This window comes from Beta vulgaris, chromosome 9 (assembly GCF_026745355.1).
Source record: "Beta vulgaris subsp. vulgaris cultivar EL10 chromosome 9, EL10.2, whole genome shotgun sequence".
Lineage (NCBI taxonomy): Eukaryota > Viridiplantae > Streptophyta > Magnoliopsida > Caryophyllales > Amaranthaceae > Beta > Beta vulgaris.
The window spans coordinates 21,232,618-21,296,190 of NC_079210.1; the positions used below are offsets into that span (position 1 = coordinate 21,232,618).

At 33.7% G+C, this 63,573-nt stretch overlaps 2 protein-coding genes across 3 annotated transcripts; one reads left to right on the forward strand and one right to left on the reverse strand.

The window, feature by feature from the left end:
• Window positions 1-22,407: 22,407 nt before the first annotated feature.
• LOC104903359 (probable protein phosphatase 2C 52) lies at window positions 22,408-30,163 on the forward strand. Of its 2 annotated transcripts, none has more exons than XM_048635904.2 (6): window positions 22,408-22,635; window positions 23,816-24,149; window positions 24,234-24,578; window positions 24,665-24,782; window positions 24,863-25,086; window positions 29,337-30,163. In XM_048635904.2, exons 2-6 carry the CDS (start codon window positions 23,886-23,888, stop codon window positions 29,817-29,819), a joined length of 1,434 nt encoding a protein of 477 aa, XP_048491861.1. In that variant the 5' UTR covers window positions 22,408-22,635; window positions 23,816-23,885; the 3' UTR covers window positions 29,820-30,163. The 2 variants fall into 2 exon arrangements, with proteins under 2 accessions (XP_048491861.1, XP_010689685.1); XM_010691383.3 differs by lacking the exon at window positions 22,408-22,635 and adding an exon at window positions 22,844-23,001.
• A 17,678-nt stretch (window positions 30,164-47,841) lies between these two features.
• On the reverse strand, window positions 47,842-48,447 carry LOC104903358 (GEM-like protein 1). The gene has a single exon (XM_010691382.2). The coding sequence runs from the start codon at window positions 48,445-48,447 to the stop codon at window positions 47,842-47,844; it is 606 nt and encodes a 201-aa protein (XP_010689684.1).
• Between the last annotated feature and the right edge of the window lie 15,126 nt (window positions 48,448-63,573).

Here is a 63,573-nt window from a genome sequence, read left to right on the forward strand (position 1 = left end):
GCATAATTATAGTATGGATTACTTACATGGTGTTCATCCTGCACATGGTTAGTCGTCAGCACGCTATGGAATGTGTTTGCTCCTCTTATCAAGGAGTTCACGACATTGGTCGCCACAGTTGACAAGAGTCGCGAATTGACAAGGAACTCAAACGATGGGACTGGTGCTGATACGAGAGAATGACTCCTTGGGAGCACAAACTTTGTCCCTAGCTGGTTTTGCGTTGGCTAAAACGACATTAAGACTGAGGTCATCGACCAGCTAGCCCTCATCCAAGGCGGCAGGTTTAACCATACAGTAGACGAAATTATCTGCATGTGTCTTAGTTGTGTGTTTGGAAAGATGGGTGTTCTCGATGACGCATGGAACGTCATCGGCGTTGACAACTGCGAAGACATCTGACTTGCCCGAGTCTTGGTCGTGTAAAATGGTATCCACGATCTTGATAGTGGTGTTTTGTTGAGGATGTTACCCTTTCCTTACTTAAATGAAAAGTTTAGCTCCAAGCAGACTTCCTCTATTTGCGCCATCATTGGAGTCGATATTGTACCCATATCGAGTTGTGTTTTGCTAAGATGAGTAATCAACTGCGTAAAACCACTCTAATGAGTAAAAAAAAGTAGAACGACTCTTCATATGTTTTAATATTATATATTATAACCAACTACAATAATAACGAGTAGACGATCAATTCCAAACTTTATATAAATGATTTATTATTATAAGCATTATGATTGATATATAAGTTTGTAAATAGCTATGATGGTAATGAGAATAATAATACTAATAAACATAAATCGACAACGATAATAAGTAAAAATACAAATAATAACAGTAATAGTAGCAATAGTAATACAAATAAGAACAGGAATACTAACAATAACAATAACAATATAAATACTAATATGTTGAATCATTTTAATATATAAAATTGATATCAAAAATAATTGTAAAACCAATCTAATATTCTATTGATTATAAATTAGTATAGCGACAGTACGATATAATAATATTGGAACCATTATAGCTAATATGTGAATGATTATTAATGAGTATCGACTCTTAATATGCTGTAATAGTATAACTAACGATAATAATAACGAGTATTATATATTAACTACGAGTATACGATCAATTACTGGATTTATATAAAATTTTAATGACTCGATTATGGTAAGCATTATGATTCGAAATAATAATAATAAAATAACATGATAACAATAACAATTATAATATAAATGATGATGATGATAATAATAATAATAATAATAATAATAATAATAATAATAATAATAATAATAATAATAATAATAATAATAATAATAATAATAATAATAATTATAATAATAATAATAATAATAATAATAATATATTGTTAATTGGTTATTCAATAATTTTTTTTGTCATAATCCATAAACATTATCATTCTCAAATCTCATTGGTCGACAAACACATGAATCCTAATTTTTAGCTTTTGATTTGTAAAAGAGCAAAAATCTTATTGATCTAATGGTCCAAAATGATCCAATTTCTCCTTCTTTTTTCAGAAATTCTCATCTCTCCTTTCTTTCTATCCTAACCATTAGATCTAATCCAACGGTTGAAACAACCCCAAATCAACCCCCCTATAAAAACAAACTCTAAAATGAAACCCTAAATTTCTATCAAGAAACAGAGTAAAGCAAGAAGAGAGAGAGAGCAGAAAACAGGGGAAGGTTGGCTGGGTTGTCAAAAGCCGGAGGATGGAAGGTGGTCGGAGCAGGAGAGGTGATGGTTAGATTTGCGGCTGCTGTAGGCGGTCGAAGTAGGCGACGAACAAGGCGCAGGTGATGATGCGGCTTAGGACGGTGGAGTGGTTCGAAGGACCAGGCGGGGGTCGCGAGGATTTCGAGGGTATCGGAGATGGTGGTTCCGCGCAGGGGGGTCGGCGGCGGTGTGGTGCGATGCTGGGCGATCGGTGTGGGCTTAAGAGGAGGGGGAGATTGTCAGGCGATGTTGTGCGGGCAGGAGACGCGAGGGAGGTGGTAGGCGCGAAGAGAAGACGGTGGGGTTCCAGTGGGTTTCTGGTGCCGAATGACCTGGGAGGTGATGGTGGTGGTGCGCAGAGGAGGTGACCGGCGTTGGTTTATGCGAAGAAATGGAAAGGGCAGCCACGGGTCAGTCGTGGCGTGGGGATGAAGCCCACGGCCGGGCCGTGGTGTCTACTGCCTACTTGGCGCTGCTACAGTGCTAATGCTCCTTGTTCTAATTTTTTTTTTTTATATCCTTTTCAATTCCAATTTCCACCTACAATCACAAAAACACACCAAAAATCACACAAAAAAATGAAAAATCGAGTTTGTTTTTATTTTCCGGTAAAATTCTGTATAATTTAAATCTTGTTTAGCAATAATTACTATCTTATTTTAGAATTGGAATCAAACTTATGGATTTGACAATTTCGGAAGGAAGTTGCATTTTTATCTTGATGATAGTAATATGTGTGAACTGTAAGGAAAAAAAAATATTTGTATTGTTTGAATTAGAATATAGATGCTATTAATATTGTATTTGAATTCCATAAGTAGTTTTCTTTATTCTTTGTTTTTTATTAAAGGGTTTGGTTAGTTTCATATTTGGATTCCATAAGTTATTCTAATTTAGTTATTCTAATTGCTTAGTTAATCGGTCCCACCTTCACATGCAGTTCTTGATCATAATTGATAATCAATGTATAATGTTTTGCATTTAATAGGTTATTTTTATTAATACAATGATTTCTTGATCTTTTTATTTCATTTGATGTTTTGATTATCTTACAGTTAAGATATGTTGTCTTTCACAATACTCCATCTCGTGACTTTCTCCACCTTGACAATTTATGGCAAAGGGGCCACGTATATTATGCTATCTGATTTGTCATACTAGAGTAGAGTGTGCCATTTTCACTAATCTAAACTGATCATTAACTAATATGAATTTGTTAGCCCTAAAGTAGACATATCAGACTTGAATTAGGGGCTAATCGAGTTTAGATGCTCACAAGTAGCTTATGTTCGACTCAGTTAAATTATTCAAAGTTCAGCTCAAGTCCACTTGACTTAAATGCAAAACGAGTGGAGTCAAGCAAGACCCAACTCAACTTGATTAACTCATGAGGAGCTCGATAATTATCTTATTAATTTTTTAGTTATGATTTTTTAAAAAGTAGTTACAATTGAGATATTTTTTCTCATACCTTTTTTATAAAAGAAACATACACTAACTAGTCATAAATGCTGAAAACCTAAACCAAACCTTATATTGCTTTTGATCCAAATAACCAAAATAAATACGCAAAGGGTGGATCCTCATAAAGAAAATGAAAACAGGTCAGGTTTGAGGACTGACCCTCACAGGTCGAACCAGGTTCAAGTCAGGTCAGAATCAGGTTGATCCAACGGTCAAATCTGTTTCTGACACCACTACGGTCAGGTCTAGGTAATCCCAGGTTAGGTTTCGATCAGGTCTAGAGACTGACCCTCACAGGTCGAACTAGGGTCAAATCAGGTCAATATCAGGTTGACCCAGCAGTCAGCAGAGTTTTTGGCACCACTAACGACAATTCAAGTGACACTAAGAAATATCTTTAGATGCAACAATAATCTATGTGATGCTGAAAAAAATGGCTATCGAGACAACTAAATTCATGTGACGCTCAATACATGGCTTTAGAGACAACTAACTACAGTTGATGATGAAAAAATGGCTTTAGAGACAACTAAATTCATGTGACGCTCAATACATGGCTTTAGAGACAACTAACTACAGTTGATGCTGAAAAAATGGCTTTAGAGACAACTTAATTCATGTGACGCTAAATACATGGCTTTAGAGACAACTAACTACAGTTGATGCTGAAAAAAATGGCTTTAGAGACAACTAAAGTCATGTGACGCTAAATACATGGCTTTAGAGACAACTAACTATAGTTGATGCTAAAAAAAATGGTTTTAGAGACAATTAAAATCATGTGATGCTAAAAATATGGATTTAGAGACAACCAATATTCATGTGATGCTAAAAACATGGTTTTAGAGGCAACCAACATTCATCTGATGCTAAAATGTATCTTTAGAGGCACTAGAATATACTTGACACTAAAAACCATATAATTAGAGGCAACCATGTTTATGTGATGGTAAAAGGGGGTTTTAGAGGCAAGTCGGCCAAATGATGTGCCTCTATAGCCAATTTTTTTTGTAGTGTACTAAGATTCAAGCAGTGCGCGAATGGCCAACACCGAAGACGGTGTCTGATATAAGGAGTTTTCTTGGGTTAGCTGGTTACTATCGAAGATTTGTAAAGGATTTCTCAAAGATATCGAGACCAATGACTAGCCTGATGAAGAAAGAATGTAAGTTTGTTTGGCCTCCAGAGTGTGAGGAAGCTTTTTCGGCGTTGAAGGAAAGGTTGACTACAACACCTATTTTGGCTCAACCTGATGAAAGCCAGCAGTATGATGTTTATAGTGATGCTTCGAAATTTGGGTTAGGGTGTGTATTGATGCAGAACCGGAAGGTCATTGCTTATGCTTCTAGGCAGTTAAAATCATATGAGGTTAATTATCCAACCCATGATCTCGAATTAGCTGCAATAGTGTTTTCTTTGAAGATATGGCGACACTACTTGTGTGGGGAAACATGTAAGTTGTACACGGATCATAAGAGCTCAAATTATATTTTCACTCAGAAGAAGTTGAACATGAGGCAGAGGAGGTGGTTGGAGTTGATCAAGGATTATGATCTAGAGATCCAGTATCATGAAGGGAAAGCTAATGTTTTTATTGATGCATTGAGTCGAAAGTCAAGTCATTCAATTAATGTAATGGTGTTGCCCAGTCAGTTATGCGTCGAGTTTCAGAAACTGCCATTGGAAGTACTAGAAGGAGGTGTTGAAGAATTGTCGGGTTCTTGTCAGTTCAACCCTCAAACTATGATGAGATTAGGGAGGGTCAATCAAAGGATGAAAAGTTAAAAAAGATTCGAGAGAAGATCCAGGATGGTCAGGTGTCGGATTTCCAGATAGTCGATGATGGAAGTATTCGGTTCAAGGGGAGGTGGTGTATACCAAGTAATAGAGAAGAGTTGAAGTAGAAAATAATGGAAGAAGCTCATAGCTCACCTTATTCAGTACACCCAGGTGGTGATAAGTTGTATAAGGACATGAAGAAAACGTTCTGGTGGCCAAACATGAAGCGAGAGGTAGCAGAGTTCGTGGCTCAATGTCTCACATGCTAAAAGGTCAAGTTTGAGCACAAGAGGCCGCAAGGAAGGTTCAACTCTGGATATTCCGAGTTGGAAATGGGATTCTATATCAATGGATTTTGTGTCTGCATTACCAAGAACTAAGGCTGGAAATGATACAATTTGGGTAGTAGTAGATCGTTTAACTAAATCTGCAACTTTCATACCTATGAAGAATACTTGGTCGATGGATCAATTGGCTAAAGCATATGTGAAGTGGGTGGTGAAATATCATGGTGTGCCTAAGGACATTGTTTCTGATCGTGATTCACGGTTCTTATCCAAATTTTGGTAGAGTTTGTAAAAGGCTTTGGGAACTAATTTGTTATTGAGTAAAGCTTTTCATCCGGCTACAGATAGGGAAACAGAACGAACAATCCAGACTTAATTAAGAAAAAAATGTTGCGATCTTGTGTTATGGAGTATCAGGGTTCGTGGGAGGATTTCTTGGATTTGATAGAATTTTCCTATAACAAACAATCATCGTGCAAGTATTGGTATGGCTCCGTTTGAGGCTTTGTATGGTCGGAAGTGTAGAAGTCCAGTCTGCTGGAATGATATTAGTGAAACGTGGTGCTTGGACCCGAGTTCTCGAAGAGACGGTGAAGCAGATGAAAGTGATTCAAGAAAAGGTTAAAGCAGCTCAAGATCGGCAGAAGAGTTATGCTGATTTGAAGCGAAGGGATGAAGAGTTTCAGGTTGGGGAGAAGGTATTGTTGAAAATATCTCCAATGAAAGGGGTGATGCGATTTGGGAAGAAGGGAAAGTTAAGCCAAAGTATATCGGGCCATATGAGGTGTTAAAGAAGATCGGAAAAGTGGCATATAAGTTGAATTTGCCAAATGATTTAAGTCGAGTCCATGATGTTTTCCATATATCTCAGTTAAGGAAGTATATTCGGATGTGTCTCATGTGCTGCAACCTGAGACCATTGAATTAGATGATAGTTTGACTTACGAGGAAAGACCTGTAAGAATCCTTGATAGTAAAGTTAGAAGTACTCAGACTAAGGATGTAAGATTAGTCAAAGTATTATGGTTAAACCATCATATTGAGGAAGCAACATGGGAAGTTAAAGCGGATATGCGCAAGAAATACCGGCGTTGTTTTTCGAGGTTAGTTGTCGAGTTACGGGGTCGTAACTCCTTTTAAGGGGGGTAGAATGCGATAGAGTTTCGCGCTTCTACTATAGTTATGCATTTTAGCATATTTTTGAGTCATTATATGCATTTTAGACATGAGCATTTGAGTCAGAAACTACAATTTTGAATTTTAATCCGTTTTTGGAAAGTGTTATGACTTTTTTCTTAAGTTTCGAGGTCGAAATTCTTTTAAGGGGGGTAGACTGTAATACCCCATATTTTTGTATTTATTTAAATAATAAATATTTATTTTATATTTATTTTCTAAAATAAATATTTTAAGCAAAGGGTATTTTAGTATTTTCAATGATTTTTAATTATTTTGGCGGGATATGGCGCCAAAATTGATTTGTTAAGCTTTTGGTATTAAATCCTAGTCAAAAAATTCAGAAAACCAAAAAAAAAAAAAAAAAAAAATTTTTTTTTAGGGCCATATATTCTATGGGATTTATGGTGATTGGAGGGAGTTTTGTTTTCCTATAACTTCCAAATTTATGATGAGGTTACAAATCTTGGTTTAATCTCCTAATTTATGGTGAAGGTTACAAACTATTTAATTTTTGAAATTAAGTACTACCTATTCTACTCCTATAAATACCCCATACCTTAAGCCATCTTTTCACACAAAAACTTTGAAGATCATACTCTCTTACTTCAAAGTTCTTCTTTCTCTTCTTATCTATCTAGTTTATATTTCTTATTCAAGTTTCATTTTCTTTGGTTTAAGAAAAATATTTTCATATTTCTTACTCAAAAATATTATGCTCATGATAGGTCATTCATGTTTAAATTCATGATTAAGTTCATGTGGTGAATTGCTTATTGGTTGGTTATGAGAAAGCTCAAGTATAAGAATAAGTGAAGATACTATTATTATTTGTGCAAGATCAAGGTACGTTATGTAGCTAGATCTTTTAAAATGTGGTTTATATGATAAAGTTGTTTATTGATTTTATTGGTTGGATTGGTTTAGAAATTTGGTTTAAAATGGTTACAATGTTTTATTATTCACTCTTGAAATGAAAAGAAGGAATGATTTTATCAATCATTTTTATTAGAAGTTTTGTTATCCTTTTTGGAAAATTAAATTATTTTTACAAGGAAAGGTTCATTGGTTTTTATTGAACTTTGAATGTTCAAAAAGTTGTTTATGAGGAAATGAGGTTTTAACATGACTTACAAGTCATATTTTATTATTTCCGCTTGATTAATATCAAGAGATTCAAAGTCCACTTGTTGGCAATTATAGTTACCCCTTGATATAGCTCCGTGATGGGATGACTAGCTTGGGGGGTGTGCCACTTAGCAAAATAGAAGGGAGATAAGAAGAGGAATTGTTTTCAGGATTATTTTTAATCCAAGTTGTTTGGAAAGGAATTTATTCTTATAAAGGTTATTCTTGAATTACTATTCAAGTGTTTGGAAAGAGTTTGTTCTTAAAAGGTTGTTCTTGAATTATATTCAAGTGTTTGAAAAGTTTGTTCTTAAAATGTTATTCTTGAATTATTATTAAGTGTTTGAAAATAGTTTATTCTTAAAGAGTTATCTTGAATTATTGGTGATGGAGTTTTCGAAACGAAAAATTGTTATGAACTAACAAATGTATTACTTATCTATTACATTTCGTACTCAGTTTTATACTGACGCGTATTTCCTTTTTCCTATTTGGCTTTGCCATTTTTACCTTTTTGGTAAGCAGTTTTGCAGGTGAATTTTGGATGTGCATGAGAGCATACTAGGAAGGGATCTTCACCTAGATTAGAGTGTTTCATTTATTTTTGAGTATTGAGACAATATTTACTTTTATTAATAAAAAAAGTATTATTATTTTTGGTTAAAGTCTTCTGCTGCAAGTTATTTCGTTAGTTAGTAGTTGGTTGCCGAAAGCGTGTTAGTCACGTGGCGGTAATACTCCTAAATTACTCAAATATTATATACTAAATTATTTAGTTAAAAGCGAGTAATATGGGGGTGTTACACCATCGGTTTAGTACCTATAGGGATCTACAAATTCCTTTGTTTATTTTGAAACTATATTTTTAAGAGAATGTACATCTCCCTATGTGGATTGTTCATCACCATTAAGATGACCAGCGGTCGGGGTGCGTGTTAATGATGATGAATGATGTACAAAAGTTTTAATCACTGTTTTGACTGGAAGCTGGATCCATCCCTACCTTGAGGTAGTTTTGTGGCCTAGTAGGTTGTGCCTAGAGTTGTAATCTTGAGGTTGTGACCTTAAGTAAGAATAAATAAATGAAAGTATCTATACAAATATATTAAAAGGCGTGCATAAACAGGAAATTGTGCCACGTGGCGCTCTCCCTAAGGAGTTTTAGTTCATGTAATCCATGTACAATAAAAAAATTTAAAGATTGCATATATATTATAGGAGGTTTGATCTCGAGACCTCAAGTACATATATTGAAGTCTTAACCACTAGACTAAGGGTGCGTTCTCTTCAACTTATTGGCCCTGAACTTAGGGTGCGTACTGCTCAACTTAAAAAATTAAGTTTCAGGTCCAATAAGTTCAGATAAGTTCATATAAATTTCAATAAGGTCTAATAAGGGCAATAAGTTCCAATAAGGTCAAATAAGGTCCAATAAGTTCCAATCAGGTGCAATAAGTTCCAATCAGGTGCAATAAGTTCCAATCAGGTCTAATAAGGTCCAATAAGTTCCAATCTGGTCTAATAAGGTCCAATAAGGTCCAAATAGTCAAAGTTTAATAAACATTTGTATTATTATCCATTATTTTATTATTCATTATTTCATATCACTATTAGCTGATTATGTTATTATTAGAATTTTGATTAAAGTACCACAATGATTATATAGTATTATACTTGTATTAGTGTCTATTATTTTATTATTTATATGTATATGTCTATTATTTTATTATTTATTTGTATTATGTCTATTATTTTATTATTCATATTACTATTAGCTGATTATGTTATTATTAGAATTGTTTATTAAAGTACCACAATGTATAGTATTATACTTGTATTATTGTCTATTATTTGATTATTCATATTGCTATTAAATAATATTATAATCATGGTCAAATAATTAAGGTTAACAATAATAATAATTATAATTACAATATTTTGCAATTCGTCTTTAAATAACTAGAGATAACATGTTTTCGTTACTAATAACAATGAAAGATATAAATGTTATCAATTGATTGCTTCATTATCATCACTGGAGTATGTTTCTTCATAAGAGTTTCTTTATTTCTTCATCTTCTACATCATCCTCTTCAATCAATACGTTTTCTTCACCAACATCCAACCATATTTCATCTGCAATTAATGAAAGTGAAGTGAGAATTTTTTATATGTGTCAATTTAACTTGTTAGCAACAAATGTTAATTAACTTTTGATTTTCTACTAGTGTTTTATAAAATCAAAACAAGACTATTAGATATATTAGTGGTGAAAGTTATGTATAGGCAAATATATAAATAGTAAATTTTTTTGTTAAATTAATTATCATAAGAGATAATTAATAATCATTATTTTTTAAAGGACGAATTATAATAATTATTACTCCATTAAAAAATTTAAGGGGTAGTATTTACCTTAGTGGTAATATTTATGTTATTCATGGTCAATATTTTTGTCTAATAAGGTCAAATAAGTTTGAATCAGGTCCAATAAGGTCTAATAAGTTTGAATCAGGTCCAATAAGGTCTAATAAATTTCAATCAGGGCCACTAAGGTCTAATAAGTTTCAATAAGGTCAATAAGTTCCAATAAGGTCCAATAAGTTCCAATCAAGTTCAATCAGGTCCAATAAGTTGAATCAGGTCCAATCAGGTTTAATAAGTTCCAATAAGTTCAATTCAGGTTCAATAAGTTCAGTTCAGATAAGGTACAATAAGTTCAAGGCCAATAAGTTGAATAGAACGCACCCTTATTAAACCTGATTGGACCTGATTCAACTTATTGGACCTGATTGAACCTGATTGGAACTTATTGGACCTTATTGGTACTTATTGACCTTATTGAAACTTATTAGACCTTATTAAACCTGATTGAAACTTATTAGACCTGATTGGACCTGATTGAAACTTATTTGACCTTATTAGACAAAAACATTGACCATGAATAACATAAATATTACCACTAACGTAAATACTACCCCTCAAATTTTTTATGGAGTAATAATTATTATAATTCTCCTTTAAAAAAATGATTATTAATTATCTCTATGATAATTAATTTAACAAAAAAATTTACTATTTATATATTTGCATATACATAATTTTCACCACTAATATATCTAATAGTCTTGTTTTAATTTTATAAAACACTAGTAGAAAATCAAAAGTTAATTAACATTTATTGCTAACAAGTTAAAATTGGCACATATAAAAAATTCTCACTTCACTTTCATAAATGTGAAAGTAAGTAGATAACATTAACTCCTTCCTTCATTGTTATTCGTAACGAAAACATGTTATCTCTAATTATTTAAAGACGAATTGCAAAATATTGTAATTATTATTATTATTATTATTGTTAACCTTAATTATTTGACTATGATTATAATATTATTTTATAGCAATATGAATAATCAAATAATAGACAATAATACAAGTATAATCTATACATTGTGGTACTTTAATAAAAATTATTAATCATAATCTATAAAAATAATAAAATAAATGATAATATAAATAGTAATATGAATAATAAAATAATAGACATAATACAAATAAATAATAAAATAATAGACACTAATACAAGTATAATACTATATAATTATTGTGGTACTTTAATCAAAATTCTAATAATAACATAATTAGCTAATAGTGATATGAAATTATGAATAACAAAATAATGGACAATAATACAAATATTTATTGAAAATTGACTATTTGGACCTTATTGGACCTTATTAGACCTGATTGGAACTTATTGGACCTTATAAGACCTGATTGGAACTTATTGCACCTAATTGGAACTTATTGCACCTGATTGCAACTTATTGCATCTTATTAGACCTTATTGGAACTTATTGCCCTTATTAGACCTTATTGCAACTTATCTGAACTTATATGAACTTATTGGACCTGAAACTTAATTTTTTAAGTTGAACAGAACGCACCCTAAGTCCCAATAAGTTCAGTTCAGGTTCAATAAGTTCAGTTCAGATAAGATCCAATAAGTTCAGGGCCAATAAGTTGAATAGAACGCACCCTTATTGGACCTTATTTGAACTGAACTTATTGAACCTGAACTTAACTTATTGGAACTTATTAAACTTGATTGGACCTGATTCAACTTATTGGACCTGATTGAACCTGATTGGAACTTATTGGACCTTATTGGAACTTATTAACCTTATTGAAACTTATTAAACCTTATTGGGCCTGATTGAAACTTATTAGACCTTATTGGACCTGATTGAAACTTATTTGACCTTATTAGACAAAAAAATTGACCATTAATAACATAAATATTATCCCTAACATAAATACTATCCCTCAAAATTTATTATGAAGTAATAATTATTAAAATTTTTCCTTTAAAAAAATAATAATAATTAATTATCTCTTATGATAATCAATATAACAAAAAAATTTACTATGTATATATTTGCCTATACATAACTTTGACCACTAATATATCTAATACTCTTGTTTTTATTTTATAAAGCACTAGTGGAAAATCAAAAGTTGATTAACATTTATTGCTAACAAGTTAAAATTGGCACATATGAAAAATTTGTCGTTAATTATTTGACCATGATTATAATATTATTTAATAATAATATAATCACCTAATAGTAATATGAATAATCAAATAATAGACAATAATACAAGTATAATGATAAAAAGTTCCAATAATAACATAATCAGCTAATAGTAATATGAATAATAAAATAATAGACAATAATACAAATATTTAATAAAATAATAGACACTAATACAGGTATAATACTATATAATCATTGCGGTACTTTAATTTAAATTCTAATAATAACATAATGGACAATAATACAAATGTTTATTGAATAATGACTATTTGGACCTTATTAGACCTTATTGGAACTTATTGGACCTTATTAGACCTGATTGGAACTTATTGCACCTGATTGGAACTTATTGCACCTGATTGGAACTTATTGCCCTTATTGGACCTTATTGTAACTTATCTGAACTTATTGGACCTGAAACTTAATTTTTTAAGTTGAGGAGAACGCACCCTAAGTTGTATTTAGTGTTATTATGACAAAGTTTTATATTAATGAATGAAATGTTTTCTTACCCGGGGCAAAGCCCGGGCCTACTAACTAGTTAAAATTTGAAAAGGCGAGGTAAAATTGAGATATGGGAAGTAAGAGATTACGGGTGTGTTCTATTCAACTTATTGGCCCTGAACTTATTGGACCTTATCTGAACTGAACTTATTGGAACTTATTAAACCTGATTGGACCTGATTCAACTTATTGGACCTGATTGAACCTGATTGAAATTTATTGGACCTTATTGGAACTTATTGACCTTATTGAAACTTATTAGACCTTATTGGCCCTGATTGAAACTTATTAGACCTGATTGAAACTTATTAGACCTTATTGGACCTGATTGAAACTTATTTGACCTTATTAGACAAAAACATTGACCATGAATAACGTAAATATTACCATTAACGTAAATACTATCCTTCAAAAAATTTTATGGAGTAATAATTATTATAATTTCGTCCTTTAAAAAATAATGATTATTAATTATCTCTTATGATAATTAATTTAACAAAAAAATTTACTATTTATATATTTGCCTATACATAACTTTCACCACTAATATATCTAATAGTCTTGTTTTGATTTTATAAAACACTAGTAGAAAATCAAAAGTTAATTAACATTTATTGCTAACAAGTTAAAATTGGCAACATATAAAAATTCTCACTTCACTTTCATTAATGTGAAGGTAAGTAGATAGCATTAACTCCTTCCTTCATTTCTTCTCCTTTCTTCTCCTTTCATTTATGTGAATGTACTAGAAGATAAAAAAAAACAAAAAGAAAGAGAAAAAAATGGTCAAAATCACCGTAGCTTTGCATGACATTGCTTCATTCATTTCTTCACCTTTCTTCCTTCTGTTTTTCTTTTTTTTTGCTTTTCTCCAATGGGTTTCATGTACATTTATGTCGGGTTCGAAGGAAGTGCACATGACATAACGGTTTTGAGACATTGTTTAAGCGATCCTAATATGGGATTCCATCACCCACCTCCAGGTATCCTATTATTGTTGTTAACTATTTAAAGCATTATTTAACTATGATCATAAATTATCTTTTTTGCACTAATAGGAAAATATTATTTGGTTGACTCTGGATATCCAAATTCTATCAGCTATTTGAGTCCATATCAAGAGAAAAGTTTGAGAGTTCATACTCCTGAATTTATAAATGGTCCTCCACCAAAGGGAAAGTTAGAGTATTTTAATTATCGACATTCTTCATTACGTGGGACTGTTGAAAGACTTTTTGGTGTACTAAAAAAATAGATGGAAGATCTAAGAATGATGCCGAAGATGGATGATGCTTACCAGTTGGCTATCATCGTGGCAACATGCACGCTACATAATTTTATTCGTTTACATGATTTAGGGATTCCAGTTTCACAAGTAGTTGAAACCATGGAACCAAGAGCTGATTTAAATTTGACTAACAAGACGAGAACAAAGAATATGGAGATAAATTGGGCGAAAATTGCAGATGAAATATGGCTGGATGTTGGTGAAGAAAACATATTGATTGAAGAGGATGATGTAGAAGATGAAGAAAGATATTCCGATGAAGAAAGATACTCCAGTGATGATAATGAAGCAATCAATTGATAACATTTATATCTTTCGTTGTTATTATTAACGAAAACATGTTATCTCTAGTTATTTAAAGACGAATTGCAAAATATTGTAATTATAATAATTATTATTATTGTTAACCTTAATTATTTAACCATGATTATAATATTATTTAATAGCAATATGAATAATCAAATAATAGACAATAATACAAGTATAATACTATACATTGTGGTACTTTAATAAAAAATTATAATAATAAGATAATCATCTAATAGTAATATGAATAATAAAATAGTAGACATAATACAAATAAATAATAAAATAATAGACATAATACAAATAAATAATAAAATAATAGACACTAATACAAGTATAATACTATATAACCATTGTGGTACTTTAATTAAAATTCTAATAATAACATAATCAGCTGATAGTGATATGAAATTATGATTAACAAAATAATGGACATTAATACAAATGTTTATTAAACATTGACTATTTGGACCTTATTAGACCTGATTGGAACTTATTGCACCTGATTGGAACTTATTGCACCTGATTGGAACTTATTGGACCTTATTAGACCTTATTGGAACTTATTGCCCTTATTAGACCTTATTGCAACTTATCTGAACTTATCTGAACTTATTGGACCTGAAACTTAATTTTTTAAGTTGAGCAGAACGCACCTTACATGTGGTTATTGTGTATGGTAGTTGTTGTGGATCCCTCTTATGTGGATGTTTTACTTGATAAAGTCAATGAGTTTGGTAAGTATGGAACTAGTTGAGTTCCATGTTTGACTCAAGTTAAGTTGTGCTTGCTTCCATGTTTGGAATGAATGGCTAGTAAAGGTAAACCATTTCGAGTATATCGATATTGGGTTGTGATTTTAAGTGGGTGCATAGCTGAGAGTGTGCTATAAGTTCAAGTTTGAGCCGCATAACGCGAAATTTAGTTCCATTTATTTATGGGAACTTTGGGGTGACATTCCGTCTTAATGTTAATTTATATCGTCTCCTATTTCATTTAAGTATTTAGATCGTCGGTTTTTATGTTGACGAACTATTATTGTGGATAAGGGTGAGCCTTATTCCATTCAAAGTGGCACTCCCTTTTATATTTTTGTTTTTGTGTGTGTTGTGGTGTTAGACCCACCCACCTCTCGTACTTTGTCCATCTTTTGGCCTTGAGAATGTTTAGTGATTAACTACTTGATTCTTGAATTGCAAACTGATTGAGTTGTGTGATGGCATGCACGAGTTGTAGTTGGTGTAAATTGTTAATTGAAAGCCCAACAGGGAATGGTTTGGTTAAGCCTTGGATATGCTGGTCTTGTTGACTAAGTGCTATGAATTGACTTGTTAGTGTATGATTGTGTGTTGAGGCTATAACAAGAGTTGAAACTCAAGTTATTAGCTCTCTTGCTCATGCCTATAAACCTTGTTTACGTGCGTTTGAAGTCGTCTAGCGAGTCATGAGATGACCATTTACCGTAAGTTGTCGTGTTCTGTTGACTTTCATGGAGTATTTGTGGTGACGTATAAAGCTAAAGGAAAAAGGAATTAGTAAAAGTGGGTCAGTTTCTTGTAGCATACCCGTGACTAGTCAAAGTCAGCTAATAACGTGTTAAGGGCCAACTGTTCGACCCTGGTAAAGTATTACTGTTTATTTGTCGGTGTCAAGGAGTCGTTTGAGACCATTATAGAACAACTAGCAACGGTCATGTATCTAGTAAGGCTATGGAGTGGTGAAATATACAAGGCATAATGTCAACTCGAGTCATGTCGATGGTGGGACGCGTAGTTCCTTGTTATGTGATTTGTTCAGTAGTGATCAAGGTCTAATAATACTAAAATGGTTAGCGAGTCTAATGTAGATTGGTTTAACGAAGAGAGTCTCTTCTCATTGAGTCTAAGGTTAGGAGTATAAGTTGAAGTAATCTAAGTCTTTGGTTTAAACTCATTGCAAAGTCCTTGATTGGTAGTCATTAATCTTAAATGACAAGCTACAAGTTCCACAGTTTCTTGCACTTATGTAATGAAATGACTGCAGTTGTGGAGTTATAGTTGTACCATGTTAATTGGTTAAGAACCTCGAGGTAGCTTGGTTATAACTTATAACAAGCTCTCCTTTGTGTCGCCATGTGGCGTTAGACGCCCGCTTAAAGTTGAACAAATCGTCGTTAATGACCTAGAGGCCATTAGGAATGGTTTAATATACGCAAACTCCATTTAATTAAGTCTTATCCGAAGAATGAGACTAAGTTATTATAGTGTTCAAAGTGTGTAATTGATTAAGTTTTTAAGTAAGGTTTAAGTGTATCATGTCGCAAATCTATGACTAGTTGTTTGAGTTGAAACTAATGAATTTAATGAAAACTCTGGAAGCATAGTGGACCATATCTATTTCATGAACCTTGAGAAGTGAGTTTAAGTTAACTCTTGATTGCTATGTTTGGAGTGTTGAGAATCGGTAGGCAAGGGTAATACTACCATTATTGTTGATAGAGTCGTTGGTTTATGTGATTCACGTATACATGCACGATTTGAAATTTTATTTCGTGAAACTATAGTGTGTGAACGGTTTATGATGTGTTATGATGTGTATAAGTTTTGAGACATGGTTCTAAAAAGGAGTTTCATATAAAGTAAGCTTTAGTTTCATGTAAAGAGCATATCATTTTCTATAGTACCTTAGTAGCTTGATTTGGCCCTATTTGGTCAACGAGTAAGTTACCCTACCGAAGGCTATGTGAGATTGTTCAATTTGTTTGTGTAGTGTATGAAAGTGATTTATACACGTTTCAATTAAGGTTGTGGATTCGTTCTCAAATCAATCTAAAAATGGTTTTTCTACAACGATTTGAGTGAATTTTGGAAAAGTTAGGAACATGTTTTTTTTTTTTTGAAAAGTTTTGAAATGGGGAAAGTCTCCCACATATTTTTATACCTATTTAATAATTATTTATGTTATTTTAGTTTGTAAAAAAATATAATTTAAAATATTATGTTATTAAATATATTTTGTTTCACACCTATTGACTTTACCTTATAAGGAGTCAAAAATAAATTCCTAGATTTACTAGGTTGACTACCCAATACCTATCATATACTACTAGTATTATAAGGAGACTAGGAGAGAGAAAGTAGAAAAAAAAGAAAAGAAATAAAGGAAAAGAAAGGAGGGTTGTACAACATTCAAAACCCACGACCTTCATTCCATATTTTCTTCAACCTTTGGCTTAAATAATACTTCATTAAAGCTAAGGAAAAAAAAAATTACCAACCAACATCACACTTCAATTGCGTTTGGCCTTCTTCAGTATTTTTTTCTCGTTTTTGTGTGCTTTTCAAGGAGAAAATTGTGTTCTTGGCTTTGCGAATTTCGGGTCGGAAAAGTCAGGTCAAAGAAAACAAATTCGGGTTCTTTTCTGAGTAATATTACTCTATTAATTCACCTTAATCAAGTAAGTTATAATCCTAAGTCTAATTCGTATTTGGTTGGTTTCCAAATTTGGGATTTTGTTAGTTAAGGGTTCTTGAGTTAAATTGAATTGGGGTTTTTTGATTATGAGTGTTGGGTGTAGATTGATTGAAATGAATTTAGCTTATTAATAATAAGTTTATCAACAAGAACGGTAACTTGTAGGAATTACAGGTTAGATTCGTAATTTGTGTTTTTCGTCAGTTTATGGGCGTTTTTAGCCAAAATACTATTTCTTAAAAGTTGTTCGTATCGAAATTTCACCCACGAAAGGCTTAAGAAACGTTTCATTTGGACTTCATAGGAGAAAGTTATCTCTATTTTAGGTTTCTGCTGAAATTAAATAATGCATGTTATTTTCATGTAGTTAGTAGTATTTACAGTTTGACTTTTATTGACCAGTTTGAATTTTGTTGACTGTGTTATATTCTTTTTGGATTAAATTTAAAGCAAGTTGTTTGTAAAGGTAGTTAAGGCTCATTAACTAGGTTATGTCGTTTATGCGCAAACTATGCAAAGTATAGTCACATGATTTATACTATATTATATTATATTGTAGATCGCGGGTTCGTAGAAGAACATTTTTGACTTGTAATTGAGATTGGTTAACTGTGATTTGCTAATAAGGTAAGATTTCATACTAAGCTTGTACAGGTTATTTTAGAAAGTATTTCATATTGATTTTTGATTTATATTGAGTTTGGAACCGTTTTTACGATGCTATTATAGAGCTTTTAATTGTTTTGACGATATTTATATCAAAATATATATAAGATTATTAAAAGAAGGAAGTTCCTCGTGAGACAAGTTTGAGATTACTAAAAGGACAAAGTTCCTCATTGTTACGAAGTTTTAATTAAATTGTGGGGTTGCCGGTAAGCGGTATTCCTCGAGTATGGAAGTATGTTGAGTTAACAGTGTCTCAACAATTTATTTTAGTAGTTGGGAGTATACTGATCAATACTTTTGCCATTCATCTTCCTTCTTGATATGTTATCAAGTTAGGGGTATGCATACTAGGGACTTTGGTGTTTACCTTATCTAGTGAGCCTAACTAGCTCATTGGATTTTTATTACTTCCTACTCACAGATTTCAAAGGAGTTATATTTGAAAGTTTTACAAAATGGTTTAGAAAGAAAGTAAAGTGGATTTGAATTTTTGAAGGTTGTCTATTATATTCAAGTTAGAATGTTGTACAAGTGAAATGATTTTATGGAATACTATGTATGTATTCCACCTGCACATTGGATAGTTCAAAGTTGTTTTTGGTATGAAATCTTGCTCAGCCTTTTGGTTGATATTACATGTCTTCAATGTGTAGGGCTTGATGGTGACTAGCTTATATTGGGTGAGTGCGTTGACTTCACTTAGATGTAGATTTATTAAAGTTAAGACTTTCGCTGCAACAGTTTAGAGTTATGGCTTGTTACATGAGTTTATTAATTAATTACATTTTCTTTTACTTGTAATAGTTAATATTCAATTTATGTATTAGTAGTAGTACCTTTTGCCTTGCTGTTATTAAATGTTTAATAACCGCGGCATAACAACCCTTGAATTGTCCATGCTTTGTATTTTGATATGTTTTCTAAAGAAAGTGGAAATTCATGGTTGTTACACACCTAAATCGAACAACTCTATAACATGTCAAAGTTTTAGAAAACCAACAATCATAAACTAACCTTCGAAATGTTATCTAATGTGTATTTAAATCGTCTTTAATTTTTAATCATTTTTGGTAAATCGACGATTTGTTGCTTGTAAAAAAACTCAAGATTTTTGAATTGACAAGTGTAGTTAGATGATGTTATAGTCAATAATCAAGGGTATTAACAATTATATTATAGGAATATTCAATTTACTCCGTCGAGTTATGGACTTCATGACTAGAACAGTTCATGACCCGATATTACTTGCTTTTAAATAAATAATTTGGTAAATAATATTTGAGTAATTTAGGAGTATTACGGCCACGTGACTAACTAACAGATCAGAATAACTTGCAGCGGAAGACTTTAACCAAAAATAATAATACTTCTTTATTAATAAAAGTAAATATTGTCTCAATACTCAAAATAAATGAAACACTCTAATCTAGGTGAAGATCCCCTTCCTAGTATGCTCCATGCACATCCAAAATTCACCTACAAATCTACTTACCAAAAAGATCAACAGGGCAAAGCCAAATAGGTAAAAAGTAATACGCGTCAGTATAAAACTAAGTACGAAATATACTAGATAAGTAATACACTTGTTAGTTCGTAACAATTTTTCATTTCGAAAACTCCATCACCAATAATTCAAGAATAACTCTTTAAGAATAAACTATTTTCAAACACTTAATAATAATGCAAGAATAACATTTTAAGAACAAACTCTTTCCAAACACTTGAATAATAATTCAAGAAAACTTTTAAGAACAAACTCTTTCCAAACACTTAATATAATTCAAGAATAACCTTTTAAGAAAAACTCTTTCCAAACAACTTGGATTAAAAATAATCCTGAAAACAATTCCTCTTCTTATCTCCCCTTCTATTTTGCTAAGTGTGCACACCCCCAAGCTAGTCATCCCATCACGGAGCTATATCAAGGGTAACTATAATTGCCAACAAGTGGACTTTGAATCTTTGATATTAATCAAGGGAAATAATAATATATGATTGTAAGTCATGAAAACCTCCTTTCCTCAAAACAACTTTTGAACATTCAAACTTCATAAAAACCAATCAACCTTTCCTTGTAAAAATAATTTAATTTTCCAAAAAGGATAACAAAACTTCTGTATAAAAATGATTGATTAAATCATTTCTTCTTTTCACTTCCAAGATTGAATAATAAAATATTATAACCATTCTGAACCAAATTTCTAAACCAATCCTACCATTAAATCAATAAACAATTTTATCACATATATAAAAAACATTTCAAAAGATCTAGCTACATAACGTACCTTGATCTTGTACAAAACTATACTAGTGTCTTCACTTATTCTTATACTTGAGCTTTCTCATAACCAACCAATAAGTAATTTACCACATGAACTTAATCATGAATTTAAACATGAATGACCTATCATGAGCATAATATTTTGGAGTAAGAAATACGAAAATATTTTTCTTAAATCAAAGAAAATTGAAACTTAAATAAGAAATATAAAACTAGAATAGATAGGAAGAGAAAGAAGAACTTTGAAGTAAGAGAGTATGGACTCTTCAAAATTTTTGTGTGCAAAAGATGACTTAAGATATGGGGTATTTATAGGAGTAAAATAGGTAGTACTTAATTTCAAAAATTAAATAGTTTGTAACATTCACAATAAATTAGGAGATTAAACCAAGATTTGTAACCTCCATCATAAATTGGGAAGTTATAGGAAAACAAAACTTCCTCCAATCAACCATGAAATCCCGTAGGAATATATGCCCCCCCCCCCAATTTTTTTTTTTGGTTTTTTGAATTTTTTTGATTAGGATTTAATTCCAAAAGCTTTATTTCCCGCCAAAATAATTAAAAATCAGTGAAAACACTAAAATATTATTTTCTTAAAATATTTATTTTAGAAAATAAATATAAAATAAATATTTAATTATTTAAATAAATACTAAAAATATAGGGTATTACAGATACCCTTCGAAAGCATGCACTTCTTAGATCGTAATATATGACTTTTGAAAATATAAATCATGAAACCACCAGAAGGGAAAATTAAATGGTGATGCATAAGTAGGTGAAAGAATGTCTATCTAGTGTTTGCTAAAGTTCACAAGAGTTTGTGTGAGTGACTGTTGCTGTGTGGGGATGTAAGTAGATTGTGGTGGATTGGGCTTTGCCAAATTCAAATTTAGTCTACAGTTTTTTTGGACTCGATAAATTGAGTCCAAGTCCGATCCGAATATATTTTTTGGGTCCAGTCCAGTGCAATTCAGCCCGATAATTTTTTCTTGAGGTCGAATTGAGTGCAGTCCGATTATTATATTTTTTTTATGATTTAGATTAATGATTCACAGCATTTTATCATAATTGAATTTGAAAAATTAAGCTCATTATATCCATTGCATAAAATAAGTCACATACATCTTTATATTATATATAAATATTAAATATATATTATATATAAAAATATTTTTGGACTGAATTGGATTTATTGGACTCCAAAAAGGTGAGTCCAAATCGATTATGAAAATTTTTGGACTCGGAAATTTGAGTCCATATCTAGTCCAAAATATTCTCAGTTTAGTCGAATCTCACAAATACGGACTGGACTGAATTGGATTTTGGACTTTTCGTAATACGCTAGGTGTGTGGAGACTGGAGAGTGATCCAACGGCCAACCCAACTCTCATAGTCTTTCTCACTTTGGCATGATAAAGATCACCTCTGTTTTTTGCAATTTGCCAAACCTTACCAAAAAAAAAAAACATTAAAAAAGGTGGACATACATTTCTCAGCTGTCCATCGACTACCAAACCAATACCATCATTTCCTTTCTCGTCCAGCCTAACAGTAATTGCCCTTCACACTCCCTCCACTCTTACCCTGTCAACACACTTTCTGCTCTGCTTTCGCAATCAATGCACCATCTCCCTTTACCCTCTAATAAATATGCAACTTTGATCATACATTTCGGTATACTTTGATACATGCAATTTGCAAGACTATTTATTTCTTTATTGGTTGTTTGAAAACCTTTAAATATGCAGAATTCTCACCATAGATAAAAAAAGCCAAATGACAAAAAATCCAAGTGTACAATGTATGTTTTGATAAATATTTCCCCTCACACTTTTTTCCCGTTATAAATGTTCAATTTCTCCCCCAACCCATTTTCTCTCTCCTCCTTTTCCTTCAGTGTTCACTCTTCACTCCACAGCACCTCATCTTCTTCATCTCTTTCTCTAAAAGGTAGGTTACTTTGTTCAGATTTTATAAAACAGTTGTTTGTATTTCTTACGAATATTCAAAGTTTTTAAGTCAAGAAACTCCTCTTTTTCTTTTTATGTTTGTTGTTTTGCTAAATGGTGGATCTCATGTGTCTTTTACCTTTTTCTTTTGTTTTTTTGGTTCTTTTTTCCTACTGCTCCTCGTCTTTATTAAGATAGTGCTTTACCAATTAATCCTACCATTTTTTCGTCTTTTTCTACTTTTTCTCTATTTCATTTTTTTTTTTGCGCCTTTTTCTTTATTTTTCTCTCTCTATCTTTTCAACATTTTGTTATCTCCAGTTCAATTTTGAATCTACCTTAGGGTTTTGAGTTGCCTGGTGTTAAGGTAAATTTCTGATCAAGTTTGTATTTTTTTTTCTGCTTGTTATCTTGCTGATGATTATTTAATTCTCTCTCGAAGTGCTCAATTTGTTTTGGAGCAGGGTTTGAGAAAAATTAGGAAGTTAGAGATAGTATTTAATTACTCCAAGTCAACTAATTTCCGTAGATTTTGTTGTTACTTTGACCGATTTTTTTCACTTGTCCAATTATATCTGGAATTTTGAGTTGGGATCCTTTCCATTTTTTTGATCAACGGCCCAAGAATGCATGAACGGGGAAAATAATGGAGGTCCGAAATTTTAATTTTTTGGGTTGAATTTGAAAATTTGAATTGAATTTGTGGGGATAACAATGGAATAAATCGTATAGATGTCGAAACAGGTAATGGCATGAAGGACAAGATGATGAGGACACACCCTGGTTTATATTCTTCATACTAAGCCACATGGTGAACATAATAGTAGTGATAGTGTGATACTGTTTTTCTTTAATTAGTAGGGGAGATTTGTATTTGTTTATGTTGAGTCATTTTATATGTCCTTAGTGGTATATGTTGAATAAAGTATTTGGGTTTGATTTGTTTAATGCTGGCATTGTTGATATCTAGTTGGTATGGTCATCGTTTAGCGTAGCGTCCAATGGATCGACAAATTTGACCAAGAGTAAAAAAAAGCAATGAGCTCATTGTTTTGCTAGTATTGTACCTAATTTGACTCGTGGCTTGCTATTGTTTCCAAGTTCAAGAATTTGGTTGAATGTTGATGCTCTTTTGTCGGATTGACTGTAAACACTTACTAATATTTTAGATCCATTTTTAGGAGGAAATCAAAGGAGGAATCTTCCTGAGTTGAATTAATCCAATGTGCTAGTTTTTCTGGGTTTGAGCAAATGGGTGGCTGCATTTCAACTAGTAGTCAGAGCACTTGTAGTAGTGGAAGCAATGGAGAGACAGTGTCGTCGTCGTCTTGCTTAGGGATGGGATTGTGTTGTCGGAAGAGAAGTAAGAGAACTTTTTCCGACCATATTGCCACATTGCAGCATTTATCATCAATACCGAACCGGATTTTCATGAATGGGAAGAGTCGTAGTTCTTGTATATTCACTCAGCAGGGTCGCAAGGGGATAAACCAGGATGCCATGATAGTGTGGGAAGTCAGTATTATTTTTCAGCTTTTGTTTCTCTTGATCTTTACTTGGAGCTTTAGTATGTATCTAACTTTTGAATCTTCTTTGCAGGATTTCATGGCAGATGATGTTACATTTGTTGGTGTATTTGACGGGCATGGGCCTCATGGTCATCTCGTTGCTCGTCGAGTGAGGGATGCTTTGCCATTAAAGCTATTGTCATTCCTCAACTCTTGCCAGACAAAGGAGGATGGGTCAAGTGGTACTTGTTGTAATGGAGATCTAAAAACTGAGGGTGCAGAGGCTGAGAAAGATGGTTTGATTGAGGATGACTTTAGTTCATTGTGGAGGGACGTCTTTCTTAAGTCATACAAGGCTATGGATAAAGAGCTTAGATCACATCCTAATCTGGATTGCTTTTGCAGTGGGAGCACTGCTGTTACTATTGTCAAACAAGTACTCATTGTCCACAAGTTATTTTTATGTTGTTGATACTTTGCGAAATGTATTAGCACCCAATTTCATTATATCTGTTGCTGCAGGGTCAAAATCTGTTCATGGGAAGCATTGGCGATTCTCGGGCAATCATGGCATCTAAGAACAGCAATGATGCTTTGATAGCAATCCAATTGACTGTTGATTTGAAGCCAGATCTACCGAGTAAGTGTAAATATTTGTAAAATCTTCTGGTTTTGTGCTTGCTGAACAAATCCAATCAGTTGTGAAATCTTCATTATTAGGGGAAGCTGAGAGGATAAAGCGGTGCAAAGGCAGGGTGTTTGCGTTGCAAGATGAACCTGAAGTTCCTAGAGTTTGGCTGCCATATGATGATGCCCCGGGGTTAGCAATGGCTCGAGCATTTGGTGACTTCTGTCTAAAGGAATACGGGGTTATTTCTGTACCAGAATTCTCACATAGGACTCTGACAGATAAAGACCAGTTCATTGTTTTGGCCTCTGATGGGGTAAGCATGGATATGCCTATTCATTCTTTGCTGGTGTTCATAATTGCCATGATTTCTATATCGTTTAATTGCCCGCACTTCACATCAACCTCACTTAATGAACCCATGATTTGAAGTATGGATAGAAGAGACTTGGACACCAATCCATGACAATCTTATTGCGTATCTCTTACAAATTAAGATGATAGTATCTCTATTATATACGGCAACACATGGGGGACACTAAAAAATAGAAAAGGGAAAAAAAAAGGGATAACTACCCTCTTCATCTAAACGAAAAAGGGACCACATTTAAACTGAACAATATTTTTTTTGAAAAAGCAAAATGCAAAAAATGGACACAATCAATTTAATTTATGCTTTCGCATGCATTTCGTGGATAAAGGCGAGTGGGTATTTCAAGGAATTCATGTATTTAATCTACACTTATACGCATAATTGAGTAAATGACTTCTTACTTCCTTTTAACTAGAATCGATCTAGAATATATTGACACCATTTATAGCTTGATTGCAACAATTGTTAAGGTAAGTCACTCGTCCTAGTTGTTAAAAAGTGCTGTTTTGATTGTTTTCTTGACTGCACTCTGCAGTTGTCCGTGATACAAAGAAAGATACTGGTCTTTGATTTTGTTTGTGGTGATTTATGGGTTTTATGAAATTAGTTTGAGACTTTTTTTTTTCCTTTTATAAAATGGTTGGGGTTATGGTCTTGTGAATTCCCCAAAAAACTGGGGTGACTGAGTGCTTACTGTTCATTGTATTACTACCGAAATAGAGTTTTGGAAGTGTTTGAATTCATCCTTGGTGGCAATAATTAGATGATAGGATGGTTGGGCTCGTGTTCTTAGTGGAGAATATTAATAAGCATTACTAATGAATTAAGGATTTAAACTGCCTCAGTGAACAATGAGCTAAGCAAAACTTTAAATCAAGGATAAAAACTAATTGCCTCTGTGCCTAGTGAGTTGAGGAAAAATTACCACATCAAGTCCAAAATTCGGTTCCTTGGAGGTCATGAAAGTGTTTTCAATTTCTCAAGTTGGACTGAAATCTTTTGTTGATTGGTCTCAAAAGCTTTCCTTGTATTGTATATGGACCTTGTCAGAGGCAATGAGGAACATTCATCATAGTCTATCTGAACCCAATCAACGCCATCTCAAGTGTAGAACCAAGATTAGAAGTAGGAATGGCAAATGTGTTCGAATCCAACCGATTTGAAGGAAAGAGTCCGACCCTTATCCTCTAGAAAAAACTCTGAATACGAGTCAAGGTGGGTCGGACTTGCACCCTAAGAGTTCGACACGTGTTTGATCCGACTTAATGTTTGATCTTAGTGCATTTATTCGGACATATTGCAGGTCTGATTACTTAGGGAGTCGGATTTGGATCTAGCAACATCCCACCCGAGTCCGATCCATTGCAATTTCTAATTTGAAGGGGTACTTTTTTTTTGAAAAAAATATCACCCCGTCTTTAATAAGTAGAAAAAATTGTTTTAAATAAATTAACCTTTGCACGGTCTTCCCATTTTAAGTCTACCTTTTGATTATCCCTGATTGAGTTAGGCTTGTAGGGCTATTTTCTTCTATTGAGTTTTAACCTGTTTGTGACTTATTAAGTAGGTTATACTTCCTCTGTTTCTTTTTACTTGAAACAGTTTGACTTTCACGTGGGGAAGGGGTGTTTGCAAGGGTGGGTGAGTTTTCAGTTTTTGGGTGGGTCAATGGGTTTGTTTAAAGTTAAACTTTTTTATTTACGAGTTTATCAGGTTACCGGTCATTTAGCCTGATTAAAGTAATGGTGCTACAAAGTTGACTTGACTAGGAATAATCAAAGGTTAGACTTGAAATTAGAAGACGACGCAAAAGTTGACTAATAAGTAAGCAATGAATGGCTCTGTGGGTTCATTTGAATGTTTACTGCTTATGTGTGATGAATGTATTCTATTGAAGCTTCATTGCATCGAGCTGTGGTTGGTTATCTGAAGTTCTGAACTACACACCAGCTGCATTCATTAAGTATCTTTTCTCCTAATGCAGCGAACATATGAAGTTCCTAACAGAAGGCGCATATTTTATATGTGACTGAATTTCTAGTCAGAGTTTGTATAGATAGTTTCAGCTTTGTTTGAAAGAAATTGAAGACTAGGCATCTTAGATGCGATTGAAACAAAGATGGAACTGATACATGGTTTTTCAGAGAGTAGACCAATCACGAATGACAGTAATTGTTTTGAGATGTAGTTGCATGCCTCTGCAATCTTATTTTTTCCTCTAAAAGATGTTGAGATTTACAAGTTAAAGTTGACTACTGTTCTAGTTCAGCTTAGTCATCCTGAAAATCTTGTGGGAGCAGAAAATATGGATATGTTGTTAGGTATTCTACCGCGCTTTTGGAGCCTCCCTAACTTCTGATTGAAAGGTAAACTTGCACAATGGAATAGTTGTAAATTGATGATGTAAAATTGATATGGTTGGAGATCGATGACAAGCTCTGCACATCTTTCACTACCACCCAAAAGACATAAAAGTGGTGGGGTTTGGGGCATGTGAAGCGTTTTGATGGTTAGTCTTTTGCTCTACTGTCATGTAATGAAGATGATAACGGGGCGGGGATCTGATACATCAAATCCCATATTGAGTAACATTTGAAGAGAAATGTTCTGTTTTGTGTATGCCTGGAGCTCATAAGAAGTTTTGAACTTCTACTTCGTGTATGTTTATACTGGTATTTTAGAGATAACCACCTATTCTTTGTGACCTATATGGTATTGGTCATCCAGGAATTGGGGTTGGCTTAAGTGGTGAGCTTTCCCATCTTCCCTAGCAAGGTGTATGGTTCAATTCCTACCCCAAGCATTTGCTTGGGATTTAAGGGAGGGAGGGGGGTTGGGGGTGTCTGGCTTGTAATAGGCCTCTGGGTGGGGGCCCTGTGTGAGGGCAGCCAGAGGAATTCTTCTTACCAATTCTTTTAAAAAATATGGTATTGGTCATCCACCAAAAATTTCTTGTTTGTGGCTGACTTTCTCAATAGTTGAAGGTGGTTGCTCCGTATTGCAAGTTGGAGAGTCTTTTGGTTGTACTCCTTGTTTGTAAGCTATATGGTGGGATGTTGTTCAAAGCCTAATCCTTTTCAGCACAAATTCCTCCTTCCCGCGTCCCTTTTATTACCCCCATTTACCCTCTTTTACTTTTGTAGGAGTTGTATTCAGTTTGTAGCTAGTTTTTGTTCTTTGCACAGAGTTGGAGAAAAGCAGAGGGGGATTATGAGTACCATGTTATCAGGGGATACACAGCAATGAGGACAGCAATATGAACCACATGACAAATTTACTACCAGCCTTGGTTTTGCAGTAGCACAAGACTTACAAATGGCTTTACATTTCTTACAGCCACTGCATGAACTCGACCTGGCCAGGAATTGCATTCTCTCTTCCTTACCAGCTTCTGTTTGCTAGAAGTAAAAGACACTGCGCCTCGCCCACATGCGTGCTTTGCCTTGAACCTAGGGCTAAAAACCCTTAGTGCCTCGTGCAATCCTCCCTTCCTTACATGATAAGGACAGCTTTGATTCCTTGGAAAGCTTATTGGACCTTCTTAGGGCATACTTTTATTGAGGTTACTGTATTAAAGAAGTAATAGAAGAAAAGTAAAGGAAATGAAGGTGAATGAAAGGAGGTTGTGATATGAGAAGAAGTGTCAATTGTGTAAAGAAGAGGAATTATTATTACCCTCACTTTGGGCCAATAGTTACCCACCACCTTAGGGTAACGTATTACCCCCTAAATGAGGATAATAGCTCTCTCTTCCATCCCTCTTGCATTTTCTACATCATCTCTTCAACTATTACCTAAATTCATCTTCATTTTCTCCATTATATAATCCAAGCATGCCCTTCATGTTAATTTATACCTTTTTGAAAACCAGACTATAGAAAGAGTTATGATCGTTTTCTGAAACAATGATCTCCCCTAAAGTGAATGCGGACCAAGTACAGTGATGTATGTATACAGTATACCTATGAGTTATTCCACAAAGAATTTAAAAGTTGTGGAGCGGTTTATCATGTTGTTGAATAGTGACTTGCTATTTGCTTGTCTGACCCCTGGGGGCAGAAGTAACTAGTAACTTGCCTACAACACGATATGACATGTTCATATATCCTGTAAAAATTGTTCTGGAGTTCTGACATTCTGCATTATATGCTGAAGATTTTGAGGTTAGCTTATCTTAGTTATCTCTTTCATAGGTTTGGGACGTATTGAGTAATGAGGAAGTGGTAGAAATAGTATCCACAGCCCCTTCCCGGGCATCAGCAGCACGTATACTGGTTGATTCAGCTGCTCGTGAATGGAAGCTCAAATATCCAACTTCAAAGATGGATGACTGTGCTGTTGTTTGTTTATTTTTGGACGGGAAAATGGATATGGAATCAGATTATGACGAACAAGGCTACTCCTCTGTGACAATCCAAAGCAACCATTCTGGTACAGCTATGGAATCTGATGATGGTCAGAATTCAGAACCATCTTTCCAGAGGAATATGACCGTCAGATCATCGGAAGAAAATGACTCTTTCCGAAGATTGCCAGTGGAAGTAATTACAACTGTGGGATCTGTTCTAACTGAAGACCAGAATTGGTCTGGTTTGGAAGGAGTAACGCGCGTCAATTCACTTGTTCAGCTTCCTAGGTTTTCAGAAGAAAGGCCAAATTCAGGATCCATTTCTTGATGATTCAAACATGGCTAGAGCTTTGTTTCGCAATGCTTTCTGGCCCAAACGAGTCCTATGAAAGCCAAGTACTCTCCTGGAGAAAATTGAATGTTGCAGAGAATTTGTGCCAGTTTCTCGTGTATTGTGTAATAGTTGCTTTTTGCAGCAGTCAAATGTAAAGGATATGAGTAGATATATGACTAACATTCGTGCTTCTCATTTCCCATGATAATGTATCCATTTTTTTGGACTTCTCTTTTCTTTTTCTTTTTTCTCTTTGTGGGTACAAAGTTCTTGTGTAATGTATAGATGACCTTGTCCTTTCCACAACCTTCTTTATTTGGCAATTTTTTGTTTCATAATTTTCGAACTGCTTATTTCCGTTTCAGTTGTTCAATTAGCTGACTTTTTTTGATCTAACATTTCATCCTGGCTAAGGTTGGGTGTAAAATGGTATGATTGTGCTTTGAAGTCCAAGTACAATCCAAAGTATTGTAGATTTAAAACTTAAGCACATAAAACATCAAAATTCACTAGTCTCACTCACTCTCATCCATCATAAGGAGCTGGATAGTATTGCAACTTGGTACACGTTTATAATAGTTACCATTATTAATATGTGAAAGTATTGAGTCAGACCGTCTGACCCAACAATTTCCGTCGGACGGGTTGATTTTTTTAACTTCTCCACTTCTTCTCCTCTCTTTCTCTCTTATTTCATTTCATGGATCCAATCTCACATCACAACAATATTACATGAAATTATTTCATATATTTGGAGGAAGTAATGAAATTTGAAGGAAGTAATGCAGAGGCGAAGGCCAAAGAGATTAGATTGAAAAGAGGAGAGAGAAAGAAGAGGTGTATTTGGAGGTTTGAGCTTGAGACGAGATAACAATGGTGGAGTAATGATGTTACCTGCAACAGTAGCTACAACAGCCATTGTTGATGTTGTTAATAATGGAAGCAAAAGAAGAAATTGAAAGAGTAAGAAAGATCTTGGAAAGATTTGTTTGTGTGCAGGAGAACACAGTAAATACAGTTAGTTAACTACGTCTTATTGCACACCTGTAGATATGTATTCTGTGGGAGTGAAAGAAGATGGGAATTTGAGAAGAAGGTGTGTCTGTTTGATTAAAGGAAAAGTAAGAAAGATTATAAACAGAGGGAGGGGGTGCAAAACCAAGGGCCATCAAGGTGGAGTCGAATTGGAGAGGAAAAAAAATCAAGAGTAACTGAAAAAATGAAGACTAACTGAAAAAAATTAGAAACTAACTGAAAAGTATTAACTAAATGATGACCAACTGAAAAAAAATAAAGACAAACTGAAAACAAAAATGAAGACTAACTGAAAAAAAATGAAGACTAACTGAAAAACAATTAGAAACTAACTGAAAAACATTAACTAAATGATGACCAACTGAAAAAAAAAAATGAAGACTAACTGAAAAAAAATGAAGACTAACTGAAAGGACATGAGTATGGAGTATAGTATACTGTACATGAAGCCTTTTTTCAGAAATATTTACAGGTAAGTTACTTTCATTTAGAGGTAACTTACTTTCATTTAGAGATAAGTTACTTTCATTTAGAGGTAAGTTACTTTCATTTAGACCTAACTTACTTTCATTAAGACCTGACTTACTTTCATTTAGACCTAAGTTACTTTCATTTAGACCTAAGTTACTTTCATTTAGAGGTAACTTACTTTCATTTAGAGGTAACTTACATCCAACTGAAAAAAATTTAAAACCAATTAAAAAAAATTTGAAACCATTTGAAAAAAAATTGAACTGAAAAAAATGAAGACTAACTGAAAAAAAATGAAGACTAACTGAAAAAAAAATGAAGACTAACTGAAAAAAAAAATGAAGACTAACTGAAAAGAAAATGAAGACTAACTGAAAAGAAAATGAAGACTAACTGAAAAAAAATGAAGACTAACTGAAAAAAAATGAAAACTAACTGAAAAAATGAAGACTAACTGAAAAAAAATTAAGACTAACTGAAAAAAAAATTAAGACTAACTGATGTGGTCCGACCAGTTGTATCGTGTCAGACGAGTCTGACACAATACCTTCTCTATTAATATTGTATTTAAGGCTTCGTTTGGTAAGGTGTAAAATATTTTTCATGAAAACGAGTTTTCCTTTTCCTTTCATTTTCCGGTGTTTGGTTTGATAAGGGGTGTAAAACAAGATTTCAATCAAGGGGGCTTTAGGTGAAAATCATTTTCCTTTCAAAAAGAAGGGAAAACACATTTTCCTCCCTCTTCTTTAGCAAACTTTTACTATCTTCTTATCCATCCTCTCCCTTCCCCTTCCATTTTTCTCTTTTCCATAACTTTTTTTTACATTGAATCAAACAAAGGAAAATTAGCTTTGCATTTGAATTTTTCATTGTAAAATATTTTACATAAAAAACCATTTTACATTGAAAATGTTTTACATCCAACCAAACGCCAGCCTAAATATCACTCCACTCCCTCTCTAAAACTGCCCCTCAAAAAAACCAGCTAGTCTTGTAAGAGACCGTCTACTTTTAATTTAAAATTAGGCACGATCCAAATCTAATATTAAGAAGAACATGTCACCTTGTTTTCTAATATTGTGACTTGTTTAATCTATTTAGAGATCAGTTTAATCTATTTCGTGACTAGTTTAATCTATTCAGTAATGATATTCTTTAATTCATTCACTGACTGATTTAGTCCATTTAGTGACTAGTTTAATCCGTTTTGTAAGACTACCGAGTTATTTTTTGAAATTGTTTGTTGTAGTTCGAGAATCAAGAAAACAAAGGAAGTAGAAGAGAAGGAATGACTAGAATAGTGTTGTTATAGAGTAAAATGGAATGAGGTTGTTAGAAAAATTAAGTATTAGGTTCGTCCAATTTTATATTAAAATTAGACCGCTTATTCTAATAATTTGTAAAAAAAAAATATCACCCCACATTCCCAACCATCCTCCTTAACTATGAACAAAAGAAAGATCATCCTAACTACTATTTTTCTCTCTTTTATTTTTTACCCTATCCAATTATTTTTTCTCTCCCATCAACCAATTACCATTATGCAATATATTTATTATTTATTTCATAATAATATGAAACTTTCGTTAGTAATTGATATTAATTATTAATACAACATTTAACTAAAAATAAACACATAATGAGATTTTAATATTTCAATTTAGATTTTTTTTTGAAATGAAAATTGGATGATATTTCGTATAAATAAGAAAAATTAGTAAGAAAGTAGAAAAATAAGTTGCCCAATATATTGCAAAATTGGTCTTCATTTGTTGAGCTTGAAAAATAGAGCGATTGATAATTTTTTTTCTTTGCTTTGTATTTTTTAGAATATTTCCTACCAGAACTTGACAAGGTGCAGCGACTGATTTGTTCAAACGCGCGCGTTAAAAATGCTAAATACATTCATTTTTTCAGGTAAAAAAATGGTTTTTGACTGTGGGGTGTGAAAGAAATTATTTTTGTACCAGCAGTGTGGGCCCTACCCCACGGCTAATCACCACTTTGATCGTCCCATGCTCCCTAATGGGGTGAATCGTACCATAATCTTTTTCTCTACCATTGTTAAGGGCCTACATTATTAAGATTGATATCACAATTTTATTTTTCAGACATTATGAAGGCTGCTCTTAGGATGAACCAAAACCACCCATGATGTAACACTTTGTTCTTATACGAGAATGAATTAAAGAAATAAAAAAAAATTCAGAAATAGACGATAGCAAAATTATCGTCGTGACAATTTTCACTTTAAAGGTTTAAAACATCTATATATATATCTAAAGAAGAATCCTTCAGGCCACATGTCGTTCAGTTAAAGATTTCAATCCCACGTGGCATGATGTGGCATGCTCCATTGATTAGTATTTTTCGAAGCTCAATTAGATGGTCCACGTGGCAAAGGAATCAAAGAATATGAAATTCCCATAATCACGCATATCCCTTCCCTTAATCAAACATATATTTGATTCAGTAATCTATATAATTATCGCCAATCACGGATTTTAATTGATAGGTAATCTATATAATTAAGGAAACAATTATGTCAATCATGTAATCTATGTAATTGATACACTCAAATTGCACGTTAAAATAAAAAAAATTGAATATCAATCACGGTTGTAATTGATACGTAATCGAAACAATTAAGGCAATAATTAATTAGTTACCAAATCAACCAACCACGCTAATATTAAGGAAACAATTTTTCCTTACTACGAGTAAATTACATATATAAATAAAGTAAATATAAAACCTAAATTATACCCGGCCATAAGTAGTATACATATGAATGGTGCTTTGGCCTTTGTCTCACCACACCACACCATAACACAAATTATCAGAAATTTTAAAATTAGAAGAGTTATACGTATGCTGATATTATAGAGTAGGGAGATCTTCTCTTCTTCATCATGGCATCGCCAGAGATCGCAAGCCCATCCGGGCCTCGGCGCCGGCATTGATCCGGCTTTAAAACATCTTGATTTTGTGGATCGAAGGATATAAATGATCCAATTTTATTTTTTTATATACAAATCTTCCAACATAAACACATCTAAATTTTGCAACTTGATCAAATGACAATTTTATATTTTCCTGACTTCATGCATGTAATTGAAGAACATATATGCGACACAATCTATTAATGAATCCCACATGCATTAAGCTTAATTTTGATCTTTTGTTGTTGAAATCCAATAACTGGTAGAACATAAAATAGAATTTTCAAGTTCCATAAACGATGCCATAAAACCATAGAAAATTTATGAGAATGGTAGGGAAATTATATTGTTGGAGAACATGAAATCCAACCAAGTTTAATCTATTTTGTTTTTTGGGTTGATGTGGAAGATAGGTGGTTGATAATTGTTGGTTTCCTCCTTGGAAATGGCTACGGTAGGTTTTATATGCAACGTCCGACGATCAACATGAAATCTAACCAAGCTTAATTTATGAGAATGGCCGTCGTTGTTGTCTCAAACACCGACTATATATGCAACGTCTGATGATCAACGACCGTTGGCCGTCGTTAATCTCAATACCGACGGTTTTTTTTATCATTAGCGACGACTCTAAGCCATCGTTAATGACGTATATTCTTGTAGTGTGAGAGAGGATAGAGTTTGGTTTTAGAAGATGAAATGTGTAAATAATGGTTGGTTAATAATATATAAGTTGTTTTTTTTTTTAACTTTTTTTGGTTGGAAATCACTATTATTTATAGGTACAAAACGCTACGCTATGTTTTTTGATAGATTATATTAGTATGATTTAATGTTTAGAATATTCATCATTGACATACATACATCTTTTAGTTTATATATATTTCAGTATAGCAAATAAAATCACGGTATTATAATAATAGTGATTAGTAAATCATACTATAATAATGTTGCTATATTGTAATGTAATTTCTTAATTACATTACAATATTTTTGCTACGTGCATTTTTTCTTTCCAAATAGCTTAATATAACCAATTAGATACCAAATCCAAAATCTTAGCTAATTGAAAAATCATAAAATGTAGGAAATCATTAATCTGAAAATATATATATATCTATATTTATATATTAATATATAAAGCAAAATCCTAAATCAAATGTAGCAAGCTCATATTCACCAAGCAAAAGTAGAGCACAATACAAATCAAAGTTATCACATAGGGTGTCCGTGTGTACGATTATGCATGGGTCATATATGGAAATCAATCAATTACTTCAATCAATAATTTAACATTTAAGGAATCAAATCAATTTTAAAAAAACCATTTAGGTTAATAATATAGAAATCAATCAATTATTTCAATCAAGCATTTAACATGTAAGGAAACAAATCAATTAGAAAAAATTGTTTATGTTAGTAATATAGATAACAATCAATTACTTCAATCAAGCATTTAACATTTAAATGATCCAATTCAATTACCAAAATTGGTTACTTCCGAAAACTCATTGCCTAATTTAAGCTAATGTAATTAAATTATTTTTTCTGAAATTAATTTAGTCTACGTATGTACAAAATTTTCAACTATAAATAAACATGAAACCATAGCTTAGCATGACTCATCTATTCATCTTCGTCAACATATCTCACCCCTTCATGAATTTCCCTATACATGCAGCATAACTATATTGCGAGTTTAGGTCTTACATTATCCTTCCAAGTCCCATGAATATTGTTGCATTTATGATTAGGGTGAAAAATAAGTTCAACATCTAACTATTATCAAAACAATAATATATTCATATGTCCTTTGTCAACAACGTAAGAGGCTAAAGAAAGAGTTACGGCTTAAGTTGATGATTTTGAGAAGAAACGAAAGCTGATTGATATTCTTTTTTTTTTTTAGCAAAGAAGTTGATTTATATTCTTACTAAATATCTTAAGACGATTATGTGTTGATCATATTGAATGTTTTTCAGGCTAAGATTATAATTTTGAGACTACAACAGAGATAAGCATTATTTCAATTGCTAAGATTGCTATTGGATAATTCGATTATTTGTTCTACACATTATTCATTCAATTAATTTTGAGTTATACGATATTATTAGCGTATTGATAATTGTTGAGATTTTTTTTCAATGATAATTGGAAATTGTAAATTGCTCTATTTTCCACTAAACTAACACACCTTCAAGCAACCATTAATAATTTTGTCTTCATTTTCCATTCTTGTGACAACATTGAAAGTTCATACAATGATCGTATATAGGAATTCAAGTATGGATGCATCACATACTTCAATGTTAAATTTGTTTTGATGAAGAGAAGTTCAGTTAGGTTTAGGAGAATTTAGGTTGAGAGAACGCACCCTAAATTTTAAAGCATTTATGATATGGTGAATCATATGATACATTATCAATCACGAAAATCATGAAAAATATCATGAAAGATGACCATAAATTTTTGGGGTGAGAGTTCATGTTGCAGAGAGGAAATACTTGGAAAGTGTATTATGTATATTATACATATACATATTTTCATGGGTAAAAGTATAGTTATGTCTTACAATTATATAATCCATAAAATATTATCTGTTAATGAATCTTCTACAAAAAAGAAATGAATATATTAAATGTTCATATAATAAAATTGGGTTAAATCATATTAAGCATGGAATAAAATGTGTGTGTGTGTGTAGGGGGGGGGGGGGGTTGTTAATCTACTATGACTAAAATTTCGGGTCTAAGTTGCATAATTTGTAAAAGAGGGAGAACTTAACTTGCCATATGAAAGATTGTCGTTAAATTTGTTTGGTGAAAGTTAACATTATGATAGCAAAAAAAGGTGGGAATGTAAGTATGCATATTTTTTGTAGGTAAAGGTATAGTTATATGTAATACAATTATTATTATTTTTTCTTATTTTTTGTAGGCAAAGTCCATAGGCAACTTATTTTCACTTTCATTATAATTGATCACATTTATAAATATAATAGATTGTTGTGTTAACATTTCCTTTATCTACTCATAATTTTGATAATTGTGATTGTTGGTTGAAATGGATGTTAATAATGACTATCGAAATTTATTAAATATGTACACAACCATTAAATAAAGTATGTATTTAATTTTTTTTTGAATTATAATATCTCTATATCGAAAACAAAATCCTTGAAGCCACATGGTCTGAAGTTAGAGAATTTTTCAATGAAGCTAAAAAATTGAGTCATCAAACAAAATGGTAGATATCACTTGGTGAAGGAACACAAAAGATTATGAAGATAATTTTAGTCAAAAAATAAAAAAGATTAAAGGAAAGTTCAGTTGATAACATCATAACATTACGGTTCAGATTTAAGGAATTCTTTAGATCTCAATGAGAAGAAAAATAGATAACTATTTGATAACTTAAATAAAGTTCGTAGATGATTAGGAGATTTCATTTATGCAATTATGATATATTAAAGAAGGAAGAAAGTTAAACTCTTTATATCTCAATAAATATATGTTAAGATTATAACATTATTAAAATTAGTTTCATCATAAGTGGAGTATAATCACTTAAAACTAATGCATAACCAAGATCGAACTAGATCTATTCTATCACATGAAATTTTCAAATGTAAAGAAATGGGTTACTTATTTTATTGAAACACTTATCGAATCGTATTAATCATACTATAAGTTTAAATATTGACAAATCCAAACTTGACGTGTTAAATTTATTTAACACCTATGTATTCAGATCATGATTTTTATAGTGGAACTAAATACATGTCTATAATACCCCTTTGTTCTTGAGATAAGCGATAGGTGAATGTCAAGTATAAATTGAAGTCAATATTTTTGTTCAATTTGAAGTTAATTGTATGATTAGTGGGGTGACTATGAGAATAAAATTAAAGGGATGAGGGTGGTTTCTATTTAAGATTGGTTTACATTGAGTAGGGCAAAACAATATGAAAAATAGTATATGCTAAATTCTAATTTTACTAAGTTGCATAATAGAGGTGTGCATTTTGGTCGAGTATGACCACTTTCTATTAGTAAGTTATGATCGTTATGGTAATCATAATTCTTTATGTTATTTCTTATAATTCTTTAAATAAAAACCATAATTTTGTTTGAGTAAAATTAATGACTTTAAAATAACATGGATTATACAAATAATGACATCAACGTGATGTATTTATCTTATGCCGTTTGAGTTTTTTTTATTGCACGGGCTATCTCATCCCGTGCATTTTTATCAAACGTAAATTATGAATTATTTAATTTTCTACAAAACAAGTCATATTTTCTACCAATGGGTAGCGTATTTCTTCTACTAAATTTGGTTAATTGTGGTACATGGATAATCGAACATTCATCTTCGAGGTCATAGACATGTTCAAGCTAAGGGGCTCCAAATAAAAGGAGATTACACTTCTAAAATGAGAATAAAAAAAGATGAAAAAACAATCAACCAGGCGGTGGCAAGGACACGGGGTGGCTCAAGGAGCCAGCAACAAGAAAATCAATCACGCTACTTTTTTAGCTGGGGAAAGGGAAATGATCCTATATCAACTATATATAGTAGAAAACATATATTTGGTATTTCCTAGAGAATCATTTAAAGGGGCCTGAGTATGTCAAGGAAAGGGGAGTAGTATGGTATTTATACCCCGTATGACACTCATTCTGTCAAATGGAACAAAATTTCCCTTGAATTGTGTTTTGCAATGATTATAAATAAAAGTCAAAGATATCCCTATCACATATGGGTTTGTATCTCCCAAGTTCGATTTTCAGTCATAGCCAATTTATGTGGTCATTTCTAAAGTCATGGGTAAAAAGTGTATAATAATACTGATTTGTGAGAAAGAACATGATATGTCTAATATTATAGCTAATGACATATATAAATAAGTCTTCTACAACCTAAGAGTGTCATGTATTTGCAAAACAACTTCATAATTAATATAAAGGAGCATTTTTTGTCTTTCTGTGTAAAGTGCATAATTGATGCTTTGTTTTTGGTTAAATATGTATAGTATTATTCTGTATTTCAATACATCGTTCAAAGGTATAGAGGTTAAACTCATTTGAGTTTCGAGTAGTACATAAGCGTATATTAAATCGAGTGGACATAGAGAATCTTTTATATGCTTTTACTGTAGTTGGTATATAAACATGCTTATTAAACAAAAAAGTTCCCGTGCATTTTTGCACGGGTCCAAAATATAGTCATTATTATAAAATGAAAAATAATCCAAGTCAAAGATATCCAAGATATCCAAAAAGAGACAACGAAAACTTCCACAAATCCATCACAGTGAAACAAAAGTCAAAACGCATCGTGGCAAACACAATACACAAAACAAAACCATCCAACCTATTTAACACCTACGAGGTTAAAAGATCTTCTGAATCCATCATATATGTCATGTACTATAACCAAAACAACAAGCTTAGATAATCTTCCTATCCTCACTTCTCGAGCCTATATAGTGATCAATCTAGCTTTTAACTCCATTTGCAAAAGTATATAAAACAAAAAATAATCCACAAATAGTAGGGAGTAGTTAGCAGTTCTCCCAAAACAATTAGAATCAAGATAACATTACAAGCAATATTTAAAAGCCAAGAAATCATCACAATACTTAGAAAAATATAATACACCAACAATTCCAATACATCTTACTCATGGAAAATCAAAGACTCGAACATGAAATTGCATGAATAAATAGAAAACACTCAACCAATCAAAATGTTAGTCACCTCAACATTCTTTAAAACCAAATAAATAAAGAATAAATTTTGTGAAACAGCAGAACGACAGTGGAACGCAACCCACTTTATTAGGTTTGTTAGATCGTAACCTCCAGACAGCCTATGGGATTACGTTCTCTACTACACGTGTCTAATAATGATTGAACTCCCGATACAAGATAGTACCCAACTTAGTACTTCTTGCCCTGTCGGACGACAAGTCGACAACAATTAAGTTAGATAACACCCATAGATCGCAACCTAGGTTGTTAGCATGTTCTTCACTGAGGTTTATGTGTATCCCTCCAGATATCTTACATCTCAAATAAAATAAAATCATCAATCCATCTAAATAATTCTCTAAATAAAAAATATCAATACGGATGCCCAAATAGCCTTATATCCAGATTTGCAGAAAAACTAGGATGCCAACCTGAGTATTCAATTCATCATAAAAATCTCATTCTTCTCATCAAAAGTATAATAACATCAAAGTCTCCATAATATAACCAAGTCCCACCAAATATGGTTTTAAAACATGGTTCTATAATCATAATAGAAGCATTAAATCCAACAACTAAAACAACAACACTCATAATTCCGCATACATCCAGACACATACACATACACATACACATACACATACACATACACATACACATACATATACATATACATCCCCCAAAACATGATTACATAAACATAGACAACATTTCCAATTCAACAAAGACAATAAACTGTAGAAATGACAAACTTCCACGCACACAACTGACGAACAAATTGGCAATGAGCTTCTATCAGCCGTGCGTGCGCTCGAGCAAGGCTCATGCATTTAACGCATCAGCATTGCGTCTAGCGCAACAACAATGCGCCTAACACAACTGGGAGAAACTTCACGGCAGTCAGTGTTCATGCCAAATTCTGCATAGGCAAAACTTAGCTGAGGATCTATAGCTAATGGGAATCTAGCTAGTAACAAGAAAGAAGGCTAACTACTAAATGCACAAATGCGAAAAGAAACAAGACACCAAGAGATGGTGATGCGGAAAACCCTAGGAATAAGGGTAAAAAATCGCGGGTGGAATTGAGTCCACCAATCCACTATATCAGAGAATTACAGCTTATGCTAAGTATCTTTTGAGTATTGTAGAGAGCAAAGAAATAACTGAATGTAACTGATGTAAATTTATGTATTCCTTATATCATTCTTTTCTATTTATACAAGTGCATACTACTTAACGTTGTTTAAATCTACCCATTAGCAACTAACTCCTATTCCTTTGCCACAATCTCCTAAAATCAAGGAATAGCTCCATCTCCTGCTCAACCATGAGTCTCCTCCTATTTTTTAGGCAACAGCTGCTGTGGCAATGTCTTTTAACCGAGTCTTTCTTAGTGATTATGCACTCCTTTTGAAATATCTTTCGGAACCTCTGAATACTTGCAATTACTGCTACCTGACTATCCTTAGCTGATTTCCAGATATTAGGACATAACAGTCAGTAGCTCAAACTGAACCAACTTGAGCAAATATTAGGACATAACAGTCAGTAGCTCAAACTGGACCAAACTGAGCAAATAATAACAAACGCCCTACCTGCATTTTCCAACTTGAGCAAATATTAGGACATAACAGTCAGTAGCTCAAACTGAACCAAATTTCATGAGAAACAATTCATACAAATGATACATATTCACATCACTATTCCTCCAAATCATAGCATAGAAGAACTCTTTATAACACATACCTACACATGAAATGTCAAATAATTATTCATCATAATCATAAACAATTATCAAATTGAGCAGAAAAAGAAACAAACATCCTAAAGCATAATATTCAAGTATTAACACGTATATAATACCATTTCAAGAAAAATTATAACAACACTAAGCACCAAATTTTCTTCCTCCAACACACACAATCACACGACAGACACACATGAATTCTCTGTTATTATTGGTGCAAAATCAGTTGGATGACTTTGCAAACAAGTTAATGCACACCCAATAGTTAGATACTGAATGCCACAAAAGTCTTAGTCCCAGGGGGTTACCGATTTTAAATAGATAAAACCTTGCTAACGTACTTTGTTATAGAGTAATGTAATTAAACTATAACGCGTAATAAATTCAGGCGATTAGTATCAAAGAAGTCAGTTAATGCAATAATTAATCTATTAGTTAAAGCTGAATATTCCCACATATATCACAAACTTCTAGAAAGATTCTTTTATAACACACATGAAAATAAACCGGGCTGCACAATTAAAGGATAAACATGAAGATGTATACCTCCATGAATTTCGACTAAAACTGGAGACTGAACAAATTTGTGACTCAACACATGCTCTAATTCTAGCTAAGGACTAATTATAACCTCTGAAGGGGGTTGGCTAATCTAGGTTAAGCTATGATAGAGAAAAAAGTAAATTGCACATTTGTTGTGTGTTGTGTTTGTTGTCCTTTTTCTGATATTCCTTCTTGTATTTATACTACGGAGATGTGTGTTCCTTGCCTCTTGGAGGGAAGTGGTCTGAATCATTTATGATTTAAATCACAACTGCCATCTTCTGGCGCCATAGTGATTGAATCCTTTTACCCACGTTCTTGCATGCTCTGTAATCGAGTTAACTTCCAGCCACGTCTTCGTCTGTACTTCGACGTCGCTTGACTTTCATCTCTTGACCATTCTTGAATGCTGGACTTTCCTTCATGGGCAACTAATTGTTTCAATTTAGTTGACTATTTATCACGAGCTTCATTGTATAACTGGGCCTCCATGATTATATAAACTTTAAACATCAAGCCCTTTGGGGCTTGATACAATGTATCGCATCAAATGTTATTTAAACATAAAGATGGTAGTAACAAGTTGCCCCCTGATTTGTGAGCTGATGTGCTCAGAACCCACAAATTATAAGCAGAGGAATAGGCTCAATGGCTATAACCAATTTTTTTTAATAACATCCTGAAAGTAACTTCTTCAATTATTTTAAGGTGATCGACAAATCTCTCTTTTGGGTAGCTAAATTTGGTTGAAAAGAATAATATATCATGTATTCCTTCCTTTTTTTTTTCTTTTAGCCAAAATAAAATCCATTAGGAAAGTTTGTCTAGGATATGATCCCATGGGATAACTTTGTAAAATCCAATAGGGATCCGCACCAAGGATTATAAGATTATGCCATATTTGGCACGTACATATGTATTGTACTACATCTCTTGAAGATGATCCATTCACCATTCGAAAGACTTTTATACTCTTTGTATTTCCTTTAACGAAGATTTTTCTGAGATATCTCCAAGGTATATCTGGTTGCCAAATTTCTTCCATGATGGCTTTACTCCAAGATTTGCACACCAATAAGGAAGTAACTTGGTCATTTGTGTCAAGTTTTGGAAATACACATGCTTGCACTAAATCTACATCTGACCCTATTTGAAAGGCCTTAGATTTATTTACATGTTTTGGATCCTTTTGTATAATAGGATGTTTGCCAAAACACTTATCAATCTTAGTATCCCATTAATGGATTCTTCCCTTATGAATTCATTCTAATCTCTAGACATAATATCCAATGCTTTATGATGATTTAAACATTTGGAGGGATAAGGTTTATATGTTGGAGATATTGGACGAAACATAGATAGACGAGTAAAATCTATCACTAACCTTCACATATGTTGTTTCATGACCTTCACATTTCACATACATATTGATAGACGAAGGCCTAAACTATTATCCACTTATTTTCTTAACCGTTTAATTAGAAGGCAGTTATTTAAAGAAAAGTAAGCATCAAAGGACACGTGATAACTTATTTAAATGCCATAAAATATAATTATTTTATTGATAATTTATCATTCCCTATTATATTTGAGAAATTACTTTTAGAAATAATCTCGTAAATACTAACATTTATCTATTTGTAGATGAACATTACAATTTTAATCAAGCGCTCTAAAAGCGATTCTCTGGAGATGATCCCTGCAAACAAGCCCTACCATGGCATGGTAGTTTTCATTCTCGATTTCATATCCAGCTCCATATCTTATAACAACAAAAAAGTAGCCATCTCCGGGGCCATAATTGAATCTTCCCTTGAAGATTATCCTGCAATAAGTGTTATCCCAAGCATATCTTCAATTTAGGAGAGCGAGATACATCCAGGGGAAGAAAATTCCTGAAGCCCATAACTCCCATAGTGGACATAGACACTTAAAGTGTACTATTCTTCCCTCTAATTCGTTTTGGCCTAGTTCCACCCTTACAACCTTGATTGAGGTTAGGGTACATGTTAGAACCAAGCTTTTAGCGTAGGCCCAAGTAAGAGTTTGAGGTCTTGGAAAATTTAAGGCATTCGCGACTTCCTTCCCCCATTTCTTACAAACTAATAGTAGTTCATCCTATGAACTGTCTAGTAGTCTTGGCCAAATAAAGGTAGCCAGTGTATCCATGTTGGCGCCAACTTTGGTAGCGCTGGATTTTCTGGATCCACAGTTGGATCATCTCCAAAGATCCTAGCCATATGTTCACCCCATTGTTGAGTCTTCGTTATTATGAAGGCCTCTTTGTTCTCTTGGATAATATCCAAGTATTGATGATAGTTGAAACAGTCTTCATCAAGATCGCCTACTACATTCTCATGATTGTTGAACTCCATCTTTTTAATTTTTGTAACATGAGAGGAGAATAATTAGAAAGGCTTTTTTCTAACTTTTTAAGGTAGAAATAGAATGATGAATAATATCTCTCAACACAAACTTCTTTAAATAGCCGGTTTGTTTCCTATAACAGTCATTTTTATAATAACTCCTAGGATTAAACAATAAGTGTTTGGATCATTTTTCAAGAAATTTAAAAGAGAACTTGACCAATTTATTGATAAATCTCATAATAACTTCATGTTATAGACCTTAGGGCCTAGATTTTTAATTATTTAATTCACTAAATACTTTAAACATTTGAGGTTAATAATTGAGTATCATGAATATAAATACGTAATTTGATACGTATAAGGTAAAGATTCATATTGAGATTGACACGAAAATAAAAATACACTTTGTTGATTATCAACAAAAGTTACATAGTATTTAGAAAAACTACGAACATTGAACAATTGTTGATAAACTAAGCTTAATAAACTGAATGAACTGATGTCCAACATTTATTTTAATACTCTAACTTGCCCTAAGATGGGTAAAGTTAATGATGATTTGTGGCTCCTTATTCTCATCCACATCTGGATCATCATCATCCGAGTATTCTTCATTTAAGGGCATAGGGCCAGGAAGCCCATATCCATCATATGCTCTTGCCACAAACGACAAGTGCACTTATATTGGATTAGCTTCCTAAAGCTGGTGTTTTCTCCAATTGGATCACCCGGTACTTCCTTATGAGCACCCCTAGACTGCTCTCACAGATGATTGACCTGTGGTACATATAGGCTAAATTTGGAGGCAAAAACTGTTTAACAATATTTTCTCCCCAAGCCTTGCATACTACCATAAGATTGAGTAGATCATTATTTCCTAGTAGGGGCCATAGATTAGCAGCTAGGAAATCTATGTCACTTCCTACATTTGTAGCTCTTGACTCTTTTTTCTCTATATCTTTTGGTTAGATCTTTGAACCCTCCCCAAAGTATTTGAGAACCTTAACCTGACATTTATTGGTTTCAACCTCCTTGAATTCTTCCCAGTCTTTCTTAACAATGTCAATGTTGAATCTATGCCTCCAACATTCTCCAAGAAAGTTAGGGATAGCATCAACTTGAGGATTGACCATTGTTTTTTGAATGAAAAGTTTTTGTGTGAAAAGAAGGATATTATAGTAGTGATCAATCTTAACTACTTGACAGTATATTTATAATACGTTTATAAAATATTTGTTCCTATTTATAAGGAATAACCAAGTGTCACGTTTATTTTATAAATATATCTAATTAAATAGTTTAATTATTTTAATCGTGATTAGTTATCCTATATCCCAATTTTTTCCCTTAGTGGATAAAGTGGGTAAACATGGATTAATCCATTAATAAGTATCCCTTAACTCTTAATTTGTACTTGTAAATTTTTAGAGTTAAACCATTAATATTAATGGCTTATACAAGTGGAAATCTCATCATTACTATTAGAAGTAATCATGTATCAAGTTAAACGTATTTCAGTTTTAGTTTTCGAAGAGTCATTTTATATATCTCTTTAATGGGAATTAATTGGACGTGCATTATTTGTTGTGATGGTTTTTATGAACCTTTCATCTTATTTAATATTAAAAATCTAATATTTTGATTGGACAAATATAGATTGCATAAATAAGTGAATAACGCCGATAAAAACTGAAATTGCATTGAATAAATAAAATGCGCAGGAGATAGGCAAAATATATTTTTATATTTCATTAAAAGACAAGAAGTTAGAAAAAAATACAACCTAAATTAAATTAAAGATTTTAAGAATCTTTAATTTAATAAACTTAGGAACTAAATTTCCTAAGTCTAGGCTATACTAAGGCTTTGGAGATGGTGGCTTGTAAGCGTATGAGTCAGCCTCAGAGTCGCTGCCCCCATAGTCGCCCTTGGCCTGTGACTTGCTGTTGCTTCCACGAACCTTCCTCCTCTTTGCAGGAGGCTGGTCATCATCTTCTTCCTCCTCCCATTGGTGGGCAGGAGGAGGGACATCCTCTTCTTCTTCCTCCTCTTCTTTCTCATCATTTATCCCCATCAGAATCATCTGATGGAGAAGATGAGGAGTCTCTAGAGGAATTATCCTCTGATGAGAAGGGGTAGGTTGCCCCTTTCATCTTCAGAGGAGGAGTCTCTTTCTTCCTCCTTTTTCTCTTCCTCTTCCTCCTCTTCCTCTTCCTCTGACTCCTCTATAGGAGGTGGAAGAAGTGATGGCCCCTGGGGCCACGGTTGGTTAACTACAAGGGAGTTAACCTTCTCAGACAGGGAGAATTCTGAGGAGGACGATTGGAAATCGATGAAGATTTCTTGTGTGAGAGAGAAAAAGTTTGGGAGATGAGAGGTTTTTTAATATTAGGAGATGGATATGAACTTTTGTCATTACATCCTTCCCTTTTATAAGGAAGGTTGTCATCTCTTGAAAACCTGTTAAGTGAAAAATTGTGCCTCTTTGTTTAAAAAGGGCCTTAACCGGTTATTTTTAAAGTTTGGGCTTCCTAGTCAATTATTCATTTAAATTGGATTCATATGTGACTTCCAAACCCCTATATTTAGAACTTGACATTATATTAATTAAAGTGGCCCATTAAAAGATGACTCAAACTAAAAAAAGACGTGCTTTATGCACCTGTTCTATTCTTCGGTTACCTTCTCCATTAATATCCCTTTTAAGGATTTCAGAGAAACTTAAAAACTTTCATACCAATTTAATTCTTTCCCAAAATCAGATACCTCAATTGAATTTAAATTCATCATGTCTAAAGAAGCAATATATTTTCTCCATTTTTTTTACTTACAAATAATTTATTACTTGCAACACTTTATGCTTTTGCTTTTTCTTTCCCTTTCTCTCTATCTCTCTTGCTTTTCTTTTTCTCTATCTCTCTCCAATCACATGAGATCCTCTCTTTTTTTTCCTCTCTATGTCTCACCCACACAAATTTTGCATTGGAGTTGATGAAAAAAAAGTGTTTCAAGTAAAAAAAAAAAAAGAAAAAGGAAGAAGTATGAGAAAATGATGTTCATATAAAAAATGAAATGGACAATTCTCAAGCCATAAAATAGACCCAATTAACTTTTATTGAATACATAAATTCCAACAAAATTCAATTACAAATCAATTACAGCGCTGTAATCCCTTGTACAAATTCTTAAGCGCCTTATCATAAAAAATAAACCCCATAAACCAAAACTCATGCCCATCTTTCGTCAAGATCGTAATATACTTCTCAGCAGGTTTAGCCGGGTTAGCCGAAGGGTTAATTGCCGACACCTGATCCACCATCAACATCACTTTGTAGTGAACCCACTGACCCGGGCCCCCAATCGGGCCACTCCAGACCGGTGAATCACCCCTAAACCCGATTCGCTTGTGAGAAACATAAAGGGTACCCATAACTGGCCCGCCAGTAGTAGATAGATAACATACAAAAGAATTCTTGAGCTTATCACCGGGTATATTTCCAAACTCTCGGCTGAAAGTTTTGTCGCATCCGCCAGCCCCGATGACCCGGCTAGCTTGCTCGAGACGGGTCATTGCGACATCGACGAGGCCGGGTCCTGTGCGGAGATGGTTGTAAAGGTTTTCCGCAAATGACTCGGCTTTTTTGGCGGCGGATTCAACTTTTCGGCTGAGATTGTTATATGTGTTTGTCGGTGGAGGAGCAGGGGATGCGTGAAGGTATGGGTTGTTTGGGACAGTTAAGGCGGTGGAGTTGTTCATGGTTTGTGAGTGACAGATTCAGAAGATGCGTGGTTTGATAATTGATCGTAGTGTGAATGATCTGTATGAGGATTGAGTGAGTGGGGAGGGGGGAGAATCGGGTACTTGTGAGTTGTGCGTGGAGGGGATCACCTGGATGCTGCAATTTGAAAGTAAAGGTGATATTGTATCGTTATTCGGAATTCGGAAGGAAGTGTGAAGGTTCTAGTCTACTAGATAATATATTATATTTTATTTTAATTGCATGATTTTAGTTTTTATCTTAGGAAAAATTGTTTTAAATAAGTCAACCTTTACGCGATCTTGTAATACGTATCAAAGTCACCTACTAAACAAGTCACAAATACCGGTCAAAAAAAAAAAAACAAGTCACAAATAGGTTAAAAAACTCAATAGAAAAAAAAACACATACAAGTCTAACTCAATCCGGGATAATCAAAAGGTAAACTTAAAATAGAAAGATCGAGTAAATGTTGTCTTATTTAAAACAATTTTTCCTATATATTACTTATACAAATATATTAAAAGTCGTGCGTGACAATGTAAACATGCCACGTAGCACATTTGTTACTCCGTTAGAATTGTCTAATGTATACATAAGTCATGTCAATGTACAAAAGTAAAATTAGCTTGCAATAAGATTTGAACCCGTGACCTTTTAATATTGTACATGACACAATTACCATATAAACCAACTTTTAATCATGCTTTAAGTGTTAACATTATTATATTTGTACCTTTTAAATGTTGAGTTTTCTCTAATATATTTTAATGGGAATGGAAAAAAATGCACATCAAGTTCAGAAAACAGTACTAACCGGCAATTATGTCTGGGCCCAAATACTAGTTCGTATATTACACTTTTATCGTGTATAATGATATATAAATAAGGATGACTGTTCCATAATATATGTTTTGATTATATGTTTTACACGGAAATTAAAGTAAGTTAAATCTTTTTTTATTTCGATAAATAGATTTAGAACTCATCCTTTCAATCATAGAGTGAAGTCCAAATGGAGACATACGACTTCCAAGTTTACGAACAGAAGCTTTACTTTCAACTTCCTCCATAGATATGGGATATATAAAACCAAACCTTGTGAAAATCATATAAACAAATTATATCAACTCATAACCAATATGCAACAAGTGAAAGATAAATTACTGCAAACCTTTAACATTTGTTAGTCGAGTACAAACACTTGGGCAACTACAAGAGGGGGGTGAATTGTAGTTGGGGAGATTTTCTAACTTTTTGCGGAAATAAAAGTCTTTATCTAATAAAGAGATAAATACATAAACTTGAAAGAAATAATAACACGGGAATTTTTACAAGGAAAACTTCCGAGGCCCAATAGGAAGAAAAACCTTGACCACGAGGGATTTTGACTCAATTCACTTTAATAACTTTAGGCCAAAAGACTCTCTTTTGTACAACCTAAACTTGGACCTTCTCTGTTCCTCTAGGAACTTGTTGCCTGTCACCTTGTTCCCCCTGAACAAGTGACTTTCTCTCTTGACTTCACTAGAAGTCTTTCTTTCTCTTTCTCTTTTCTCAAAATGATTACAGATTTTGTCATACAACCCAATCTCTAATACAGTGTATAATAATGAAAGAAGAGATAGAACCGAAAATACTTTCACTCAAAAATATTACAATAAAATTCTGAAAGCATAACTCTAAAGTTTATTACACACAACTATTATATTTGTAGTTAACAACTTTTCCCATGATCTTCTCCACGAACATAGTGGAGCTGAATTTCAGCCTCACTTCTTCCACGTTCTATCCGTTGGTAAATCAGTTGGAAGTTATGTGTTGGTGTTAGTTCCGAAACTCCAGCCATCATCACACGCCACAAAAAAAGGCGGGCTGTTGTGGGTTGTTGCAGTTCCTAAAATCTAGGAACTGCCTTAACAACTCTCCTCTTTAGGTGCTGCTAGTTTGCCCTTAATAGCTCCTCATCAAGTAATCAATTTTAATTTGCTGCGCACAAACTTATAAGTACATCATGGAATCACATAATTTCACAATATTTACGTCCATAATATAAATCATTAGTAACAACCACAAATAAAGTTAACAGCTTAATTTTTTATTATCCTCCTAATCAATTATCCATAAGTTATTGAACATAATATTAGTGATATTAAAAAGTAATAAACCTAAGAAAAAATAACATACCTAAATGATAACAAAAACAACTAAACCTAGTAAAGAAAAATAGATTTAATAACACACGAAATAAAAGAAACTAAGTTAAGCAAAGATAATCATTTGTCATCATCAAAATAGTGAAACAACAATATTCCCCCTTTTTGATGATGGCAAATCATTGGTAAAAAATTTCTATGTTATTTTTTCGTTTTCAGTAAAAAAAAAAAAAAAAAACAGAACAAAAACACACACAGCCTAAGTACCTAGACTCAACTAGGACTGGGAACAAGATCAAGATCTATTAGGAACACGGATGAGAAAAACATGCATAGGAACTTAGAATTTTTTTTTTTTTACTGATACCAATAACACCTCTTCCCCTTTTGTCATTATCAAAACTAAGCAATGAACCTGCAACACTAGAGAGTCAACAGTCTAGGCAGCAAGCAAGTAGCTCAAACATTTATCTTATAATATTTGCCATCCAAACACAAGAAAATACGAAAAAGGAGAAAGCAGCAATATGGACAACAGATAATAAACAGTATGTAGAGTATAAGAGTAAACAGAAAAGAAATAGAGATTAAAGTACTTCATGTGTCGCAAACAGGACACATAAAGGGAGAACAGATAAATATTGTTTAGTGAATATTACAGCCACAAAAAAACTTGTCCAAGTTTTTCAAAGTTAAAAAAATTAGGGCTTAGGGCGTTTAAAGAGGGGTGACCAATCTTGGAGACAACACCATCCACTTTGTTCCTGATCCCCGTATCAGCTTGCTTAATAGCCATCAGTTGTTGTTGCTGCTGAGAATCCAGAGTAGAGATAGTGGCCTCTATGACATTGATCCTGGTGTGTAAGAGGGACTGAGAGTCTTGAATTTCCCGGAGCATTTTGTTGAGCCCAGTAGTAGATAATAGAGGAAAATCAACAATGGTGGAAGGAACTGGATCCGAGTCTAGGTGAATAAACACAGCTCCACCTTGATCCTGCTCCTTCAGAGACTTGGACCTATCAATTCTTTGACTCTTCCTCACAGACCCACTAGGAACACCATCTTCACCCAGCTTCCTCTTACCACCCACTTCCACCTTAACAGGAGTTTCTTCCCTCTCAAAGTCTAGCTTCCCATTAACCAACCTTAAGCTAAGTCTTGAAAAAGTGTCCTTGGTCAGGTAATTTTCAGGTTCAAGACAGAAGGAGGGACTGGCTGGCAACTTGACTTTGCAATTCATGAAGATGGTAGAGAGAAGGTTTCCATAGCCAACTTTTGTATTATGAGAAATGCAGTGAGAAAGATGTGAAATTATCAAACAACGGAGGTTGATTTTTATGTTCTTGGCAAGGCAGTACATAATGGAAAGATCCATTAGGTTAGCCTGGGTTCTTTTTGAAGAGCGGGGTAAGATAAAACGCCACACAAATTGGAATAACAGTTTATGAAAGGGGGACCATTCTTTTTGATCTAAAGATAATGCATTCGAATTTCCATTAAAGAAAGCAAGAACTTTATCATTTGAGACGCCATTAATATTAAGTTTTGCTATACCCTTTACATACTCCTTATAACCCTCAATTGGAACTTCAAACCATTCCCCAACTTCTTTTCAGTTAAAGTGACAACACATCCATTGACAACACTGACATAGACTCCCTCAGTGATATTAAAACTCGAACAAAAATCTTTCATTTCTTTTTCATATAAACCCTCATCTAAACTAACAACTTTCCACCATTTTTGAAACTTTAGAATGTTCAGCAGTTTCGACCACTTGGACTTTTTGCACCATGCAACATCTATACAAAAGCCCACAAGAAATTGGGATGATTTTGTTTTCTTATTTCTCGTAGGAACGTTATTTCCTTTTCTTGTTCACTTCCACTTCATTTCGCCTTCTTCTTGCTTAGGAGAGAGAGAACCAAGGGCAGAGGATTCGGCCTTTGATGCAATTGAATCTTCTTTTGTTTTTGATGATTCTTGAGCACTAATTTCATCAAGTGATGGTGTTTTCTCCCTAGAATAATTTTCTTGATCAACGGAATTTTTACTGTGAGAAGTCATGGTAAAAGGGTTTGGCGAGAGGTTGAAGATGAGAGATGAAAGAGAGATGAATTGATGTGAGAGTAGGGAGGTGTGAGGGGTCAGTGATGTGATGGGTTGGGTTAAAAAGCAATGATGAAGCCGTGTGAAAGTAAATAAAAGGCTAGGTTGAGTGAAACGGTTTTTGGGTTTTTGGGAAACATTTAATGATTCTTCTTCTTTTAATTCAGATTAATCGAACTTGTAATTGTGGCAATAATACATGTTAACGCATTTATGTACATAATTTTTAGGAGAGAGAGAAAGAAGAATAATCAAGAAATTTGAAAAGAAAAATTAAGAAGAAAAAATTGAAAAAGAAAAAGAAAAAAAATTACTCTTGCATATAATAAAATCTGTCCATAATGTACAAACTACTTACGTACAAATATGTGTAAGAACAATAAGGGTAATATTCAAAGATAAATGTGAGTCCTTATACTTGACCCTAGGTGTATGAAATTTTTCATGGAAGTTGCAGGACACACTTAGTAAGAAACAATTCTTGGGGAATTAACATCATTGGTACATTCAAGTAGTTCTTATCATTCCTAGTTCTAAACGTATCTTTTCAAACCTATCCCTAGATAGAGGTTTAGTCAATATGTCAACTATTTGATTTTCAGCTGGACAAAAATCAACTTTGACTAACCCTTTTCTACATTGTCTTTTAAAAATGATGACGAATGTGAATATGCTTGACTCTAGAGTGATGAACTGGATCCTTGGAAATGCATATGGCACTAGTATTATCACAGAGTATAGGAACACACTTAAATTTTATGCCAAAGTCACGTACCTGTTGCTTGATCCATAATACCTGAGAACAACATGCAGCAGCTGCCACATATTCAGCTTCGGCTGTTGAAAGAGCAACAGTGTTTTGCTTCTTTGAGCTCCAAGAAACTAAGCTTGATCCTAGGAACTGAGTAATACCTGAAGTGCTTTTACGATTCACCAAGTCTACAGCATAGTCCATACGAGTAGCTAACTAGATCAAAGATGTCACTTCGAGGATAGAATAAACAAAGATCATTACTTCCTTTCATAAATCTAAGGATCCTTTTGACTGCTGTCAAATGAGATTCCTTAGGATTTGATTGGAATCTAGCACATAAACCAACACTAAAGGAAATATCAGGCCTACTCGCAATTAGATAAAGTAATGAACCAATCATACCTCTGTAGAGTTTCTGATCTTAGGACTTACCTTTGGATCCTCATCTAACCTTGTTCCTGTTCCTATTGGGTATGGTTGGTTTTTGCTTGATCCAGCCATATTTTTTCAATAACTCCTTCACATATTTTTGTTGATGGATCATTGTTCCTCTTTCAGTTTGCTTGATTTGCAAGCCGAGAAAGAAGTTTAATTCCCCCATCATGCTCATTTCAAATTCACTACGCATTAACTCAGCAAATTCCTTACAAAGAGATTCGTTAGTTGCACCAAAAATTATATCATCCACATAAATCTGAACCACTAGAATGTCCGTTCCTTTAGATCTAAGGAACAGGGTTCTATCAACTTTTCCTCTTAAAATCATTAGTAAGTAAGAATTTTGAGAGTCTTTCATACCATGATCTAGGAGCTTGCTTAGCCCATAAAGAGCTTTATCTAGCTTATAGACATGGTTAGGAAGATCAGGGTTTTCAAATCCAGGAGGTTGTTCCACATAGACGTCTTCTATTAAATACCCATTTAAAAAGGCACATTTGACGTCCATTTGGTACAACCTAAAACCCATGAATGCAGCAAAGGCAATCAAAATTCTTATTGCTTCTATTCTAGCTACAGGAGCAAAGTTTCATCGAAATCAATACCTTCTTGTTGATTGTACCCTTTGCTACGAGTCTGGCTTTGTTCTTATGATTGTTCCATGCTCTCCAGCTTGTTCCTGAAGACCCATTTCAGCCCAATCACCTTTTGGTTTTAGGCTTGGTCTCAAGATGCCAGACCTTGTTCCTGGAACTCATTCAGTTCCTCTTGCATGGCATTATCCAGTCAGACTCCAGAAGGGCATCATTGTGATCTCGAGGTTCTGTCATGACAAAAAGGCTTGGAAAGCACAAAATTTTTCAGTTGGGATCTCGTTTGAGTTCCCTTTTCAATATCACTTACGATTAAATCCAAGGGATGGGATTTCAGGTGTTTCCATGGTCTTGGTTCAAATCTCCTTGTCTCTGCTCCTTCAGCTTGAGGATCTTCATTTTCTATATGATTTTCTTCTGCCTGTTCCTCCTGAATGACAGGATCAGGAACAATTATCTCTTCTTTAGGAATGTGCTTTTTCTAAGTACCTGCAGGTGTTAGTTCCTCATCAAGGTTCACTGACTCTTCAGAACGAGTCAGTCTAATTTCAAAGTCATTTTCATGACTTAGTTCCTGCGTGGAGTTAGTTTCATCAAAAATAATATGGACACTTTCCTCAACACACATTGTTCTTTTGTTGTAAACTCTATATGCTTTACTATTTAAAGCATATCCTATAAAACAACCTCATCCCTTCTAGCATCAAACTTTCCTAAACTGTCTTTACCATTGTTGTGTAGAAAACATTTACAACCAAAGATTCTAAAGTATGAGATATTGGGTTTTCTTCCTTTGAGTAGCTCGAAGGGGTCTTCAGGACAATGGGTCTCAGCATGACTCTATTAATGATAGTAGCACGCGTGTTCACTGCTTCAGCCCAGAAGTTCTTCGGAAGATTGCTGGCTATTACATGTTCTTGCCATGTCCTCCAAAGTACGATTCTTCCTCTCCACCACGCCATTTTGTTGTGGGGTACTAGGAGCTGAGAAGTTGTGGTCAAGTCCTTCATTACTGCAAAACTCATCAAACTTGGAGTTTTCAAATCCTACCATGATCAGAACGCAATGCTTAATTTTAAAACCACTTATTCTTTGTGTTCTTTTAGCAAAGTTTACAAATTCATCAAATGTTTCGTCTTTGCTATGAAGAAAAATAACCCAAGTGTATCTTGAAAAATCATCAACTATAAAAGTACATATCTCTTACCAGATCTGCTTTGGATTCGAACAGGGCCACATAAGTCCATATGAATCAATTCAAGTGGACTTTGTGTGCTTACCATCTTTTTGGTTTGAACGAGGATCTAACTTGTTTTCCTTTTGCACATGGTCCACAAATTTCATGATTTGAGACTTTGATTGTTGGCAAACCAACAACTAAGTCCTTACCACTCAGCTTCTGGAGCAAGACCATACTTGCGTGACCATACCTTTTATGCCAAAGAAGTGGTTCATTGCCGACAACACTTAAACAAGTTAGATTGTTCCTAGGAACAGGTTTAGTCAACAACATAATGTTTCCCTTCCTAGTTCCTTCCAGAATCTTGGTCCTGTTCCTGTATCACTTACTAACAACACTCATCAGTAAACTTCATTGTTCCCTTTATCACAAAATTGAGAAATACTAAGTAGATTGTGTTTCAAACCCTCGACCAAAAATACATTATCTATGGAATGTGACTTAAACTTTCCTACTCTACTTACAGCTACAATATTACCTGTAAGATTGTCTCCAAATGTCATAGTTCCTCCATCATAGGCTGAAAGCGAGAGAAATTTGTTTTTATCTCCAGTCATGTGTTTAGAACAACCGCTATCGAGGTACCACAGGTTCCCCCTCACTTTAGCCTGTATCCAAAACAATAGTCAGTGGTAGGAACCCAGTCTGACTTGGGTTCCTCTGTCGGTTGTATTTCTCTTAACTTTCCACACTTGCTTAACTAAGCGAGTGTTCATCCAATATGTTCTTCTCTAGAGGAACAGTCAGACACTAAGTGACCACTGTTCCCACAGTAAGAGCATATTCGGCTGCTTGGAAGATCAACATATTTTTCATTTTGTTTTTCTTCTTGTGATTGAAACCTAATCCATTCCTTCCTTCATTTTTATACTTTTGTATCCAACTCACTGGATCAGGAAGTTTTGTTCTTGAAGATTCCATTTCCTTTAAGTACCAGATATTCATTTATAAACTTTTCATGTTCGAATTTAATTTTCGAAATCGGATCTGGTATTTATAGAGGAACTGGTTCCTTCAGGAACAAATAGTTTCAATTCAGCCATCTCCATATTCAAGAAATAATTTTATTTTTAGCATTTTCAAAAGCTTCTCGAATACGTCGGTTTTCATCAAAAACTTCAAAGAATCTTTCCTCAATATTTGCATTTACTGTTTTAAACCAATTTGAATGTCCTTTGGTGACTTTCAAGGCTTTTCTAGATTTTCTTCTCTAATGCAGATGCCTTGTAGTCATCCAAAGTTTCCAAAAGTAGTTTTATTAGTTGATTCTTTGAAAGTTCTTTTAACTCTTCTTCAATAACATTAATGCGTACCTTATTGTTTGGCAAGTCTTCTTCATCATCTGTTTTCGCCATGAGACACAGATGAGCTGTTTCCTCTTCAGGTTGTTCCTGCTCCTCGTCTGAGTCTGATTCTCCCCAGGCAGCAACCATGGCCCTTCTCATATCAACCTTTGAGAAAGGTTTATGTTGTTCCTTTCCCTTCTCCTTATATTTTCCTTTGCCTTTGTAATTCTCCCAGAGTGGACACTCCTTTACAAAATGATCAGGACTTCCACACTTATGACAGCTTGGCTTTGCAGATCTTTTCATGTTTTTCCCTTTATAATTCTTGTTAAAGAATTTCTTAAACTTTTTCACGAGCAATGCAGCTTCCTCATCATCAGTTTTCTGAATCATCTTGTTCATACGATTTGAGAGCCAAAGCTTTAGGTCTTCCTAGGTCAGCCTCATGAGTTCCCAGATGCAGCTCATGAGTCAACAAGGAACCAGCAAGTTGTTCAATGTTGAAGGTGGTGAAATCCTTGGTTTCTTGCAAAGTCGTAACTTTGCCATCATTTGTCATCCTGTGGAGACTCCTAAGTACTTTTCGTACTTGTTCCTCTAGAGTGATAGCCTTTCATAGGGAGTCAAGCTCATTGATGATGTTAGATAACCTTGTGAGCATATCATGAACTGACTCCTTAGGCTTCATCTGGAACAACTCATACCTGTGCATGAGCATGTCTATCTTCGATCTTTTGACTTCGCTTGTTCCTTCATGAGTAACCTGTAGAAGTTCCCACATCTGCTTGGCGGATTTTCATCCCATGATTCTATTGTGTTCATGGGGACCAAGACCACAGTGGAGAATCTTCTTGGCTAGATTGTTCATCTCCATCTTGTCGAAATCATCTTTATCATATTTTGAAAGAGGTTTGGGGATGGTCTCACCTTTATCGTTTTTCTCAGTGACTTCAAAGTCACCAATTTCTATCACTCTCCAGACTTGATAGTTCTCACCCTTGATGAAGATTTCCATACGGTTCTTCCAGTATGGATAATGCTTACCATTGAACATAGGTGGACGTTGAGTTGAGTAACCTTCATCCAATCTTTCTCCCGTAGTGTTCATGATTACCAGGTACTAGCTCCTCAGGGTTAGGTGATTTTGGAGGAACCGGGCTCTGATACCAATTGTTAGTCGAGTACAAACACTTGAGCGACTACAATAGGGGAGGGGGTGAATTGTAGTTGGGGAGATATCTAACTTTTTGCGGAAATAAAAGTCTTTATCTAAGAAAGAGATAAGTGCATAAACTTGAGAGAAATAATAACACGGGAATTTTTACAAGGAAAACTTCCGAGTCCCAATAGGAAGAAAAACCTTGACCACGAGGGATTTTGACTCAATTCTCTTTAATAACTTTAGGCCAAAAGACTCTCTTTTGTACAACCTAAACTTGATCTTCTCTGTTCCTCTAGGAACTTGTTCCCTATCACCTTGTTCCCCCCCTGAACAAGTGACTTTCTCTCTTGACTTCACTAGAAGTCTTTCTTTCTCTATTCTCAAAATGATTACAGATTTTGTCGCACAGCCCAATGTCTAATATAGTGTATAATAATGAAAGAAGAGATAGAACCGAAAATACTTTCACTCAAAAATATTACAATAAAGTTCTGAAAGCATAACTCTAAAGTTTGTTACACACAACTATTATATTTGTAGTTAACAACTTTTCCCATGATCTTCTCCATGAACATAGTGGAGCTGAATTTCAGCCTCACTTCTTCCACATTGTATCCGTTGGTAAATCAGTTGGAAGTTATGCGTTGGTGTTGGTTCCGAAACTCCAGCCATCATCACACGCCACAAAAATAGGCGGGTTGTTGTGGGTTGTTGCAGTTCCTAAAATCTAGGAACTGCCTTAACAACTCTCCTCTTTAGGTGCTGCTAGTTTGCCGTTAATAGCTCCTCATCAAGTAATCAATTTTCATTTGTTGCCCACAAACTAACTTACAAGTACATCATGGAATCACATAATTTCACAATATTTACGTCCATAATATAAATCATTAGTAACAACCACAAATAAAGTTAACATCTTAATTTTTGATTATCCTCCTAATCAATTCTCCATAAGTTATTGAACATAATATTTGTGATATTAGAAAGTAATAAACCTAAGAAAAAATAACAAACCTAAATGATAACAAAAACAACTAAACCTAGTAAAGAAACATAAATCTAATAACACACGAAATAAAAGAAACTAAGTTAAGTAAAGATAATCATCTATCATCATTATAAAATAGTGCAACAACAACATTCTTCATCATCCATGCAAAGAGAAGGAGGATAGTCTAGTCATGTTAAAAAAGACGGATTACTATAAGAAAATTTAACGATACTCTGCCTTATGCTTCATTGTGCTCCTCTGCATCTCTCTCTAGTCTACAACAAAAAGAAGAAAAAAAAGAGTTAAATTAGGTAAAAGAGGGCATGTGTGCTTGTTGTGACTAATGAGACTAAAACCAGAGTTTTCAACATCTTTCTCCTCTCTTCTTAAAACGATCACCATTCAATAATATTGTACCCTCCATAGATCAAACCAAATCAAAACTCTCCATTTCTTCTTCCGACCTTAACAAATCTACATTCTTTTTTAAAAAAAATAACAAAATTAGGGTGTTGTGTTTAAAGAATTGATAGAAAATAAATGGTATCCAAATGTTGAGCAAGAACAAGATACATGAAACAATTAGTTGAACACTAGTAGAATAAATGCTTATTGATGCGGTCAAAAGTGACCTATTGCTGCGGTGTTGGGCGCGCAACAATTAAGGGAGCAGCAATATGTAAATAATATATTGCTGCGGTTTTAAACCGCATCAATATTACAACATATTGTTGCGTTTCCTAGCCAAAATCGCAACAATACGTTTATTATTCATTAAAAAAGTACAGCGTATTGCTGCGGTTTTGGCTTGAAACCGCAACAATATCTTGGCCTATTGCTACGGTTGTTGCCTAAAACCATAGCATTAGGTCGAGGTACATGTAAATTTTTTTTTTTTCATTTTGCAATCAAATTTGAAATATTATCCGTTATCCACCAAATTGAACTCAATAAAATGACATGAATCTCTTCAATATATAATACAAAAAATACAGTAAAATGGAAAACAAAAAATAAAAAAAATAACTCAATAAAATGACATGAATCTCTTCAAGATGTAATACAAAAAATACAATAAAATGGAAAGCAAAAATCAAAACTATAACTTAATGAAAAATTACAAAAAATACAATAAAAATAAAAAATATATTAAAAAAAACAAACTGAAAATCAAAAAAATCGTAAAACAAAAATAAGAAATTGAAAATAAAAATTTCACAAATGATGTGGGTCGAACGGTAAAATCGCACACACAGTCACACAGATCCAACACATTCACACAGTCGTCAAAAAACTTTCGTCAATGTAAATGGCGATAAAGCCAATCCACTCGACCCACGAACCATATCTCAATCGTTGGCGGTCGACGAAAAGTAAAATAATGCGGCGGAGTAGAGGAGCGACAATGACGAAGCGATTGGCGACTTGCGGTCGAGGCCGGTGGGCCGACGAAGAATAACGGCCGACGGTTGAGAAGAGACCGACTGTTGAAGAGAGATGAGAGAGGTTGAGAGAGATGAGACAAGAAGAGGGAGAACGGTGTGTGAAGGGAAAGCGAGGAGACCGACTGTTGAAGAGAGATGAGAGAGAGGTTGAGAGAGATGAGAGGAGAAGAGGGAGAACGGCGTGTGGAGGGAAAGCGAGGAAACAGAAAAAAAAACCTAACTCATGTCTTTTATATCTTTTTTTAATGATATTACTGCTGTTCCTATCAAAAACCGCATCATTATATTAAAATATTATTTTTTAATATTATTTTAATATATTGCTGCGGTTTTTTTTATAGAAACCGCAGCAATATGTCTGGTCAAAAAGTTAATTTTTTTTCAAAATATTTTTATGTTGATACCATATTGCTGCGGTTTTCGGGCGAAACCGCAGCAATATCTTTATTTTATATTTTGTCTTTTTTTTACGTGATATATTGCGGCGTATGTTGTCTCGTTTAATTACCTCATATTAGATGAAACACTTTGTCGCTCATTTAATTACCTCGTATTAATGTACTACAATTAAGATGAACTAGTAATGGTGCACAATAAACTGTCTCGAATTCCCCTAAAAAAATGAACTGTCTTGAATTAATTTACAATGTCTCAACTTCAAAAGATGATTGATTATGAAGGAATAGGGCTACAACAATGGTAGGATAGGTCACTCCAAGGAGTTTTACATAATACTAAATAAAGACAATTGTCAATAGTAAAGGTCTCAATAGGGAAGAAATACTTCCCAATTTTAATTGTGGGAATTGAGAATTAGTCCATCAATCATGGCACACCATAAAGTCAAATTTAGCTTTTCTCAAAGCTATGATATTACGACTTCAAGTGTTCATTTTACCTCAAACAACCATGTCAGATCCTCATTATTCCTATAGAGGTATGCACACTGCGACACTTTATATTAGACTAAAATCATAGAAAAAATTCTTAAATAGTCGAGTTAGGCATTTGGACATATATTTGTGCCCGGGATAAATATATTTCAAGTAACGTATGCCACAAATATGTGAACTACACAAATGATACAATATACACAAGCACACAACATTAATATCGTACTCAGTCGGTCCAAAATATATTGTCACATTGTTCTAACCCATTACCATTACCAATAAAAACAAAAATGGCTTTTCCTTGTTAACTTGGACTGGATAGTCTAATGGAAAGTTTTGATATGCTATAGAATAAGAACCAAATAAAAATTACGATTTTTTCATCATATACCCCTGACAATTTTTTTGGCACCATATACCCTTTCAACTTTCCAAATTCACCATATATCCCTCACCTTTAAAAAAAATACATCCAGTTACCCTTTTTGTTGAAGGACGTTAGGTCCCCGTTAGTGGCAACTTATTTCATGATGTACCCGTATTGTGGAAGTTAATGCACCATATACCCCTAAAATATGTTTCAGTTATAACGACTACTTTTCTAGTTTAAAAACCTAGCCGTTAGGAGGATTGAACGCCTACCAGGTTTCTTTCTAAAGCAATTCCTATGTAAAATGAAACCCTTAACATGAAGCATGAGTTCTAATTCAAATACATGTTGTTTAAACTATGATTCTTCATGCATAAGAGTCTCTTAACTCTTATTGCATTTGTAGGAGAAAATATGCAATAAGAAGTTATGAAACTACAACAAATCCTCAAAGGTTGTACTACAAATGTGATTCATGCAATAGTTTCAGATGGTGCAAAAGAAGTTATGAGCAAGGTAGCAGTAGCCATGGAATGGGATTTAAGCACACTGAAGGTAGTAGGGAAGAGGGGGGGGGGAAGCTCTATCAACAACAAAATGAAGGAAGAACTTATGCAATTGAAGGAAAAATTGAAGCAGCAACAAAAATTAGTTAATGTAGCAATAAAAGTAGGAATGCACATGTTTGTAATCCTAATGTTTGTAATATTTAAGTGAAATATTGTTAGTAGTTCAAAATACCTATCTACTTTTGTAGCTTATCTACTAATGTAGCTTTACAAAAACTATGTTCAAATTGATCATATAACCGTGCTTGACAAAAAGTAGCTATGCAAAAAACAATGCCCCAATACACAAAGTACCTATGCCAAAAACAGTGCCCCAATGCACACAAAAAAACATGCATGGGGCATCTTGGAACCCTTCAATCTTCTCTTCTTCTTAGTCTTCTTTCCTTTTGGTTGCTGCTTTGAGGTACTGATAGCCTCAAATTCCTTTCTTTTCTTCTATTTAGGCTGAGAAGCTTTGGCAGTTGAAATAGAGGCTTTGTCCTTCTTCTAGGATCCTTGGGCAGTTGAGGTACATGCTTTGTCCTTCTTAGCTTTTTTTAGTGGCACCACCTCCACAAGTCCTACCATTATGTCCTACCTCTTTGCACTTGTTGCACTTAACACTGTTGTGCTTTTGACCCTTCTTAGCATTATTTGGCCCTCTCTTCCTCTGTTTGGCAGGTCTCCCAACACCTCTCTTGAGAAGGGGGGGAGGGGGGTAATGACTAGCAGATTGTATTTTGGCCAATGGATGGGTCAGACATAGGGTGAATGTGATCCCTATATGTTTGATTGTAAGCCTTACTCTTGAAGTAAGGGGACACAAAATCAGAGGGCTCAAGCCTCTCATTAAACATCACTCTCACTACATGTTTGCATGAGATGCCACACCCTTGATATTTACCACAGTCACATGTCATATATGTCAGCTTGTAAGGAAAGTAAACATGGCCATCTCTCACCTCAAGTTCACCACCCCCACAAGATGTTGCATAACAAACCTTGGATTCATCAACCCTAGTTAGTAAATTTTTTGTGCATACTCAGTCAATTGTGTTGCCTCCATATCAGCAGCCTTAGAAAACCTAGCCCCAAGTCTCTTCATTGACCCATGCCTTAGAGCTAGAATGAAATATA

Coding starts and splice junctions, on each gene's coding strand:
- LOC104903359 (XM_048635904.2), top strand. CDS start 23,886: ATGGGTGGCTGCATTTCAACTAGTAGTCAGAGCACTTGTAGTAGTGGA. Junction 24,150..24,233: donor ATGCCATGATAGTGTGGGAA/GTCAGTATTATT, acceptor TCTTCTTTGCAG/GATTTCATGGCAGATGATGT. Junction 25,087..29,336: donor TTGTTTTGGCCTCTGATGGG/GTAAGCATGGAT, acceptor TCTCTTTCATAG/GTTTGGGACGTATTGAGTAA.
- LOC104903358 (XM_010691382.2), bottom strand. CDS start 48,447: ATGAACAACTCCACCGCCTTAACTGTCCCAAACAACCCATACCTTCAC.